This window comes from Plectrocnemia conspersa, unplaced genomic scaffold (genome assembly GCF_051122295.1).
Source record: "Plectrocnemia conspersa isolate PC_06_02 unplaced genomic scaffold, ASM5112229v1 ptg000008l, whole genome shotgun sequence".
Lineage (NCBI taxonomy): Eukaryota > Metazoa > Arthropoda > Insecta > Trichoptera > Polycentropodidae > Plectrocnemia > Plectrocnemia conspersa.
Window position 1 is genome coordinate 26,012,756 of NW_028277172.1, and position 60,948 is coordinate 26,073,703.

The following is a 60,948-nucleotide window of genomic DNA, read 5'->3' on the forward strand; positions in this document are numbered from 1 at the left end:
GGTAACTGCCAATTGTCGATAAAATTATGTTTTTGAGAAAGGACATGGGACTGGAGGTGAATGAGGACGATTGATAATAAAAATTAACCACCGATGAACTAATATATCTGCATCGCGAACAATAGCACATGGCTACACAGTAGATCACGTCTGAGGAGGAGGAGAAAGAGGCTGAAAAATCCTTCACTTCAAATGAGATTAGGGATATCCGTAAATGTGGGAAACTGTAAAATGTGGTTTCGTGGAGAAGCACCACCCGAATAAGGCTGTAGCAGTGCGAGCCATAAATCTATTCAAGGACAATGCAATATTACATTTTCGCTGAATCCTTAAGAGGGAGTAAAATTAAGTGCCATTGGATTGTTTTCTAGTTAAAATTCTTCTAAAATAAATATATTGAATTGAGCTATCGGCGATATAGAGCAATGTTTCTGAGATAAATAATTAATATTTTATAAAAATATTTTTGGGTCTTGGAATGAATCAACTTAAGCTCTTCTTTCTTATCAGAAAATTTGCTTTGATATACGATTATTGACCAGAAATTATACTAGTAAACCAAAGTTATGTTTATTGGGCGAAAAGCAAAATTGTTTCCACCGCACCAAAACATATTGATATAATTGACTTTCTGCATAGTTAGTTCGTCGAGACACCATAATTGTAAACTGGCCGATCTTCACGACGTTTATTCATTCTTGTCGACAGTTCAACAGTTTACGACTTGGGCTGCGTTAATAACTTGTATCCAAACTTAGGTCGTTTGCGACCCAACACTGCACGGCGAGCAATTACACTAAATTGGTTGAATTTGACGTCGCGTCCAACTTGTTGGTGTTCAAAGTAGTTTCAAATTGTCAAAACGAGATCCTATCTTTACTAGGTGGTATTGTATCAGCTTTGTTGAAGAGTTTGGGACGGACTTGAGAAACAAAAGTGATAAATCAGGAAGAGCTCGCAGTTGACGAAATTAAAAGCATGTATATCAATAAATTTGATTTATGAACGCTATGTTGAAATTAGCGACGACTTGCTGATTCTACTTTGAAATGAGTGTTACTTTATCATAATACATATATCAATATGTTTTTCTTTGACAGAACTAAGGTAAACGTATTTCAAATATCCGTTCGAGTGAAAACAAGAGTAGGGTCCAAGGTTTTCCTCATTGAAAAAAATAAATAAAATATTTATATTCTAATATTTTTTTAGTGTGTATGAAAATATAAAAACCTAATGAAATATAACAATAATGGAATATTAATAATTATATTTAAAAATATACATTAGTTTCTCTCAAAGGTTGTACGTAAACGTTTGGCGATTACTTCACACATCAATAGCACCATGAATTCCTGGCATTTAGCACATTGCTTTATTCAAAGAGAGCAATTACCGGTGAAAAATATGCTAACCGAACTTTTTATATTAATAAACTTTAATCACGATATTAAGAATAAATTATAGTAAGTACCAGGTGATGATTATTATTAATTGTCTAGTTTTTAATAGAAAATAAAAATATATAATAAAACAAATAGTATTAAAAAATTCAAGATAAGATAAGGAATTATACAAAATAAAATACATAAATAAATAAGCATTATTTATTTATTATTTTTTAAATTCCTCCTCTACTCCTAATGATATTTTTGGTGGATCCTTTTCTGTGCAAGGAAATAAATATGGATTCCAGACAGTCTTAATATAATATCCCGCTTTTCCATATTTTATTGCATATATCACACAAAATGGCAATTCCCATGCTTCCAAGTTCATTATTAAATTCCGCTGGAACTTCATCGCTACCTAGGGATTTGTTTAACTTAAATTTTTTAATAGTTTTAATAATCTGGATTGAAACTAAGTGCTAGATTTTTTGGATTAGTCTGTTTTATATAATTTAGAGTAAACAGGATAAAAAATGGTTGCTGGCTGAAACTCATTTCCTAATTTACAAGCGGAAAATAAAAATAAAAAATAAGACTAATATGTAGTAATTAAAATATATGATAAATGAAATAAAAAATACAAAAACAATTCACAACGTAAAAAATACCTAAATTAATTATTAGGTTTGAGACTATTTATAAATATTTATTTAATAGAAAATTACTAAAAATTAAATTTATATCTTTAAAGCATAATATAATATGTCATTCGGATATTTTGCACTTGAAAATGTTTAGCAAATTATTAAGCTTAGAATTAAATGTTTAACCCGAGGCTGTATATGTTTGAGGGCAATAAAAAAGTTCACTTTTGTAAAAAAAATATGTCTGTAATGATTAATTCCGTAACTTAAAAATAATTAAATCTAAGATATCGGGTGTAAATTTTTTAAAAGTTTAGATAATATTGTCTTCGGTGCTAATTTTAAAAGCTTCATATTTCCATCATTATGTGAATGTGTACAAACATGCAGGCGCGTACGGTGAGGTACATTCCCTTTCGCTCGCTCGCGTGTTAAGAACGAGAGTGAGTGAGAGATAATGGTGTGCGTTACATGCGTTCCGTACGCTTACTCCTTTTCACTCACTCTCATCATATAACACGCTAGCAAGCGAAAGGGAATGTATCTTACAGTACGCGCCTGCAAACATGTAGTAAAAATCATTTCTTCTCATATTTAAAAAAATTCATATTAAAGGGGACGCAAAATTTCTAGCTACCGCGTGAGAACTACATACGATGACACTTTTGTTATCTTCAAAGAGAAAAGTCATTTGTCAAAATTAAACTGTTCACAGTTCATAAAAACCTTAAATAAAAGAAAGAGGTCGCAAAAACTCTGACTACATATTCTTGAGATATTAAAAATATTATATAACAGTATACTTTTTATTCCTAAATAAATTTATTTATTTAGATTAAAATAAAACCATCGTAACCTAACAGGTTACTCCAATGCGTCACAATGGTCGAAAATATTAATTGTATTATTTTAATATACAAAAAAATGTATATAATTAAAATAATTAAATTAAATAAAAAATGTTTTAAGAATCATAAAATATTTTTTTTACACAGATAAAGCTTATTTAAAATTTAATACTGTGTTTTTAATAACATAATAGACTAGTGGTATAGTCAGTGATTAATACCTGAAAAATTTGGGTTCCAATCCTATGTGAACTTTTCTGTTTTTTAATTTATATTGTGTCTAGAAGGTCGAAATAAGTGATTATTATATTATATTGTTTTTGATTCATTATCGCTGAATATGTTTTCCTGGATTTACCTAATTTCACGGATGAACATTTTAGGTACATATGATATATAAAAATATTACATAGATAATATCATATTTTTGTATATCATAAATATACAATGTATTGTTTATTAGCATCGTGACGCATTGGGGTAATCTGTAGTTCGATTTTAAAAATATATATGTTTATAAAAAAAAACTACCAGTCTATATTTCCTCATCCGAAATTGTGTGAATTGCGTAGATGTAGTATAAATATTTATTACGCTTCGCTTTTTCACTTATAAATGAAAAAGAGAGACGGTATATTAGATGTTTTCCTTAATTTTTCATATCAAATGCATGTTATGATTCTCTTTGATCTCATTTTTTAATTTATATTTTTCTTTATCTTGCCGACTTTTCTTCTTCGGTTTTTACGATTAAATCACAACGGGTAAATAATACGCTTTTTATTTCAGTCTAATTAATTAATATAAAAAAGTTAATTAGACTTTGAGATGATATTTGAACATATGATTAAACATAGATAGTATTATAAAGTACAAAGACCTTAGGGAAAGGTTATATTGTGATGAAATTTACTTTTCTATAAATATTACATCGCGTACGTGACTGAAGTACAGTTCTTTCACATCTTGAGAGCAGCCGAAAAAATATTTAGAAATAGGAATGGAATGGAATGAAAACATAATAAATAAATGGGTAATAAACCTAGAGTATAAATATTATATTTATATAAATTAAATATTATTATAAATAACAATTAATGAGTTGATTTTAATATACTATAATTATTTTTGTGCTCGGCGATTGTATTACGTGGCACATTAATATAATCAATTACTACAAATTATTAATAGTTAAAATAGATTTATTTTTAATTTAATTCTAATCATAATACATTTAATTATCAAATTAGAAAATAGTGCCATCTATTTAATAATGAAAAAATATTTATAGTAAGGTTCAAAACTTTACTAAACATATATTTTCATTAAGAGATGTCTCTGAGTTAATTAAATTATATTGGAATTAGTATAATAAATAAATTCGATAATGTGTTTTTTGACACTGATCGTATTTAACCGTCACCGTTACGGTCAATAAATAACCATGTTTTCAATTCGCAGTAAAAATATTTTAACTGCACTTGACATTAAATTAATGTCGCAAGCTATTTTTTTCTTTTTATATAAGCAAGTCAAGGTTTCTGAAGTATTTGTTTATATTTTTTATTCACTAAAAAGCCTATATTAAAAATGACCTTGATATTTCGTATGCGTAAATTTGGTATTTTGGATGCAAAATGTTTCTATTAGATATCAAAAAATCGTCCCTGCTTTGGAATACAAATTTATGTGAAAATGTCTACCTTGGAATATAGATTCCAATTATTCGGTTACTAGTTCCGAGAAAAGTCACATCCCGGTACGCAGCGGCTGAGAAAACCGGGAAAACCTGATTGGGGTTTTCCTCTGCGGAACCAGATCTAAGCATCGAACAGCTGATGGAACTTTTTTTTTAGATACAACCGTAATAGTGTAAACACTCTATATGATTATTAGAAAAAATGTATGAGTAATGTACCATTCATCAGATAAGCGATAAAGTGGTTCATATAATTAAGTATAGTCTTTATTCATAGGATTTTAAACACAATTAAAATTTCATTATTTTCTAACACAACTCTTAATGAGTTCATTGATGAGCTACGTATGTATGTATAGTTGTCTGTGACTGAATACAGGATTCAGTGTAAACATATTATATGAATTGATGGTTTTATTTTGCTTTTGCTGGTATATTGTATGCTATAGAATAAGTATTAGACAAGACATAAGCGTTGTATGAAAACTGTATAAGATGTAAAACTACTTGACATTTTTTTTATTTAAATGTGAAACTATTGTTGTGAATTAAGATTCGATTTTTTCCATTATTTTGTATATTTTCGTTGAGCAAGTTTACTAGAGTTATTATTTAATATTACAAAATGATTTATTCAACCAAGTCTCCCCCGCTATTTTATATACAAATAAAGATGCTTGCATTTTAAAACAATGTTATTTAGATGCATATAATCTTTGGAATTTTAAATTAATTATATACGTATGTTTATGGATATTGAATCAAGACAATAAACTTGCTTTTATAAAATCATTATACTGCAATTATTAATCGCATTGTTTATTATAATTTATATTTATTTACCTTTATAATATGATACTCAATCAATTTTATCGGATTTGTCAAATCACGTGAACTCATAGAGATGTAATCTTTAAAACAATATTAAGATGACAATTTCATTGTGAAATGATAAAATAAATCACATTTCAACATTTATATAATATAATTTCAATGACCTTAAACTGCAAAAATAATACTATGAATAATATGAATATTTTGATATAAAAAAATATGATACTGCATTCTTGTAGATATATAGCATGGAAAATTCCACGATTTTTACACTAAAAATTGATTTTTGATTCACATAGAAGTATTGAACACGACGTTGACAGATGATATTTGCTTTTATGGAGATCGACTGTATAGATCTTGTTTGAATGTATAATGAATTATAAAACATAGTTTGACATGTCAAGGGAACGCCGTTTTTACAGAATATAGAAAAATATTAATATATTATTATGTGTATGTAATATTAATGCAAATTAATTTCGCTTTGAGTTGTTGGAAAGAATTTGATGTGTCATTTTTTGCTTGCTGTTAATATCTAACATAATAAAAACTGATAGTATAATCAGATAGTGTTTAGTTCATCAAAAATATCGCGATTCATCTGGTTATTTTGGAATTCGCAGAAAAATATGATATGTACTTGACCTTGCCCTTTTACAAATCATGATAACAAATTTGTAATATTAATTAAATAAGATTCTTAAAAAAAATATTAATAAAAAATATTTTTCACACCAGTGCTTTTTTGCCATAGTCTCCAAGATGGTTCTTGTGGATTCGGGACTTCTTAGCTGAACTAAATCGTACGATCAAAGCGAAAGAGACTTTTTCGGGATTTTAAGTTTCGTTTTGGTTGATTCTGTATAGCTCCGCATATTATGGCTCAAATCTCTTTATTTCTAAATGAGTATTGACTTAAGATGTGCTGAAAATCCTAACAAGTTTAAGTACAGCAATGTTCTGAATTATATAGCACTAAGAAATAAATAAAATAAGTATAACTTTTCGGTTCAGTTAGTCCTCGGGCCTAAATTTTTTTATTGTAAAGAGCCGGATCAAAAATATTTTAGATTTATTGTGCCAGAAAGCATAATTTAAATGTTTTTCGTTGTAGTTTTATGTTAAAGTCGCTAAGTAACGCCATATTTTTGCAGAAAATGCAATTTTCCAAACCCATTTAATATTTTTTTTTTATTACTCTTTTGAGTTTATAAAAACTTAATAAAACTGTCTGAAAACCACGACTGAGCCATCAAACTGATATATGCTAGAGCTAGTCAGAATATTCGACTTCCACTGCGGATAGAAAAATCACGGAACTGATAACGTGTTAAGTTGACTGCTGACACAACCGATTAAATAATACAAAATGGAATGAAATATTTTCAATAATGTACCTGCTGGTGAACAATGGATCAAATTAATTAATTTGCTATTAAATTGCCCATTGATGTCATTCACAATGTGCTCAACACTTCAAGCAACTTTATTAAATTAATAAAAAAATAATGTTTTATTATAAACCTAATAGTAATGATAGATTTTAAAGTAAAAAATCATTATATTTTTATTTTTGTAATTATGTAGGTACTATACTATTAAGGTATTATTATAGTTGTCCCTCTAGAAAGTTACAACAACAAAGAATTTTACAAAATAGCCACGCAGACAGCATAAAAGCCTGGTTCATAGATAAGCACCTATAAAAAAATTGTTATTTTTATAAAAATCTTAATGATCAAAACCGAATGATCACCCACAAATGACCACCTGGAAGTTATGCTTTTACCAACGGGTGTGCAGGAAATAGAGCTAAATCATAATATTGGATTTAAATTTGCATTTGTCCAAGCTACATTTCTTAATCTGATATACTAGACACCAACTATTTAAATTCTTGATAAGCTAACTAAAAGGAATTAGAGAATAGAGAGACTTGATTTTTACAACTGCGAGATTTCTACAACTACGAGTAAACCGCACCCAAATACCGCAGCCCGTCAGTATAATCTTACATGTAAATACATGCACGATACACGAGTGGTATAAGTTACTGACCTGTGTTTGAATCACATATGGACCTTGATATTTTTTTAATTTTCATCTTATATGGAAGATCGGAATTATTGATTATTATGGTATTATAATTTTGCTCGATCTTCTATAATTTTACGGTCAATTAAAATATAGCTATGTCGTACATATTAGGTATTGAAAATTTTTTGAGAATATATTTTATAAATAAAAAAATTCAAAAGCTCTCCAATTTGGACTCACAACATCAACTATGAAGAGGGTGACTAAACTTGTGACCATCTAATATCGCAGAAGCCGCCGCTTCCCTCTTCGCATCCAATATGTCTAATGTGTTCATCAAAAAAAATAACAGCGCAACCCTTAGTCATGATTACTTACACCACTTCATTCAGAATCACTTTGCTTTCGACTTGGAAGAAACACGTGCTTAACTTAACTCATGCCAAGCGTAGCTACACCAAATCGATTAAGATAAACCTAAAAACTAAACAAGAAAAAGCAAGCAGATATCTGGATATTTATTTAATCTAATTTTTAATACGACTTGGAGACTAATATTTATATCTTAATAATGATAATCAATCATAAGATAGATTTATAAATATTTATAACAATTAAGATGTTGAACTATGACTATCTAAAATAAAATATGATCCGATTTCTAGATATCAATTAATATCAGCTTATAATTATAAGAACAAAAATTGTGTAATCTTATTAAGAGGCATAATTTTCATTTTTTGTGATAAATAATTATATTGAGTATCTATACATATTTTTTCAATATCACATTATCTCATAAATTGAAACGTGACTCAAAAAAATTTTATTTTTCATAAGGAATCGATAATTGCAATCTTTTTGCTTTTGTAATATTTAATTATTTTTTATGGGTACGGTACAATAAAAAAATCATAGTTTTATTTCTATTCACGTATCACTAACATCATGAATCTTAATCTTAATTAGTCGGTCATGGACATTTACCATCTCAACGACAAGCTTAGAGTAAAAAAACATCTAATATGAACAATGTTTATTTTATTATTGAATGTATTTACAATTTATATTGTACATATTATAAATAATCTCAGACTAATTACACAGTTTATTAATTGTAAGCGTTTGTAATCTCGAACCAAAACGTGTCAAAACCACTTGATTAATATCAGACACGAACACTTGAACGATCGATTGTTGACATAAAAAAACATACTTGAATAACTGTTTGTGGTTAAATTTTATACTCGAATGCCGATCAACAACTGGTCAGATACTCGAAAAGGAAGAAGAAACGTCTTCCTTGTAGCCTTGTGCAGCCAGAATAAATTACCGGTAAAACCAAGGCATCAGAGTCGATGAACCAAAGCATACCGAAATTCTCAAAAATTGATTGTTTCCTAGTTGAAAAAATATACACAAACATAAAACTCGTTTGACCTTTGAGTATGTACTTGTCGCGACTTTTAACATCGGCATTTTTATATTCACGATGGTAATATTCTTGCAGATCTCTGAAAAAGTCGCCTGACTCGTCTTTGCCGGTATTTGCACAGATTTTATTGCAAAATTTTATAAGGATTTTCTGTATATAAAATGTGGAATTCATATATATAATAGTTTTTATATTGAAGTAAAATATTATTCATACTATTATTAAATGTACCAGTATAAAAAATAATATTGCATATATTGAGATAAATATAGTATTGAGGACACTTTTAAAAACCTCTATATAATTAACATAAAATTAAAGTGATATAATAATAATATGTAGCACAAAGTTTTTAGTGATACATCTGTGTAAATAAAAAAAATACATTAAAGCAGTAAAATAGTTTATTAATTTAAGCAAATTACCGTTTTTAAAACATCCCATATAAAAATCTGTCTACGAAAAAAAACTAGATGGCAAAGATAAATAAAAATGAAAAGAAATAGATGCAATTTAACAAACGTGGAATTCATACGGTAAAAGGAATAATTACTAGCATTATGTAATAACTGTAGTTTATCTTTTTATTTATTTTTTTACAAATAATTTTTAATAAGCTTAGTAAATGCTTATAATTAATTTATCTAAATAATTCATATAGTAAATAGTTTAATCCATTAAACCATCCTTTCATTTAACAATTAAAGCACCGAATAGTCTAAAAATAGTTGACAGAGCAAAAAGCTTTTAGCAAAATACATAGGCATAAGAATCTAAATAATATGCTAAGAAATCATAAAACACCGGAGGCATAGCCAGTTTTAACATGTGATAAAATGGGCTTCTTTGTTTAAATGGAACAACACCGTGAGAAAAACTTTTTGCATAATAATTCAAAGTACCCACCACGATTCAGAAAAATTAAAAGTATTTGTGACAAACATCTTGAGAAAAAATAGTACGTGCATTTGGGATTGACATTCAAATATTTTTGTAATTAGCTATTTTTCACTTAAAGAAGCAAAAAATAAAATATAATATATATGTATAAATGGTGCACTGACTATTGATCCCTCAAGTACTTATATTCGTAAATATCAGCATCCGTGAAGATTATAAATATATTATTGAAGCAAAATTTATAAAAACATTTCTCTTGTACAAAACTAATCATAAATAATTTATTTGTATCTATACGCTAGTAAATAAATATATTTTCTAAATTTATAAATAAATAAATAAATAACAGAGCAAACTAAATATAAATAAATGTATATTTATTTTAAAAATATAAAAAAAAATATATATATTTATTACTATATTTTTAATTAGATTTTTTTTAATAAAAATTCAATTTTTAAAATTAAATGGAATTTAATTAATAATTATTTAAGAAATATTCTAATAATAATCTCATTAGAATATAAAAGTTTATTATTTATAAGAATTGTTTTATTAATTTCTTATTATATTTTATAGATATTTATATAATAAATTCAATATTTAAAATACGTTTTATTTATTTTATTCACAATATTATTAATTTTAAGATATAATTTTAAATAACCAGAGTAAAAATGTCCAATCCGACAAAGAAGCTGCGAGCAATAAACAGATGTTTATAAGTCGTAATATTATTATATATGATTACTATTGTTTTATTTACTTAAATATGCCCTCAAAAATTATGATTTACATGTCATGGTTATAACAATGACATTTAAAATTACCAAAATGATAATAGTTTGCCTTGACAATATTCATTGGAATTCGGCAGAACACCCAGAATTGCACAATAGCCTCGCACTTCCGAAAGTCGGTAATTACCATAAAAGTTACATAAACCTTTTTCTTTATAAGCTCTGAAACTCGTTCATTAAAAAACAATTATATTCTCACATCGAATAAGTATTGCTTAATTTTTTATTTGTAATTATAAGACGGTCACCCAAAACGAGGCCTATAAACCTAACGAGAAAGTAATGGTCTCTTATTCGTATATGCTAAATTAAGAAAAAAACTAAATACAGTAATAATATAAATGTGTAAAGGCGATATAAAAATGTATTTTCATTTATAATAAATAGTAAAATGTATGTTTTGTATATTTGTATGCTGTTCACGGTACGTTGGTTACTTTTGTAATAAAATATATAGATATTGTATAACGAAATTAGTATGTGAGGCGCTGATTTTTGTATCTGTGGACAATAGTTACAGATTCCGGTTAACTGATGACCCAAATAATTTTTCACGTAAATACAAAGCGAGTCGTTATTTTCATAATAATGCGCATTACGGATGCCACTCATTCTAACGTGAAAAACTGTCAATGTTTTCTTCTAAAATTACGCTTGCAATCTGCATAATGTAATTAACGTTAAATTATACATTTTTCATCTTTCACCAAAGTATGGTGATATTGGTTTTAAAAATAATATTTTAATCAATATTAATATAATATATCAATCTGCTTATTCTTATGTAATTATAATAACATATTTTAATAAATAGGTTTCGTTTATATTGTAAAAATAACAATGAATATTCGGTAAGTGCTTTGTATTTATCTTTCCAAGGTATAACGTACAAAAACGTAAATATATATGTATAACATCAAGTGTCATACAACAAACATTGACAATGCTGTTAAACAACATAATACAATAAGGAAGCAAAAGTTTGCGAATAAAATGGACCATTTCTATTGTCTGGAATATTTTTTGATGATTTATTAAAATATATTTTTTAATCTTTTGCGATCAACCAGTTTTATATATTTTATAATCTTACTTAAATAATTATATAAAATAATAAATTCCATCTATTTAAAAGCTAAATAATATTGATAACGTTTTCAAGTAACAGTTTATATGAAAAACATGAAAAAATATCAGCTTAAACTTTTTTTCCATTTATTTTAAAATTTCGAAACGCTCATCGATAAATCTTATTACTTTTTTTAACCGCATTCTACATTTATACCAAAGTTTTCAACGTAAGTTTATTAAATATTAATAATAAAAAATTACCTCCTTATATTACCTTGAAAAATTACTTATGCGTCAAAATATATTCTTACCCTCTATATTTTCAAATATTAGTTTCATAAATCATATATGTGCAATCTAGTACACGAATACATAAATAAAAATTTTCCTCAATAAGTATAGATATTTTTTCATTTTTTCACGATTAAATAGATTATATAAAATCAACTGAAATAAAATACAAGCTTAATTGTTCAATGTTTTTTTTATAGTAGCAAACTTTTATAGTCAAAGATCGTGTGTTACTGACCCAACATGTTCTACATATTATATACACATAGTATTTTTCTCAAGATAGTCATAAATTGTACAGTTATTCTTAGACACAAAACAAATATTTTTATTTTTTTTATACTTATTTTTAATTCTACGTTGCTATCATTTAATGTGTCGACAAACATAAATAGTATAACTGTGATTTCAAGAGAGAAAGAAAATACTGTTAAACTAAATAATGAACTATTTAATTGTGAATATAATTTTTTAAATAAAAAATGCTAATAAATCCATTTTTTAATATCTTTATCTTTATCAACTTTGATGGTCCTGACAAAAGTATTAAAACATAACTGTGATTTTTTAAATTGTTACAATTGTAGCACCACATTTCATCTGAAATCGTTACTAAATATCTTATTTTGCAAATCAGAAATAAAATAGTATTTCATCACTTGTTTTATATTTTAAGTTTAAGAACCCTAGTGGTGTGAATTCATAGCCAGTGAGACGCAAGGTGGAAACTAGTAAGAGTTTTATTAAATTATATTACAATTGCGACAAAATATAAATGGCGAGATGTTTTCTCTGAGCGGTGGTGGAGAAGCTGGCGCAGGGGTGATGTCTGTGGGAGCTCCTCAAATGTCTTGTAGGTGGCGTGGCAGCAACAGTACATAAGAGGATGATCTTTCTCTGCTACGGTGGTGCATGTATGGAAGAGTCCTTCTCGAGATGTGAGCGACCACGACAGTATGTTGTCCTCTTAAACCATCTAAAAACATTTTTAAAAAATAATAATTTTATTAATTCGATTTTACCGAATCATATATAATATTTAATTGAAAAAAACTGACGCTTTTGGTATACGTTCCATTTTTTTAACCTTTACATCCGCAAGGTATTATATTTTACACGTTGTACTAATGTTCATTCAAATTGGTTTATTTCGTCACCGCCTGATAGGTATGTTTTGACCCGGCGAAGGTCGACGAGCAGACCGAAGTAAGTCAACAAAAATCGTGTTTTGAATATTCGTGGACCCTAACAATGGCCTTTAGTGCGGTTTCAAGAGCAAGTTGATATTTGCATTGAGTCTAATGAACCCTTTACCTCCGAAAACCTGCTTCGGATGCGGAAAATTCCCTTCGAGACGTTTTTTTTTAAACAAGTTGAGGCTGACCAAAAAACATGCTTTATGTTTTGGCATCTCTCATATTAATCAAACTTGCTTTTTCTCTTGAAAATAAAAATATAATAAATAATTGCGTCACTCGAATGTCTGTATATCTGCAATTAATTTAAGAAAGGATTGCATCTTTTTTAATCGCCTTTCTCGATGCATAATATATTTAATGGAGTAGATTTAAACTTACAGATTTTACTGTATAATATTGAGATGCTAAATACTTAGTAAATAATAAGGAAAAAACGTAAATTACACTATCATATAATAATAATTCAAAGCAAAAGACATATGTTGATTTTGTATTGAATGCTAAATTTTGAAGAATTTTCTATAATATATAAAAAATACACAATATAAAAAAGCTGAATTAGGATAAGTACATACATACATATACTCTATGATACAAACCATCAAAATATTTACTTGTGAAATTAAATATTTATTTTTAATATTGACATATAATCTTATGAGTGTTAATGTTTTCACCTTTACATTTGCCACAAAAAATATGTATGGCTTATTAAAAATAGCATTCTACTGGCATAAAAATGTTTTTTTCTAACATTGTATTATCACTTCTAATAAACAGTATTTTATATATTTAAATATTTTTTTTAATATAAATTAAAACGTATTATTATAGAAGAATGTATAGTGCAATTTATATAAATACTGTTCTGTATATCTTTAGTTCTCCTTCAAATATCAGGAACTTCCAATGGTCATAAAAATGCCCTTCCGTATTATTGTTATGATGTAAATAGTATAACATCTATCTCACGCGTGATTTGGTACATAATAAACTAGAAATAATCAATAACTAATACGATGTGCTATATTTCCGTCACGACTTATTTTATAGAGTGACTGTTTTAATGTCGCATTCAAAATTTCAGACAATAGATACTTATGCTTTATCATTCGTAGAAAATATTTTTTCTTAAAATTGCAATGACAATATTAAGCAATGTACGTACGTATTTTTTTAAAGACAAAAAAGTTTATGTAATGATTTTTTTAGTTGCGAAACGTCATCTAATAAATTGCGAGCAAGCGATAAAAAAATCCATAACTAATAGAGTATTTTTTAATCAATTCAATAATGCGTTATAATTAAATACGATTAAGAAAAATAATCTAGATATTGGTATTTAATTAACATTAAAGAAAACTGCAAAATAAAAAAAATTTAATGTATATTTTTATATTATTTTTTATCAATTAATTTTTTCAAGATTTAGCTGATATGTCACCCTACAACTATTTTTGAATTGTCAGTTGTTGTCAACAATTGTCAGTTTAAGATCACAACTTGCGTTGTTTTTTTTGCACATTTTACGCTTGTCAAATGACATTATATTTTCACATACATAAATATATATCACTTGGTGGTAATACATTCTAATAAAAATATATTTACTCTGTACATATTTACTGTAACATACAGGGCGTAGAAAAAGAATAGATTAATAAATTTATTTACCGACACGCCTGATTATAATTTTTTAATAATTTAATAGCATTTTTACCCAACCGATTTAATTCCTTCATTGGGATGGTCCAATTATTGAATCAGAAGCTGATTCGATTGATAAGCCCGATAATATCTTAAAATATTAGCACATAATTTGTACATGATTCTACATTTAGAATCTGTAGTCAATGTAATATAGAATATTGACGTTTAAAATTGATGGAATTGAAATTGGCGCTTCAGTAGACACTGATGTATTCAAAACAGCTTTCATTGAGGACCTTTAACAAAAAATATTTTAATTATATTATTAATATACAATTTCAAGACATGACGCTCCACTGAACGCGTTAATTGTTAACTGGTTAATCTAATACGTTCTTTGAGTATGATCATACACATTGTGACGTCAGTGGCCCATTTCGATTAAAATGTATGGTATGCTATCGTTTATGAATAAGTGTGACCTTGTTCGAGGTCTTCCAAGCGAAGGAATACGGATATGACGAATGTGTGGAAGGTCACATTGGTTCCAGAGAATAAATGCAATTCATTGGTGAGAAAAACGCGATGAGCCGATAGCATTGTTAGAGTTCGATTTTCTACAAATCGACGGTTTTTGCATCAAATTAAAGTCATTAAAGTCTAATTGGTTGTACGGATTCTAATTGCACTATTAAAAATGATTTAAATACATTAACTACAAAAATGTGACTGTATAAATTATCATATGACTTAATGGTACAATAATATTATTCCAAAGGACGTCAAAATGTAATATAACTCATGTGATATCTACGTAGTATATTCAGTAAATATTTAAAAAAATATGATTCACGTTAGGAATACATTTTACTTTAATTGCGATAATTGTAATAGAACATAAGGAAAATATTACGTTTCAATATAATATAAAAATACTAAATAACATAAGTGATTTACAGGTGAAAGTTGATGTTGATTTAATGTTTTTTTATATACTAGTTTTTATTTTTATTTCATCATTTCTATATTAAATTAAATTTAAATAATTAGTTTATTGTATATATGTACTATATGTCGTTAATTTCAATTGTATTTTATTTCCTGTAAATGTGTGTTTTGTAGTATTATTTATTATACCTATATATACACATATATACTAACTAAAATAATATTGTACATATGCACTGTTCATTTTAATTATTTCTTAGTTATATTGTAAATGTGTTTTGTGATTATATATAATTTACTGTGGTTTTTGATTCTATTAAAATATGTATAGTTTATATATATTTTAAGTAACGAACATAAAGTTATGGTTTAAATACTATCAAGGAAAGAAAGTACTTTCACGTCCTCGATTCTTGATGGGACTAAAACCCTTGTTTTTGTTTAATACATATTTAATTTATCCTTTTAGAAAAGGTAAATTTTATTTGAAGCTGTATTAATCTAACAATAATATTAAAGCTCTAGATTTTTGCAATAAATAATTCTGTTTCGAGACAACCCAGGAATTCTTGGCTTTTGTGCCGTTTCATATCTCAAAGCTCTAAATAAAATAACCTACGACTTTCTGATATTTTATTACAAAATTCTCTAAAATTAACACAAAATCCCTAGCGCTGAATTAAAAAATAATAAAAAATATATAAGCAGCTCATTGTTTTAATACATTTTTTAAAATAGCCTAAATATTTTTTCATATAAATTAAACCAACATCAACGGAAAGCAAGTGAATATGCTAACCGGCAAAAAAAATATTTATAAAATTAAAAATAATTTATGCGGCGCTTTATGTATTGTTCTTTCTCAAAACTTTTTATTTTTTTCTAAAAAAAAATATTATATAATTTTACATACAATTATTTTTTGCAATAAAATAATAATTTTATAACAAAAATAATGCATTTTAATTATATATTTAATTACATACAAATATTTAACAAAAATATTGTTACACTATGATTTTTCAGAAATGCAAACAAAATACATATCGTGCGAAGTGCCGCTACCTGCCCCGTAACAATATTCGGGGCTGACCGTTTTTTGTTTTGAGATGCATTTTAGATTTTATATCAATATTATTAGAACTATTGAAAGCCAAAAACGTAAATTTGAGAGACACAAATTAATTATTTTTGCACATATAATTTTAAAGCAACGATTACCTATTTATTATCCATAGAAAGTATAATTAATTTGAAATATTCTTTAACTATAATAATATTATTGTATTTTATAAAAACACACATCACTAAATTTGCATCCAAATTTCAGTTTAAAAATGGAACATTATTAAAAAGAATAATATAAAAAATAATATATGTTATTAATTTAATATAATATAATAAATATTATAAAAAAAATATTTTTTCAATTTAAATACAAAATTCTCAACATTTTTTATAACGAATTTTATATCATAATTTTAACTTTAATGTCTCTGATTTAATAACCAAACCATAGAAATAATTTTAAAAATAATAATATATATACATATAATATTATAATGTATTAAATAATAAGTCATTGTATTAGTTGTAAAAAAATATAATTTATACAAGAATTAAAAAGTTGATCATAATATAAAAACAAGACTAATAGAGAAAAATCAATGGGATCTAAAATAAATATTTCCTTGCATTATTCATATTTGTTGTACATGTCACTCACTTCTCGATAACTTTTTCTATAAAAAAGTTGTTCTAGAATTAAAATATATATTATGGACATATTTATAAACCATGTAAAAAAACGTAAAATTCGGTTCAAAAATCATGGTAGATTTATTAAAATATATAATCATATAATAGTATTAATTAAAAACGCCTACAGTACAATTAAACGAGTTCGTTCAAATATGCTTAACCGTGAAATCGATTTAAGTACTTAATCCGTAATACTTTTATTTTATGTTTCACGTCTCCGAGATAGGATTTTCTAAACGTCAACTCATTTTGCCCACAATGACGTCCCAGTATTAATATTCTTGGCACAAAGCGTGAAAACCGAGACTTCATAAGTCGAAAGTCGTTCTTAGAACCTGTTTACTGTATATCACAACAAAAAGGCATCGCATTATAAATTTATTTTTTTGCACGCCCACATGTTCGACTTTGGCACGGGGAATCCCTCTTTTGTGCCGCAATGTAGTTAGCTTTAAAACCAAATTCAATTTACGCTATAGCGGAAGACTCTTAAGTGAATTAGCATTGTTTTGACGCACGTCTGGAGAGTGATTTGACATTTTAAAATAATTTACATTGTTTTCTTTTACTGTTAAAACGTGTCACGGACACTTTCGCAAAGCTGCAACTATACAAAAAAAAATATATTAGATGTCATTGTGACCCCAAACAAGATAGGAATAAGAATGAATGGCGAGGTGTAATGTGAAGGTTCTTAAAATTCGCAACAGCTTAAAAAGAAAACATTTTACAGATACAAAAAAATAAACCAAAATATTTGTATTAAATTATAGAGAAATTAGATTATTTAATAAGTAGTAAAAGTCGTAAAATTACCATTTTATTAATATTATTTTTATTTTTATATAGCATTTTTGGTTTATATTTTTAAATGTAAAATTAAAAAGTATCCTTGAAACAAGTTAATGTTTTAACATGTAGCTATAATAAGATACTCTTCCTCGTTCTAAGATAACTTTAAAAGTAAATATAGAACTGTGATGATTATCACCTTAAGAAAATTGTACTATTTTTAGTACAATATTCACCATGTCTTATGATCACGAATAAACATTTTAGCATGAGTTCATTATTTACATATAAAATATTGATAAACATAATAACTCAATATAAAAAGGTATATTAAATTTAATTTAATTAAAATAAAAATATGTACTTTAAAACATTCAATTATAAAATATCTGTTGTATCATCTAAGGACTTTTATATATTGTTGAATGATCTTATGTATAATCTAAAAGTATAATCAATGTCTCGAGATATCCTTGTAAATAGTATGTAATTATAAATTATTATTTTATACTTGAAAACTAGTTTTCTGTCAAGTATTTTAATATGTATTATATACTGTATAAGTAAAAAAACACAAATAAAAGTAAGATAGATAAAATGTATATTTTTCTGCGTGTCCAAAAAACCAGTCTTCCATGACCTCTATTAAATATGTTTTTGCATTTTTTTTATAATACCAATTGCAAGGCTTAGTAAAATATTTTGATTGTGTATTAATTCTGTACTCATCCAAAGTTCATACAATAATATAAAATTATTAAATATATTGTCATTTATGTATTATATAATACAATATATTAGAATGTGAAATCTAATATTACCGAAACATAAACAAATTTCATTGCCGTAATTCCTAACTATTTAGCAACTATATAATTTTACGTCACATTTACTTAAGTAAAAGTAAATAGTAAAAGTCAATGTATTATTTTTATTTTAAATATAAATTTAAGTAATATTTGCAATGATGAATCAAATTATTTGAATGACTCATAGGATTGAATGATTCATAGTCATTTAATCTTCAGGTTTAGTTTCATGTTAGTTAATTATAATAAAAACAGGCAATTTATTCAAACATATATATTTTTTATAGCAATTTTTATTTTTAAGCTTTGCTATGATTTTTATTATTTTGAATAACTGCTATTTAAAAATAAGATTGAATAAAAAGTTTAAACAAATTGCGTTATATCCAACAATAATAATAATAAAAAACTTAAAAAAAAATTTACATTCTTGAATTTTTTTAACAGAACGACGAATTTTTATTTTTTTATTAGTCGCTATTTTAAATTAATATTTTATTTTATACCGCATAATTTTATATGTAACAAATTTTATTTTTTAAATTTGTCAAATTAAAAAAATTAAAATTAATTAATAGACTAAATTCATAACCACCACTTCGCATTCGATTCGGAGCTACGCCGAATCGACCAAGGCGACCATTAACTGGCCGTAAATAACGACCGCTTCCTTTTGATCTTCACCTGAATTTCAAGAGTACAATTTCATATTTAATATGATTTGAAAACTACTTGACACAGAACAATTGTAAGAATAATATAATAATAAAAATATATTTTATCATATTTTCAATTCAGAATAATAAAATCTTTGAATTACAATTTTTTTTAAAATCATAATTTTAGTCTATATGCTATGAAAATAGCTGAAATATTTTTTATTTTTATTTTTAAAGCAGAAGATTCACACAAATTAAGTAATATGTTAATTTAAATTAAGAAAAGATCTTAAAAAATATAAATACGCTAAATTATAAATGGTTCGCTTTATTTAATATAATTATTTTTAATTGTGTCAGAATTTGATTTTTTTTAATTTTAAAGTAGGTACATCTTTTTGCTTCGAAAGTACTTTAGCAAAACTACTGATCGATATGACTGATTTTCGATATTACAAAATGGCATTACCTTCAACCGTTTGTGGCACAGTGAGTCACTGACCCGACGTGTCGCCCTTCACTTTTAGCAAACAGATGTTACGTGGTCGATTATTATAAACAACGTGAACGTTTAGATCTTCACTTCAACAATGGTCACGTAGAATAGTATTAATTAAATCGAGGCAAAGGCAGAGCGACTATTGCAGTTCAGTCTTAACCGTTCGTGGGTCAAGATAAGTGTCAGATTAAACGGTGAGTAAATATAATAGGAATTAAACGATACAAGCAATGACATTTCAATTCAATATGATAATTATTTATTTACTATACAAACACAAGTTAAGTGCAAACATAAAATACGTGCAAATCTACCATATAATCGATAAATATTGTCTGTTGAAAAATATATTCTTTAAATATGAATTGCACATGTGTTTTATATTACTTTCTGTTGAAAAATATATACTGTAAATTCCATTGCAATGAATCATATATATTGTTAAAAATTATTATTTTAAATAAAATATTTTTAATGATAATATTTTACAATTAAATTCCCACAAAATTGATAAGCAAATAAAAATTAATGATACTAAAAAAATAAGAACATATCTTGAAATCTTATTTTAATAATTTTTGTTTGCACGCAATTCTACAACTAAAATATAGTTCTTAATCATCCATTTAAATGTATTTTACTTAACCTCCCCCCCCCCTACACAGTATCCCTATGAACGCATTAATCGATATCTCATTTATAATTTATGTCACGTCAATTTGTATTACAAATCAGCAAAAATGTTTATAAATGCACTTTTAATTACCTGTTTTTGCAATATAAAAACATTATATAAAGTCCTGATTTTAATTTATAAAATACTAACGGCTGCGTTGCTTTTTAAATACTAATATACTTGACAATTACTAATACTATACCCAAGTAAGTAATTAACGTAGTACGCGGAAAAATCCATTGAGAAAATCTTGCGTTGATTTTCGCCCAATTTTCAATATTAGCCGATATTGGTAATTTTCCGTTAAAAAACAAACACAATGTCCGGATATACCTGGTATTAAGAAACGCCGATAATAAACTAGATTTTCCTCTGAACGCAAACTAAACAATCAATTGCCCTCAATAGTGGCAAATTGACCCTGTAAATACATTTTTTGATCATTTTCAAAAACTTCCACAATTAACCGACAATTGTGACCGATTTATCAATAAGATTTTTGAGTGCTTACAATTAAAACACTATCTATATAAACTAAAAATACAACCAAAAGCATCAAGTAGTACTTTGATTGTTTCATCATACGATTTATTGACTGTGCTAATTTAATTGATTTGGGAAATTCCAATGAGTGTGAAAATAAAACTTTATATAAAATAGTATTAGATAAAAAATATAATTTTATTTAGTACACCTTATTTACATATCACATATCAATGACCTCAAATCATTTTAGTGAGGCACAATTCAAGAACAAGGCTTTTCTATTGTTATTATTATTATGGAGTTTTTATTACTAATTATTTATGAATGTTACACGGAAAAAATATTTAGACAATCTTTATAAAGTACGTGAACTGTTTATTTTATATTAAATAATAAAGAATTTGACTTTAGAAATAACCATTCTTAAATAGAATAAGTGCATTGGTTAGGAAAATATATCAATGAAGACTTTAAAAATTAAAAATAATGCTCAGCTTTATTCTTAGATATAACCCAGATTTTTGACAACGTATGGATTATATCTAAGAACTCTACAAAATTAAAAGACTGTACACAACATATTCTACTTAATTAATAAAATCGTAAAAGTGGACAAAACTGTACCTAAAATAATCGGGCATGCCTCAAGGCAGCGTTCTTGGACCGATGCTGTATTTCTTATACACGATAGATTTTACTTAGACGAGAATTTCTACATTTGCCAACGATACTACAATGGCGTCTTATACTGATCCAAAAAAGACTGTAATTATTTCATAGTTTCATCTCTCAATAAAAATATGAAATAATATCATATTTTTTTACGGAACTTATGAAAATCATAATCAGTCGTTAAATTATTTTTTAGACAAAATTAGATAAGAAAAGTCATAAATGATGGACATTGCAATATTTTTAATATAATAACTTAAAACTTGTTTATCGTAAAGATATTTTTATTTGTTCTACCTTTTCAGATAAAAATCTACTTAGAACTGAATGAAAATATTTGTATATATAATAACAAATGGTTCTCAATCTTTATCTCAAAATAGAAAATAACCTTATAACTATTTTAATTTTAATAAATATACATATCTAATAGTTATTTAAGTATTTATTTTTATTATACTTTTACTCAAAAAAAATGAAAATTAAATATTGCTAATTTTTTTTACTGAAAATTTTGGAATTCCACGCATTTCGCATAGGCTATAATTTTCAAATCCCACCAGTTTTATATTACATGCGCAATAAATCTCAACATAAAATATAATTCTCTCGCAATAAAATTTTATCTCACTCATTAACGCTAACATTAAAAAATTCACGCACTTTATTGCAATCGTAAATTTTATATTTGATGAATATTTACAGTCCCTGGAAAAATTAAAATCAAATCAAGTTTTTAATAAATATAGATGACATTTTTCTGAATATGCATATCTTGAAATCTTGCATATGTTTATCGTTATACTAATATTTACCGAAGATTTCTCAGTACTATTACACGAATTTTTCCACTTGTTTTTATTTGTTCGACCGAAATTCAGTCCAGACTGAATAATTGCGGCCTATCATTAAAACCGGTTTGTAATACATCACTACAATCATCTTTCACCCCGGGCACTAGTTTTGCGTGATTATTATCGAAACGAATGCAGGGCCGCATCGTACATACTTTTTAATAATTATATGATAATTTTAAGTTCAATTAAAATACATATAATCTGACTTTTCATTGCCACCACTTATACAAATAATATGCATTAAGCATTTACAAGCATTTACCTTAACTAACTAATTACCGTTTATTATTATTATACAAATATATTTTATTCCGTATCATTAGGCATTTTTTTATAAATATAGCATAAAATAAGTATATAAAAAGTAAAAAAATTATCAAAATTAAAATGTACTAAAAAAATCAAAAATATATAAGAGTCGGTAAGTCCTATACTTATAATCCAGAGGCCATAGGTTCGGACCCCTACAGCAGACTCATCAAAAATAAAAATAAAACCGGCTGCTAATTTTTAATTATAATACATAATAGTTGCATAAATGCATCATATATATATTATAGATTTTAATATACTGTATGACTACGTTACAGTTTATATTACTGTAAATGCTTCTAAATGTCACCGTGGTCTATTCAGCATAACTCCGCTTAATGCGGGATAGACTAAACTATAGTTATTTAAATTATGAAGTGAAGTAGTATCTAAAAGAAGTGGCAGAAGTACATCATTACGGCAATGTTATGATTTATATAACCTTATAATCGATGATAAATGCAACGTACATTTTTTTGCCAGACTTGAATGCTTTTGGGCGGAACTCGACTCATTGTTTTTGTCTACTACTGTTTTTGTTTGTGTTAGCTTCTTTTCCGATGAAGATCTTTGGCACTAACGTTTGTGTTGTTTTAAAGTAAGGTCCAACGGTTTCGATGCACAAGTTCAGAATTAATATTAGGTTGTTAATCTGCTTAAATATGCATAAAAGTTTGATACCTAAAATATTTAAAAATTTTAACCATTTTTTACACAGCTTCATTAAAAATAAGCAATGATAAAAATTATAAATATTTTCATTGTTACATACTATTGTATTTTTATTCTGAAAATCAATTATCTTCGATTTTAAGAAAGCTAAAAATAATAAAAATCACCGCAATATTACATATATTTTGCACAAAACACTAATGAAACAATCAAAATATCACTCTTTTTAAAGCATAAATAATACACAAAATTAAACTAAAAAATAAAATATGGAAGCATTATTAAAATATTGCTGAATGAACGCATTTTTCATATCTTGTAAAAAATTAAAATATAGCTTTCCCCAATGCGTCACTATATTAAAAAAAACAATTAGAACATAATAAAAGCGAATATAAAATTTTAAGAAGTTTATTAAAATAAATTATTTTTGCAACACAACAATTTTTTAATTTGTCGTCTTCAAGTCGTCCTACAGATCAGGTTCAACTTTTGAGATCTGTCTATTTCGCTGTACAAATTCTAAGTGGAAATCGAATTCGACTAAGCTCTTGTTTATACTAAGTCTAAATCAAATTATTAGCAAATTGTCTGAAGCAAATATATTTTTAATACAGTCGTTTCCAGGTTAATAACGGAAACCCTTGAGAATTGGAGCAAGTTTATCGTCCCATTAAGATCTCAATCGTCTGACCAATGCCAATATTTTGGGCCATATCAAACTGTTATTGTCTTATCTAATTGGACTGTATCTTGCATTAATTCCAAAATTGCTAAAATTGTATGGAATGCTAATGTGCACATTACATCGTATTATGCACCGACCTTTCAGCTTTATTCAGATGGTCCTCTCTGTGGACTTATAATCTTTTAAATATACATTCGGATACGTAAGATCGACAAGAAAAAAGCTCTGTTCTTAGAAAGTTTAAGCACATAAATGAAGCACTTAACAACGATTACGGATAGTCCCGACAAAATATTAAAATAGGCGGCTATAATAAATCAACTGACGTAGTTAACCAGCTTGATTTAATGTAGTTAATAGATATTATCGATTATTGAGTTAATTATAGAACAAAAAAGTGGCAGGTATGGATAGATTAGATAACATAATGATAAAACACCCTCCTTTTAAATGTATGTACAGTACTTAGAATAGTTTATGCATACCTATATTTTGATTAGTTTTTCGTTATCTGTAAAACAAGGAAAAATCCATCTAAATAAAAAACTGAAAAAGAAATTAGTTAAATGAATGTATATGTAAAATAGTACATTTATTTTAGCTGCATAGTGTCTTATTTTATAATTTATTTTTATATATTTAATTTAATAATACGATTCGCAAGAACTTACACACTCATATTTGTAAATATGTCTTGGTATAGTCAATCTCATCATGTGTTATTTTTACATAGCTTTGTCTGTTTGGTATATTTGTTTACTGTACAATTTATATATAAAAAATAATATTATATAGAAATAAAAGACAGAAGTCTATGTCGGAAGAGTATGGATGAATATTTGTCAAACTTTGACTAATAGTTACCGGGTTTATTTTGCCAAATTAAAATCCTCATCCTCTAATGTATTTTATATATAAATCCAATAAATAGATTTTACGATTTTTACAAGAGTTTTAGTTTAAGTAAGTAAGTAAGGCAAAGTATTTATTATTAGAGAAAATAAAATACAAAAATCGGAATACTCATATTGATATATTATTTATTTTCTGTTGGACGCCTGTGGTATTTCTTATTGGGTTTCTTTGTCGACATAGCACCTATTCTTCGAAGAATTTCGTGAAGCAGTTTAGAAGTGATGTTGACAATTCGTCGATGCTCTGTGCAATTGAATCTTCACGTGAGTCACGATTACATCTATTATTCATGCCTGTATGGGCTAGGATCGCAATTCTTGCGGATTCTTTTTTAGCTCATACCATTTAGATCCTGAACCCTTTGACTAGTGAGTTAATTTATAAACATTTGTTAATTTGTTAGTATACACCTTAAAGTGAACTAATTTTACATATTTTTCCATAATTATTTTTGTTGTTATTTATTTATTATTTTATATTACATTCATAGTAAATTATATAAAATTTAAAATTAAAATGAAATATTCCCAACGTTTTAATACTTTAATTTGTTTTAATTATGTTTTAATAATTTATTTTACCACTTTTCTATTATTAAATCTTATTTATTTATTTTTCGTGTGTATTACATTTTTTTCTGATTTTATGGATTATTTTATAACAATACAGAGGCTTTTATTATTTTATATAAAATTAATAAAAAATATTTTTTGTTATGATAACTAATTACGTACTCCTTAAATTATTGCTATTATTTTATATATAATATAAATCTTTTACATCAATTAATTTTTTTTTTTTAATATTATATAATTTTAATGTTTTTTATTTATTATTTTTTTTATATATGTAAATATATAAATATTTGGGGTACATCGAAACAGTGAAAGATCCACCACCGTACATGTACGGCGATACTCCTCAAAATTAATGTGAGCCGATGCGCATTTTTTTAAGTATGCTTCGCTACATTTTATATTTATTATAATATGATATCTTGACGCATTGGGTTAACCTGTAAGTTCATTAAAATTAAGTATTTGTTCTGATCATGACAATGCTATAAAATCTCTTAACCGATCATTTATTATATGGATCAGTGATAATAATTTTTTTTAAAGGATCTCGTAAACCTTTTGTGTTAACGCTTTTAAAAGTCTATGGCAATTTCTATTTTTGTGTGTTTTTTATTTTGCATTATTTTTAAATAACATTATTTCTATTGCTATTATATAGCAATAGTTTATTAATATATGGTTTTAGCTACTTTCACTAAAATTGAATGCATTGATTTAAATGCATTTTTTTAAGTAATACACCATTATTGAGTATCGGCAATGAAAAGGTTAAATAATGTTATATATTCAAGTATAATCAAGTATAATCCTAGCATATAAAAAGTGTATATAATAATAAAAAAAAATAGATTTAGAAGCAAAAATATGTTTTTTATATATTAAAATAATTTAAATTTAAAGCTCGAAATATAAAATTAAATTAAAAATATTTTTTATTATTTAAACCTTTTTTATGAAGCAGTATATATAGCTTAAATTAACATTACTTATGATTAAATTGTAATAATATATAAAAGTAATTTCTTTGTATTGCCGTACATGTACGGCTTAAAAAAAAGTATGAAATAAATCAACATAACAAAATATATTTTATAATAATTATATAAAAAAAATTGAAAGCTTCTGTATTGCCACAAAAAAATCCACTAAAGCCGAAAAATATGTAAAATAAATTAACCAAATTTAATAATAGTGCTAAAATACTTTAAATGCATTATAAAATAATAATGAATAATTATGCAAAAATACGTATGTATATTAACAAATTAACAAATGTGTTTAAATTAACTTACTACTGAAAGAGTTAAACTGATTTCGCGAGAACTTATTAACCTACTTACTTTAAAAGTACATCCAAACCAAACTTCAATATAAATATAAACATAAAATATGTAATTTAAGCTTTCTCTTAATAAATATTTTATTAAATAATATTTTTTTTATGAACTTCAAATATGTTTTAGTTAATTTAAAATAATATTACTAAAAAAAATCTTAAAATTTTATGTATCTATTCAGCTAAAAATGGCTATTATTAATTTTATAGCACATAATTATAAAATCAGTAAATATAATAAAAAAATATTTTAAGATGAAATACCTCAGTTTTTATTAGCTAAAAAATTGAGCATAGCTTAGTTTTACCTATGATTTTTTAATTAATTGAGCAATCCTGAAATCTTATTTTTGGCAACCTCTATATTGATATGACAATGCTAATGACCACTTATTTTTTCCAATAACCACTGGTGCTGACTGTTAACCGCTTCAGTGGTCGCTTCACTACCGACCAAGTAACACCTGTTCAACACCGGTCGCGAAACGTGTAATATATACATATAAACATTCATTCATATATATAACATATATACATTTTCATATATATTTATGTACTAAATTGAGCGATAATATGGACGGTAACTATTATTATTTTATAAACAATGACACGTGTACCTCTGACTGACGCGAATTTCTCGGTTAAAGTTCTTCATTTAACATTAAGCTAACAAAAGTGAATTATGAATAGTGACTAGGTCGTGAGTAAAAGTAAGTTTAAATTACGGCAAATCGAGGCCGCAAAAACCGACCTAAAATATACGTAATATTAATCAATCAAACTATTTAATAATTACACGCATTATGTAAATCGAATTATCCTTGAATCATTATCGGTTATAACCGCGGGCTAATTTGACCCACTGCGGTTAAGTTTAACTGCAGTTTTACTTTCATTCGTCCCACAAAGGATTGAGGATGTTTGTCGCTTACTTTCTATCGCGTCGCATTTTTATTATTATGAAAATCGTACAATGAGAATTAACATAAGTATACAGTCACGATAAGTCGTATCTGTTTATTAATTGTGAATTTTCAAAGTGAGAAAAACCACTTTTTTAAGAACAATCGGCAATTGATTTTTGGACGTTATACTGGTTATTATCTTAGAATGTATCGTGATCGGTATCGTTTTAATGACGCTCAATTGCGAATTATCTTAAATTCCATTCAAATGATCTTCTAAAATCTTACTTTGTCTGATTTGTTATAGTCGTGACAATTTATCTTAACCTTTCTTTACATGAATATAGTCTTAACTCATTATTAATCATAGTAAATTTTTAATTAAAATATAAATATCATAAATCATAAATCATTACAACGAGTTTTTTATTAAAATATTGATAGAGAAAATTTGTTCATAAGCAATGCGAATTTTTATATAAAATATAAAAAAAACACAATGCAGTAAATTTCTGCATTTACATTAATTTATTTATTACTTGAATACATAGCAAAAAAGTGTTTGCTTTGACATATTATTTTATATCATTATAGTCTTATAAAAATATTTATATTTTTAATAAATAAATGTTTTATATTTATTATGCCAAAAAAAATGAATTAAAAACCATTTTTTTTAATATGAATACAAAAAAGATATTTGAGATCATATTTTTATTTTTAATAATTTAAAATATAAAATACAGCAATATTTTTAATACACCCCTAAAATAGTTCTCTACATTTTTTTTATATTTTCACAGTGCGTCATTTACAATGGCTATGCGAAAACGATGACATAATCAGTTCAATAGATTGAGAAAAATCTATCATATCACTTATTGATAGTATATATCAAGATGTTATTGTATTAATTTTGATAGTGTGTTTTTTCCAACTCAGATATTGTATATAACTCATTATTTTTTTAAATGGCTATTATTCTTTTGAGGAATTTTGAGTGATCAACTTGAGATTCATTTATATATTAACACTTAATATATAAAATCCAACCAATTATACAACTGTAAGTAATTTAATATATTTTATAATACTAATAATTATGTAATTATTGTATCATAACCACAATTAACTCACTTAAGCGTTTAGTAAACAAATAGCAATTGCGTGATAACTGAAGAAGTCACAATTGCACTAATAAAACGCAGATAAGCTAAATTTGTACTTGAACATACATTTTTTTTTTTGTAGAAGTCAATGCATATTAAATTTGTTGTGTAGGTGTATTTTTTTACTATTCATTCTGAGAAATATTGAACGCTTTTATTAATCATAATTTATAACAGGAATTTAGATGAAATGACATATTTTTTACCTTGACTTAAAAGCTTATATTAATATTTTTTTGTGTTAACATCTTATGATTTTAAAAACATTTTTTAATTTAGTATAGTCATATTAATTATAATTCTTAATCCAATTAAAATTATATTAAAAAATAGTGTTTTAAAAATACTTCATTAAATACTACATTATCTAATATATCAAATCATATACTTATTAAACTTAACTAGCATTTGTAACGCTCGGTTTAACAAACATCAAATAATTACTTTTAATGATTTATAAAAAAGATTTGATTGACCTTCGTGCATAAAAAAAACATTTACAGACAACACATATTTTTTTATGAAAGTATTATATTCATATGTAATATTCAATTAACATTAAAATATTTATAAAAATGTTACATACAGTTGTGTGAACTTTAAACGCATGAATATGTTTAACTAATAAGTGTGTAAAACGTAATCAATGTAATATTGCGTACACATTTATAATACAATCTTGTAATAAAATACAAGTACGTTCAATCAATTTGAAACTTATCGATTAATTGATTTATAAATAATCAGATACGTTCTGAGATATTTACAGTCGATAAGAGTTTTTTTTTTTTGCTGTTGTCATAGAAAATAATTATAAATCATTAATTTATTATGCAAAAAAATATACTGTCGGTTTGTTAAAATATCTGACCCGTCATTATGTTCAGTTAAATCTGCTTAACAGCACATGTGCAGTATAATTGCGTGGAATATTCCGGTGAGAAAATTCCAAATGTGTTTCGGTACTTGATATGCCATTACAATCACTGCAACATCGAGTGATTTACGACTACAATAAGAATCGATTCTAAATGAATTAAGTCATTAGGTCGGATTAGAGTTTGAGTGTAATCAAATTGAGATAAATTGACAAAAGAGGATTAAATGATAAATTTTATGTGTATTACTGAGTTAAGGTCAATCCACTTTTATGATAATTTATCTGTGTGATTTTGATATATTGTACATAATATATAATTGCTTATATTGCATTTATTAATGTCAAGCTTATATTTAATTTAATGTTAAAACTTAAAAATTCAACTTCTAGATTGCAATTCTTTTTAATAAAAAAAAATTGGCAACATATATACAATAACAAGATTTAATGTAAAATTATACACTCACTTTAAATCTATTTTTTATCTTTACTTAGAATATTTTAAATTATCAAAACAATCAATAAACATGCTTATAGAAAAACTAATTAAAACCTGATCAAAAAACTTGTCATAATATCATAAACATTTCATCGATCATTATATTAAAAAAATGTTTATCTGACCTTTCTGATAATAATCTTATTGTTTACTATTATTATACTATCAATCAACTATTTTATAGTTACATTTTTTCTACATAAATTATATTATCGACTCTATATTTTCAATAATTTACATATCATCAACAGCTTTTTAATTTCACTAATCCATAATGATCCAATCTTAACGACGAAAAAACAGACAGCCTAATAACTAGTCTTAGTTTGTCAAATTATCACTAATGATTAAAATCGCTCAATAATCGTGTGAAGGTTGAGTGACGGATTTTCGTCAAATCTGATTGTCAAGTCATATCTTGGCTTTAATTTAAATCTTTAAAACACAATAAGTGATTTATATTTAATAAATATTGATTATACTTAACACAGTTTATTATAATTATAAATTTCAAACCTTCAGTATCGTTCTACTTTTATACGGGATGAAAAATCGTTTATGTGCAATTATCGCTAGGCATAATTGAGAGATAATTTGCAGCATCCAGTAGCCAGAGAAAGTGATGTACCAGTCCAACAGGTGGCTACTGAGAGTTAGGATATATTATGATAATAAACACAGTGATAATAACCATATAAATACTAGCTTATTTTTTTAATATCTAATAATTTAGAACCTTATTTTACAAACCTCAATTTAAAAAAACTTTTTATTACGATATAGTAAATTGTTTGTGGTGAATAGGTAATTAACTTGTGGAACTTTTGCTTAGATTAGTATCAAGGTTATATGACGTGTTTATGTTTATAAACCAGTTTAACATATTTTGAAGCATTTCCACCAAAGGGCAAATGTAATTGTAACCTCGCTCTTAAAATATTATTACTATGAAAAAACATTTTTTTACCTTGTGTATTTATAATAAATTAACTAACGTCTTATTGAGGGCAAATTTAAATTTTTAATCAATGCATATATCAACATTTTATACTGTTATATTTTGATATAGAATGTAAAAAATACAGGTTGATATTTTAATTTTGACAAAACAGATTCAACTGTAAAGAATCTGGACTGAAACATAAAAAGGCTGATACTTTTTTTGGGCTTTTAAGGGTCGTTTCTATCAATTCGGCGCAGCTCTGCTTCGTGCTAGTACGGTTGAACTGTCATTATTCCAAGTCGAAAGCGAAGTTCTGCTGTCATGTTCTGACAATGATTCAGTAAGACAGTGTTCTGACGCTTGAATAATATTTAATTTTTTTGTTACTAGTTAAAGTTTTCATTTTAGTTTTATTTGTTTATCATTTTCAACAATTAACACTTAATTATATAAACTTAAAAACTAGTATCAAACTCATATTTTTGACCTCACAATTAAATTGTCTTATATATATGTTTTGATTTTATTGCTTGAACTTACATATAAATCAGATTATTTATTTTTTATTGGTAAAAATAAATCATAAAATGTGTATAATGAAGTTCGACAAAAAAATCCTAACATACTAAAAAATAAATACAGCAATATTTTATGTGTATATTATATCACCATTTTGTGAAAAATATATTATAATATTCTCTTGCATTAATATAAATTTATAATTTGTATTATATATTAGTGAAATCAGTCATAAAAATAAACCTGTTTTAAATTTGAAGGTAATGTAATTAAAATGTTATAGTATTTAATAACCCTTTGGAGTCTTTTGTATTGCACATGTGTTTTTACTGACAGTTCATAAAGTCTGGACATTTTTTATTAAGTTATTTCAAATTATTAATATTATAAATATACTAAATAAATATTTTATTTATTATATAAATATCTTAATAAAACAATTATTATAAATAATAAACTTTTATAATTAAATAAGTTTATTTTAGTACATTTCTTGAATTAATATCAAATAAATTCAATTAAATTATAAAAATTGAGTTTTAAAAAAAATGAATTAAAAATCTAGTAATATATAAATATTATTAGTAAAAATTATTTTATATTTTTTTAATGAATATATTACTATATTTATTATTTATGGACGGTAAAGCGTAGTCTGTAATGTCTCAGACTAGTAAATCTGAGGTTGCGAGTTCGAGTCCCGGCAGCGGCACTCGAATGTTTATTTATAAAAATTGCGCTATTATAAAAAATACATATATTGATTATAAATTATAGTACAATTAATAATTTATAATTATTAATCACCGATTTGCAGACTTTCAGTCTGTTGAATTAAACTTATTTGCAGGTATTCATTATATATATATTGGTACATAGTTTGTAACGCATTGGTCTTATGCCTTTCAGATTACAATGAAATATTTAATAATTAAAAATTAATATATATTTAACTTCTGAAGATAATTCTGCTAAAATATAATTTATACACCTAGAAAGATTTAATATATTGTAGGAGAAATATTATTTTTATTTTTATTATATTTAATGATCATTAAATTAATCAATTAAATATATACCAATAATCTACAAGCATTTAAATATATTATATTTAATAATAATAATAATAAAATAATATTTCTGCTAGGTGTATAAGTTATTCAGAATTTTATTGATCATTTGTCAAAAGCTTCTAACTGTTCATAACAAAGATACTAAACAATTATTATTAAGTGGCCATTTATTAATACTCATACTGATCATTTAATTTAAGAGCTACCTGTCCATTTTATATATACATATATTACTAATTGTAAAGACTACTGAAATAATACAGAAACAGAAATAGTTTGTATAATAAATATATTAAGCCACAAAAAAATAATCATTTTACAACAGTATTAAATTACCTTATGTTAAATATTGTGCAAATATATTACTCAATAAAGCAGATAAATCGAAATAAATATGTTACAGTGAGAAAATCTGCGTCAAAAGAGATAAAATCGAAACATTACATCAGATTATGATGACTCGCTAACGAGAGTCGAAACGTGGGAAAATAAATTAAAGAGGTAATGTGCGCATTGTCGTGCAGGAAAATTAGACCTTTTTAATTACTTATTCAAGGAACAGACTCTCTGCTGTTACAGTTTTACCGGGCTTTAATAAATTGTATGGGATAATTGTAATGGAGACCTTCAAACATTCACTATTATTTTTTGTGTAATTATTGTTCGAGTATTTTATTTCTGTGCACCTATTATATAAAAAAGTTTGTGGTCGTAAAGGATTTATTTGATGTTCTATTTCATATTACAGTAGAGAAATAGATCATTTCTATTGCATCAAAGAAGCGCAAATCAAACATCTTAATTGCGATAATTTTAGTTTTGAGTCAATTCGCACAGAACCCATATATCAAACTTTTTTAGAAGTTGTATAGTTATTTTAAATGGCTTAAATGGCTTTCAAATATTAAAACCTCTCGTAGTGTTGTGTATTGTTCATTATCAACTGAAGAAAAACCTCCACGACCTTTTTATATAGCAGTACCAAAAATATTGTTTAATTTACAAGCAGTTTCTGCAGTTTTAACACATATTTTTTATTCATAGACTACACTAATACTAGTTAGCTCAAAAATATATGTTTTACAAATCGAGGACTTTGGACCTTACTTTAACTGAATAACTTCCTTGTGGCTGTTCAAAAGTTTTGCAACGATTCACGAAGCGGCTGCAGATTGCAAAACTGTTGAGTTTCACCTGTGCCTTATGTAATGACGAATTCGCAAATTGACCAGGAATTTATCGAGTAGGAAATCGAACGGCTCGTGATTAAGATTGTCGGTCGGTAGCATCGGCAAACTATGACGTACGGCACATTTCTTCAAAAGTGCAGGTGTGCTAGACACTCCGGCACCGCTCACCAAGCATGGCCAGTAGCCTCAGACGCTCTACGCTTCTCCAACTTTTAGAAAATTAATTTGCCTTAAATATGAAATACATGAACTCAAAAAAGTGGTGCTACGAAAGACATATGCCCAGGTAGAAAAAAGTCATGTCAAGACTCCAATACAATAACATGTAGCTAATATTTTTTTATAAAAATATCAAAACTATCAAAAATTTTGTTTGTGACTGATTAAATAATTTTACTGTTCTTTTAAAACTAAGTTTCAAAGCTCTACTCTTGGCAATTCAGTGAGAAGTCCTAGCTAGATCAATTAAGATTTTATATTTAATATAATTATTGTAGGATTCAGATCGATCATCGTAGATTAGCTTTTACTAACTTTTCGTAATCTTACGGATGAATATAATAATAATGATGAATGAAAATCGAGCGAAAAATCAAGCTGCTTTATATTGTCTATAAAAAATTTGACAGTTGCGAAACGTACTTAAAAACTTAAACTAAACAAATTAATCATACGTTCTAAATCTAACTATAGCTTATTAACTTTCATTGCCTTAATTTGTTTAGTATAGAATTGAGCAATTTGCTAGCATAATTTTTTTTATTTATTTTTTTCACAATTTTTTTACAAAAATACAATAAAATTACTAATGTGTTTTGTGAAAGACGACTTCATCATTAAAAAGTATAACCTTTATGTAGTACTAAAAGTTTGTCGCTTAACCTATTTTATGCTAAAGTTTATTTTCCAAGAATAAAAAAAGTATCAAAAATTAATTTAAATATATGTAAATACATACATATTTATGTTAAATCTTAATCACAATAAATTAGAGAAACTTTAAACTTACAAACTATAATGATTTCAAATTAAACGAAAGCTTATTACTTTAAACAATGCATAATAAATATTTACAAAATACAATTAGAAAGTTTGAGAGTCGCGTTGGTATATGCGCATTTAACCGCAGTTACACTAATATGGTGAGCGATTCGATTGATAGTGCATTTCTACGCATACCGCAAGTGCAAGACTAAAAAGTTGCAAGACTCACAATTTATTTTTTGGTTAATTAAATCATCCGTTGCGCAACCCGTTGCATAAAAAACTTGAACTTGCATAAAAGTGAGAGCCGAATTTTAAAAAGGACAAGTTTCCTTTTACATGTATGTATGTATAGCAATTCGGCTTAATGTCATGTAAATATTTTTCAACTCAATGCCCTCATTAAATCTGTACTGTTTAAATGTTATATTAATGCATTGAATATGAAGAAGTTTTAGTGAAAGTTTAATATTTATATTTGCTAATAAATTTTATATTGCAATATTTGAGTTAACAGAGAAAAGCTATAATAACATATTATAATTAAAAATAGTATCTATCCAAAAAAAACTAATTTATTTATTATTGAAACTAACGAATGCGCTAGCTTTGGCGCAATGTTTTAAGAGTTGCGTCATATTTTTCTTGAAATATTTTTGAAAAATTTAAAATTGATATAAATGTAAATTGTGCAGATAAATCCAGATTGTACTTGATTATCACCAAAAATATCATGAAATAATTGTGCAATTTTAAATAGTCGTTTTTCTATGTAATCTTATCATTAATGATTCGGCTACTTCAATAGCACCTCAATTGTTTCCCGAAATCCGTCGATTATTATCGCTCATATTCGAATAGATAAGGCAGTAGTTTACAAAGCAATCTATTGACATATTACTATGCTTTTTACAGGCGCAGGTGTTGCTTAGGTTATTCAGAGTGAGTTTGTAAAAACATAGCAGCCAAAATGGAGAAAGAAAAGCCAAAGACGTCCGTCAAGATGGAAAATTTTGCTTCGACGTGAGTATAACTTTTTAATTATTTTAAATCCACATACTTTTGTATCCAACCCTTCGTCCAATTAATCACAGTTTAAGGACTAGAATCTGAATGTAATCAATGATGAATGCAAAATCCCAAGGTGGTTTGGTTTGAACCGGTTAAGCCCGACTTATCTGAAAATTGTGAAAATGTTATTATATGCAATTTTATCGATGATTACTATAATAGCACGCTGTGCGGTTTCTAAGTTTTATAAATGTATAATCAACTAGTCGTGTCACCCAGCTTTGCCTGGAGCTAACTAATAATACTTAATATTTATAATATTTGTTAAAATAAACTATATGTATCAAACTGCATATTTAACTTCTATATACGCGCATATAATCTCGTGCAACACACTTGTAAGAAGACAACTATAATAAATAATAAGATGCTTACTTTAGAATAAATTTATGCCTGTCATTTTATGGCCTATTTATTTATGACTTTAAATTGCTAAAAAGTAATAGATTTCCGAAATAAATACTTTTCAGATTTAAAATAAAAACGCGTCACTTACATTTATTTGCGAATATAAATAAGGTGCGCCCAAATTGTTCTCTAGAGGATGCCGAAAAACATTTCAAACGAAACGTCGAGAAGATAAATAAAATTAATAATAAAATATATATAGATCATACTCTTGATCGTTATATTGTTTTTGGTTTATAAGAGTCCAAAGTTGCAACGCACAAACGTGTTTCAAGGCAAAAAATTTTCGCACTTTTTCATATTAATTTCTCAAAACAAAATTTAATAATATTTATAGGTAAATTATTTCAATGTACTCCTTAGATATACTTCAATAATGGTATTTCTAAATATCTATATATCTTAGAGGAATTAGTATTGTTTCTCATATAATAATAAATAAAAAATGCTTTTATACATACTTATATATAAAGAGATATATTTCTTGCTCTTCTTATTTGTTCAATTGCGTTTAGGTTAAAATAGCGCAATTTTGTATCGCACGAGCGTGATTCGAAGCAAAAAATGCACTTCAGCATTTCATATTTTCCTAAGAATTATTTCTGTATTATTTCTAATAATAATGAATATTTTATATAATACACATTTATATATACACAAATCTTTTTTCTTCTTATGTTATTAATTTTATATAAATAATATTTCTGTACTCCTAAGATAAACTTATAAATGCATATATTGAATATAAGTATTTCTTTAGATACGAATATTATAAAAATAATAAGAAATATTTTCTTTATTATACATTTGTATAAAAAAAATTTTTGCTCTTTTTATCTTTTTGATTGCACTTTAATTAAAATAGTGCAATTTCGTAACGATTAAGCGTGATTTGAAGCAAAAAGTTTACTTTAGAATTTTATAGCCTCCTAAAAATTATTATTTTATCCTTTTTAATAAACAATGAATATTTTATATAATATACATTTTTATATAAAAATATTTTTTCTTGTTCTTCTTTATCGAGATATAAATTCTACGTGAATCATATTCCTGTTCTTCTAAAATAAACTCAGATATTCTTTCGTTAAATATTAATATTTTTAAGAGTTATTATAGTACAAATTATTAATATTAAGAAATATTTTATATAATATGCATATACAATATTTTTCATCGTTCATTTGCTCTAAAGGAAATACAATACGATTTTGCGCACGAGCGTACGAGCGTGATCCGGAACAAAAAGTGTACTTTATCATGACATAGCCTCCTAGAATTATTATTATTGGTTCCTTTATAATAGCAATAAATATTTTATCTATTATAGATTTATACATAAAAATCTTTTTGGGTTATAAATTCTATTTAAATAATATTCATGCATTTTTAAAATAAACATAGATATGCGTGAATTGAATATTAATATTTTTGATGTAAAAATAATTAAATATTTTCTAATAATAATTAATTTATTATATAACATACATATGTATTTTTTTGCTTTTTTTAAATGCACAATTGCTCTTATGGCAAAACACTGCGATTTTGTAACGCACAAGCGTGATCCGGAGCAAAAAGTGTACTTGATCATTTCATAGCCTCTTAGGAATTATTATTGTACCCATTCTAATAACAATAAATATTATGTATAATATACATATGACTAAAAAATCTTGTTTTTCTTATTCACTAGATTGTTTTTAGGTTAAAACAATGCAAAATATCGCATGAGCGTGTTTCGGGTAAAAATCCTTATTAATGTGGATTAATTTAATAATATTAAATAACACTTTTCGATATTTTTTTTAAGAATTGCATCGCTTTTTGAATAAAAAATTGCAAGAACGCAACACAAAAGCGTTTTTATGTTGTAGTATTATATATTATTAGGAGCCTTTATTTGGCTAGTGTTTAAAGATTGAAGTAGGCAGTGCGTCTCGCAATTTTTTACTATACCAAGGCTATCATGTTTCTTTATTTTTCTCTCATCGTCCAATGTTGCCATGTAGAATATAAGATTCTTTTGTTTAAACGCATTAAAATACGATTTTTTTTCATAGCTTATTTTATTTAACATGAGTTTAAAATTAACTCATTTACATCTTTGAAGATCTTAAAAATACTGCTGCTTTTTAATTGTAGTATATTTTTATCTCCGTTGATATACTATTACGATAATATAAAAATATATCTGCAACTCAATTGAAAACTATTTTTACCAAATATTATAATCATATATTTGAATTATTTTAGGGCTGATTTAACGACAAACACTGGTTTTCAATCCACACTCTCGATCGATGTAGTTAACGAAAAAGAATACGACCCATACGATCACAGACAAGTGCAGCATCCCAATTCGTAAGTACAGTTTTTTATCACATCAAAACCAGTTCATGAAACCAGACACTGCTATTTTATATATATTATCTTAATATTGTTTTTTAAAAACTCAACAGGGACACTGGATCGTTGGTTCATTTACTCAAATCTTCGTTAGGGTCCGGAATTTTGGCCATGCCGAATGCAATCAAGCACGCTGGTATAGTTTTTGGACCCATAGTGACTATTTTATTAGGAATTATATGCACCCACTGCGTACACATACTAGTAAGTATTAATATTTTATTTTATTACACTAATTTACAGTCATTGATTATAATTAATTTAAAGACATGATTCATAATCAAATTTGAGTTGCTCTTAAATAAAAATAAAATAATGAATTATTATAAAATAAGGTTAACAATTTATTACTTGAGTTTTTATAAAAATAAACAAGTTTTATTTATGTAAGCCATATTGTGCAGTTGATTATTTAAACAGTTGCAAAAAATATTTCGCAAAGCTAAGATAACATAGACCGAAATAGAGTCATTAGCTATATCCAAAAAAAAAATTTACTGTCAAAAGTGAAATTTCAATCATTAATCTTTCGACGAGGCGTGAAGTTTTGTAAGTCGCAAAAAAGAGTTACTTTCAAACCTACAGTTTCTCAACGTTTATCTCTTTTTATTTTATTAAGTGAGACATTTAATTTATTATATATGCTAACTATTTATCTTAGAAAATGTGCAAACAACACATGGTAGAAGTACATGCTTGCCTTTTAAGTGTGATACAGAATATCCCGGTTATTCGAACATAAGAGATTGATTTACGACCGGTTATTTTTTTCAATAAATCCGCAAAACTCAAAACTGGTTAGTTGTCAATGTAGATCGTTCGTTTCTCATTAATTTGAGAATCTTTGCTAAGGAATATATTATGAAAAAAATTTTTTGATGTAGTAAGTCCAACGTAAATAATATTTAAATAAAAAAATATTTTGCTACTCGTTTTATTTTCAATAATTTATTTTTTGCTAAATCAATAACTGTAATATTTATACAGTTGCGAATCAATGATGTTCTAGTGAATATTTTAGCGATATTCTATATTTCATCTTAAAAAACTATTTGTTGAATATATATTTTAATTAAATCGTTATATAAATTAATATTTATTACTTATAAGATTTCCTGGAACTTGTTGACGTTTAGGCGAAAACAGACCCATTGCGATTTTGAATTGTAAATTAACCAGATTTCAAAAACCAGCTCTCTATCAGGTTTCACGTCTAGATTGTGTTGATAAAATTATAGTTTTCAGTATCAAATTTAATATTCTTATTTATCTTGATTCTAGGAAATAGTTTCTATTAGATAAACAAAATATATATGATATTTACAATTGACTCGTATACTCAATTTCAAGTACTCAATATTTGCAAGTCAAGAAAATACATACATATATGACAAAATACATACTAAGGTATCAACGACCACAGAGTCAAGCACAACTGACTTAAAACTTAAATTTAAAATTTTAGGATCACCTAATATTTTATGCAATTATCTTGTATTAGATATTTCTAAAGCATCTCTGTATTTAATTTTAGCAATTTTTACTCTCAATCGTAATCTTAAAACATCTGTTATTTTGCTGATATGTAAAATATTATTTTCTATAACTTTAAAACACCATGTTTTTTTAAACAAAATGCAATAGTTAAGGATAGTAAAAAACTTAGAATTTTTTAATTTTTAAAAAAGTGATAATAATAAATAAAGTAAATAAATAAACATATTATTCACTAAATTTAATAAATAAATAATGCGAGGTTTTTCATCCTTGAATTACTTGATTAGACTTAACTATGCCTTTTAAACCAAAACTTGTTTAAATGAAACAAATTAGCGACACTATTACATTCATAAAAGATTTTTGTTTTAGCTTTCTGACCACATTTAGGAAAATTATTTTGGGCATTGGACTAAAACATCCGTATCCAAACGCTCCATATAAAGCACACAAAAACCAATTTATCTCAATTCGCAAATGTTTTTTGTGATAGCTTCCCACATTGTTCAGTTTCAGAGTTCAGACCTCGGCTGCGATTAACATTTTTTACCGGTTAGTGTTTTTTGCAAATCAACAAAACCATTGAAATGGTAATTCTATAGCGAGTCACAAAAGATTGGATCGGAACGATGATGTCATTTTTCATTGACATTGTATTATATTATATTATTATATACGACGATCGCGATAACTTTCTATTTTGTGTGTACAGGATTAATGTTTGACTTTAATTTATTTACAAAAAAATCGAGTTTATTTGCGAGAGAAACGTTTAACCAGATGGACAATCATCATAATTTAATCGTTAACAATCGACGTTTTCCTTTCTGTGGCACGAGCGATAAACTATTAAATATTTATGATTTTAAATTACACTTTTATTTATTTGCTATATGCCAATAATTATATAGCGTGTTTGATTTATTGATGTGATTATATGATACATCGAACAGCAATAACTCGTTCGAAAATATTATTGTTTATACTTTATAATAGTTATATAAACAAATTTAAATGTTAATTTAGCAGTGTACATATTATAACATTGAACGCCGTCTGTTTAAAATTATATTCAGTTGCGTACTAGGACCCTGAGAAAAAAAATTGCATACACCTCCCCCACCTGTACGAGCTTTTATGCGACTTGGCATATAGTTAACGCTCATATTTGGTTCTTTTTAAAGATATAGACTTAAATTTTTGATACAAAATAGAACTTTCGAATGACACCGTTTAAAAAAAAGTTTTTTTTCCAAAACACGGTTAGTGTTATGAGTCGATCGAGCCACCATACATACGCTCATAAGACTTGCAATATAGTTAAGGTCGGTGTGAGCTTATTTATACATATTTAAAGTTGAATTTTTGTGACAGTATAGAATTCTTAAGCATCCTGTATATGTTTGTTAGCAAAATCCAATGTGTCAATTTTTTGCAAAATGGCGACAAGTATAAAATTTTAAACACTCGTAACTCAGTAGGTTTAAATTTTAACGAAAAGATTGCTATACACGAAACGTTTAAAAGCTTAAAATACATCTAAATAAAATATGAAAAAAATAGTTTTTTGCTTCAAAACAAGCGATGTATCAGTTCGATCGGACCCCCATACGAGCCATTTTGAGACTTTCAGAAGAGTTTTTAAAGATTAAAAATTAAATTTTTAGTATCGTATAGAACTACTGAGCACCCCCTATACGTTCTGTATGAAAAATATATATAAAATATTTTTACAAAATGGCGGCCAATGTAAAAATTAAAAGTGTCATAACTTTGCAAAATGAAATCCTATTGAAAAATGTCGTATTTAAAAAGTATTTAGAAGCTTGATTTGCATTTAAATATTATTTTTAATTATTTTTTTTTAATAAAAAATGAGTCTTACGGTAAATTATTACATATTATTTTCTTACATCAATTTTATTATAGAATAAGTATATATTTTTTATTCACTACACGTTTATTTTGGTTACATTATATCTTAATATTAAATACAATTATTATTTGTTATATTATCTTTGATACAATGGTATTCATGAAGAATCGTCTTTGATCTACGTATATAAGAAAAATGGCTCTTTCTAACTACATGACTATTTTTGTATTAAAATATCTTAGTAATAAATTTAATTTCCTAATCTTTAAATAATTAAATAAATCATATTTAATTATATTAGTAACTATTAATAGTTAAACATTTAAAATTTAATTAATTTAAATTTTCTCTAGTAATAAATACAGTGTAAAATAATCACTTATATTCTAAATAGTAGAAAATCTATTCTCTAAATAATAGTAAATAATTCGGTTTTCATCATTATATTTAATAATAATAATAATATTTCTTTTAATTCAACGAAATATTTATTACAACATAATTTACATAAATTTATTTTTATTTTAAAGGTAAAAATATCTTATGATTTGTGCAAAAAAGCGCGAGCGCCTTCTATGACATTTGCAGAGACTTGCGGAGCTGCCTTCAAATTTGGACCCAAAAAGCTCAGATCATGGGACGGATTTATACAGTAAGTATTTTTTACATATTTTTAATGATAACTTATTTACTAAAAAATAGTTTCATATACATTTACTTATGGCTTTGTGTGGCAAAGTGTAAATAGAAAGCAATGAAATTAAAATTTATGATTTGCTTATACTTTATGCTTAGACTATTTATACTAAATTAATATGTCTTCATTGTCTGAAATCCAAGTAAACGAAGTATTCCTTGTTATAGATAATTAAAAAAAAATTTTCGAGATATTTTTTATTGCAATTTTGCTAGGAGCGTTGCGATATAATTTATTGCATTTTTGGCGTAGCGTCTACTAAATGAAGCACTTTTTAAAGTTGCAATGCCCGGTGACTTCCGGTTCAAAGCTTTATTGTCCTAGAGGGTCGCGATCGCGTCCCTTATTCTTGACCGTTACGGCCAGGACATCAGCGATTGAGAACGCTCCACTTACACGAGTCATACAGCTTCTCAACGAACTTGCCAAGCATAATTTTTCCAGTAAAGAGCTGAAAAAAAAGATGTGGAATGGTGCTCATCAAATTTTAGATGTTCACCATAAAATTTTTAATAAAAAATTAAATAATAATAAATCCTCCTTTAGTCCACAAACGGAACGATAATATTTATTTTATTAATTTATTAAGCTTAATAGCTAATTTTTACATCAAACAAATTTTAACTAAACATACATATAATATTATATATAACATACACAGAAAATAAAAATGCAGGAAGGCGTTTATTCGTTCTATTTAGGAAACCCGATAGAGTTTTATTTTTGCGGATTGTCCTAGGAATATTATTATACAAAAAAAATACAAAATAGGGTAATGAGACTAGTCTAAAATAAAAATAGATTTATTAGTTGTATAATTGATAGATTGGAATGATTAAATGTTAAAGAAATATTGAAAATTATTGTTTTAGTATTTATATATAAGTTAGAAAATAATATGTCACCAGAGTATTTTAACATATTTTTCATTCTGTATAATATACCTATTTTTCTAATATTTTTTTTAATATGTAAATACAATGTTCCTTAAAATATAATTTTGTATCTACAATTAATATCAACTATATTATCTATAACTATTTTTTTTATTATGATCCAATATATTTTTTTTAATTATTAAACAAACATTTAGTTTAAGTACATTATTTTTAACCATATTTCTATTATAGTTGATTCATTATTTAAATTATCTACAACTTCTTTAATATTATCACTTATGCAATACATACAGATGTATTTTACACTTTTTCACATTATTTACTATATCATTAATATACAAAATAAATATCAATGGTCCCAATTTAGACCACTGTGGTACACCATGAGATATAAATTTCTTTTTGGAATATGCATAATTTATTTTAACTTTTTTTAACCCGTTTTAAGAATCTCTAAAAAAATTCTGAAAAAATAATAACTTTAAAATCTTGTTTTTATAAAAAAGCAAAGCTTATAAATTTGTTTTGAGTTTATTACATACATTAAGCGAAAAATTACCTCTAAAATTTATTCAACAGAAAAGTAGTTGAACTTTTAAAATATATATTAAGTATTATTATTTCCATATAAAAACGCAAAACTCGTTTCTTGAATGCATTAGACAAAAAAATTATAGCATCCATATCTCGTGAAGTATAAGCAGAAAAAATCTGTAATAATAATACATAAAACATTATATTCCATTTGATCATTTGACTCACCATCCTCTACATTTACAATATATAGAATTTTAATGGAAAGCAATTAGTACATCTCTGCCAAACCCATTGCCATTGATAGAACGAACTCACCCATGAAGGTTCAAGAGCAGACATTGAAAACAAAGACCCGTCGAGACGAAACCAGTCCAAAGGACCTTCGTCCGTTGGGTCTTTGCACATTTGGAAGGCCATCTAAGAATCGCTAATATCAGAGATGGTTCTCAACTGACGTCACTGAATTCATTTGTATGCATTCACCCACATTCCGCATTGCAGCAGTTCTTGCCATATCCAATCGACTGCGTTTTTCTCGTATTTCCATTGTCGATCTAGTTCCTCAAGGCATCACAACCGGTTCATTTATAATAATGCAATCATTTATTGTTTATTTATAGATCTTTCGTAGATTGGGCTTTGGTTGCTACTTACATAGGAGCAGCTTGCGTTTATGTTGTCTTGATAGCAGATTCGTTTCATGAGGTTAGTATGAATACAATGCATAATTTGCCATACTTGAAAAACGATGTTATTTACCACAATGTTTACAGGTCGTCGATCAATACTTCAAAGATGAGAATTGGGACGTGAAGGTATATTGCGCGATTCTGCTAATACCTCTGGTTATACTGGGGCAAATCAGGAATTTGAAGTACCTGGTACCATTCTCTGCCTTGGCTAACGTTTTGCTTCTGATTACTCTTGCCATCATCATGTACTACATCTTCCAAGACATACCTTCGACTGACGATAAACCATTGTTCACATCAGTGGTACAACTGCCGCTTTTCATCAGGTATTGTAAATATGACATGTAAAAAATTGTCATGAATCATATTTTTTTATTGTGTGTCAATCTCCAAAGCATGTTTGTATTATATGTATATATGTACATGCTTCGTTATTAGTCTAATTTTTTATCGTGATATTTCGGCTGGATCACACCAGCCATCTTCGGACGAATTTACTGCGTAAAGTTTTCTTGACATGTTTCTATATTTATCATATTACTTAAAACTAATATATTGTTAATATTCCAGCACTGTTATCTTCGCCATGGAAGGAATCGGAGTAGTGATGCCAATCGAAAATGATATGAAACAACCCAATCACTTCTTAGGTTGCCCAGGAGTGTTGAACATTGCCATGATTGCCGTCGTAGGCCTCTACACCATCATCGGACTCTTCGGCTATTTGAAATATGGAGATGACGTCATGCCTACCATAACAGGCAGCTTAGAACCCACAGACATGTAATATAATCACTAAAACATTTTTTCACATTCTTTGCTGATTTACTTACATCAATTTTTAAAATTGCAGTTCAGCTCAAGTAGCCAAGATTTTCATTGGACTAGCTATTCTTTTCACATACGGTCTCCAATTCTACGTACCCATGGACATTGTCTTCAGAAAATTGGAGGCTCGCACCAACACTAAGCATCACAACTGGATGCAAATAGTGCTAAGAACACTATGTGTAGCCTTCACGGTGGTGATTGCTATAGTGGTGCCGAAGCTGGATCTTCTCATCAGCTTTGTCGGAGCAGTCTTCTTCTCGACTCTAGGTCTCTTTGTGCCGGCCGTGGTGGAGATAGTGCATCTGTGGGACCAAAGCTACGGTTTCTTGAAGTGGAAGCTGTGGAAGGATATTCTCATAGCTTTATTCTCCTTGGTAGCATTGTTCTCTGGAGCTTTTGTATCAGTGAGTGACATGCTTAAGACGGAAGAAACGGTCAACAGCACCTTAGCTAATATGGTTTCATAAGTATATATAAAACAATGATCCATTAATAATAGATTTACAAACCAGTAATACATTGCAAATACATAATGCTTGATAAAATTAGTACTATAAAATATAAAGTTACAGTTACAGTAGATAGAGACAACTAATCTGACCCTATCTTAATATAAAATATTCAGATGCACTATTATTTATTTGTAACCAAACAGCTAACCACTCATTTGTAAATCTATTATGTCTTTCTTAAATTAAATTCAGTATTATGCGAATATATCATTATTTATGATAATATGGTGCCACGTAATATTTACATGACGTTGTTTAATACTGTTCCTTTAAATGTCGGTGTTTTAATTAAATTTAACTTGTAAATATGTTAATAAAAGTATTGAGTATTCAGTGTAAATATAATATTTACATGTTGCAATCGTAGATTAGTTACTTTTTGTTAAAGTGCCAAGTCCTAATGTTAAAAGGATGCATCGAATGACTGAGATGTGAATGTATTACATAGTGTAAAACTATTGATAATCTGTAATTGGAAGATAAATAACGATTTTTATTTAGGCAGCTATTTTTCATTTAATTAATAAATTACCTAAATGTAATTTACGATATTTATACTCTTACAGTTTATTGTTTTATGTATGTGAGATTGATTAGATTTAGTATTTTATTTCGATTTTTAATATTAATTATCATAATATAGATCTAGATACTGTGATGTTTTAATTCTCCACCGGCGTTTGTGTGCCTTTTAAATTTTAATATAAATTTATAATGTAAGTTTAACTTTATTATAATATAGTATAAAAGCAAAGCCATGTTTAAAGTATTTGTTTTAAATATTTTTTGTAAATTTTGACGCTCCCTTAAAATGTTGTACCGATAGTTCCGTCTTATATTTGTTATGAACGAAAACGGCCTTGTGAATTATTATTATATAGTAACGATTGACATTCCATTAATGTATTCTAAAACTTAATAACATTGTGATTTAAATTAATTAAAAATGAAAATATTTTTATAAGTATTTGATGTACGTATGTTTTAAATACATAAACGTGTATAGATTGTTTTCGATAATAAAAAATATTCTATCGCAATATAAGATTATTTTAATTCAAAAACGCTGATTTTTTGCTTTAGAACACGCTCGTGACCTTTGAAAGAATAATCTGCAAAAATAGACTTTCTAATCAATCATATTATTTTTGTAGGTTGTTTAATAATTGTATTTAATTTTAAATATTATTTTATTTTATTGTAAAATATTTAAAATATAGTACGATGGATTTTTTACTAGCGTAGTCCGGAAGGTCTAGACTGGTAATCTAGAGGCCGCAAGTTCGCGCCATGATTTTTATTTATTTATACACAATAAATTATATGTTTCAACAGAAGATTAAGCAAAAATGTTTAAAAAAATATTATTAATAAATATCAGATACGGTAGTTTAAAAAATCGTCAATAAACTATTTAAAAACTAATTGTCGGAATGACGTAGTCTGAAAGGTCTAGATTGGTAACCTAAATGCTGCAGGTTCGTGCCACGGTAGTAGACTTAGTTTTTTTTATTTTTAAAAATGCACTATAGTTTAAAACTGGCCCTAGTTGTGAAGTAATATTTAATAATTATAAATTATAATAATACACATAATAATTCATAATTATTTATATATTATAGATGTCATAGATTCCTAGACTTTGATGTTTAATACTAACCTACTTAGTACATATGTACCCCATTATAACGCATTGGACTTGCAAATGAAGATTTAAAAAATCTTGAAACATATTATTTTTCCATAAATAATATATTATATAAATTATAAGATCTGTTTTTATTGTACAATAATTTAAGAAAATCATCTACAACACAAACTAAACTTTAAATCCAATTTATAGAATGTCTAGGAGAAGCGACTATTAATTATAATAATTTAAATTCAGATAGATTGATACATATTAGGTTATTTTAATTTCTCGTCAATGAAAACGTACGTGACACTAGCGATATGACGCTAAAATTTCCATTCTAGTGCAATACTATATCTGGTCAAAAGTCATTTTAAAAGATATTTGTATTAAAACTTTTTATTTTAAATAATCTTTTTTTTATTGTACTGTTATTTGCTGCAATTGTTTGTCATTTATTAAAATGAACCAAAACAAAATATTAATTATTCTGCGAAATATTTATTATGACTGTAAAATTATAAAATTAATAATAATCATCAGCAATTGATATGTTTCAACACTAATATAAAAAACACTATTTTTATAAACTTAAAAACTTAAAACATAATTTTTATTGAGTCTGGAATTTCGCGAATAGTAATTATTGTAATTATAATTTTGCTCGATTTTTAACCATTAGGTTTCTTAAGCTTTTTTATTTCAAATTAACCTAATAATAAAAAATAAGGAATCACGAAATATCGTGAAATGGTCATAAATTAGCCGTTAGTCATAAAAACCTATAGATTGTTTTTATCTATGCACCTGCATAAAAGTAAGGTGACCAAACGTTCTCTTTTTATAAATTCTGTGCTCTTCAAAAATTGTGTCCTCAAATAAAAATGTTTAAGGTGACCTTTTCTAAAAAAAAACTTCCTAATAATAAAAGCAACGGAGTTTAAACTTAACGCTAGAAAATAATTATATTGATAATAATTTAGGATATGACGCAAAAATTTCCTTTTCAGTGCAATGAAAGCCTTTAAAATGGATATTTATGATGTACTGAATATGCTTTTTTAGATCAAATACTGTTCTACGAAGAAAGAAAATATCTTCGGGGTGACTCTTTTTACGCAAAACAATTGTGGTCATTTTTTCTAACACATATAAGATATTCTTTATAATCTGAAGTAGATTATAATAATTATAGAATGTTTAATACCTAATCAATTTGAATTAAATATCACGATATTCATCCATGAGATTAGGAAAATCTATGTAAACCTTATCTGTAATGATCGATCGGAATTATAATTACATAATAATCACAATTCCAAAATCTTAGATACGATATAAATTAAAAAGCACAAAGGACTAATAGTCGTTAATCAGCGACTTATACAACTTGACTATAGTGCTGGTTTATGTTTTTTGTGTTTATTTAAAAAAAACGTCTGCGTTGATGATTTACTAAAAAGACATACATTGGTAAATAAATTAAATTGTAATTTTAATATTGTCTGTCGTTGAACGACGACGATATACTACACGCATGCAATAAAGAAGTGGTATCATTTTAGAATAATATAATTAAATACTTTTATTTATTATTTGAAGATTGTGTATTTTTTAACAAGAAAGATATATTAAGATATAACATTTTTATTTATGAGAAATCGATTCATTTGAACAAAAAGCATTATTTTGAAAACACTGCACGTTTCTGTCCTTCTGGGCAGCGCATGGGCGAACGACGTCATTATTGGCCACTGCCGCGCCATAGGAAGAAACATTCTCTACCTTATTGGGTGACCAGGACCACTTTTCGACAATGCCTCTTCTTCTGAAATGACAAGCAGCCATCATTAAGATGAGGCCTAATGCCACTATGATCCATTGAACCACTTTGATGAACTTGATCTTGTTATGCACGCCCACCAACAAGGTCTTGATCTTCATGTTGATCTCAGCGCCCTGAGTTCAATAAAATTATTAATATAAATTTAAAATACAATTGAATACCTAAAATAATGTTTCTCTTACTTCTTCAACCCAAATTATTGGGAATAATCCAGGTTCAACTGATTCCAATATGGTGATCTTTTCTATCTTTTGTAATTCCATGTTGAATTGTAACCTTTTTGCGCCTCTCAATGCAACGCCAGTTTTCTATTAAAATAAAAAAGTACTTAAGTGGAAAATATTAATTTCTTTAAAAACTAAGTTTTAATTTCTAAGAGTTAAAATGAGCCAAACTCTTTTGAATGCCATTATAATATAAAAATATTGTTTACTATTTTATGTCTTCTTGAAATGCTGCGAACGTTAAGAATGATATAAACTATTTTTAATTAAATTTAATGAAACAGTCGAAATAGTTCATCGCTTGGTAATAACAAAATACCGTATTTATTATGTTATGAAACGCGAGGTGGTGCAAGCGTGAAGACGTTTTGTCGATTGCTCCCAATTTTCTTAGGAACTCTTGATTATTGGTAAGCAAACTATATTTTATCATTGCATATCAGTATGAAACCAATTACTTTTTAGCAATACAATTTTTTTAATTTCACCTTTGTCTAGAATTAAGTTATTGATTTATAATTAATGATAAACGTATTTTTGTTACAAAAATACATTTAACATGTAAAATTACTGATTGATTTTTCTAATACTATTTGGTATAAAAATCTATTGCCAGATTTCTAATTATATCGACCACATGTGTCACACCAAAAAATATAATGGGCAATACTTTTGACAATTCATTCAAATCTTAAGTTCAGTTTCTTACAACTACCTGCTATAACATATACTGTAAAAATATTATAATTAATTTTTAACTTCGCCAAAATACTTTCTTGCTCAATATCCACAAAAGTTTTGTGCTTCATCTTTTCCGGTTTCAATTCATCGACATAATACAGGTAACTGGGATCACCTCAGTAAAAAAAACTGTAAATGACAGCGGCCATAAATTATTAGCACGGCGAGATAAGGGGTGACTCATTGATGGAAATATTGATGAGTCGTTCAATATTTTAATGTTTCGTTTATTAAACCCCTCTTTTTCTTTAACCTCTCTGCGCCATAAAACAGCGCAAAAATATTTGAAAACACTCATTTTTAACTTACTGGACCAATATCTGGTTTCAATCCATCAACATAATACAAGAAACAACGATCACTTAAATATTAATAAGGAAAAACAGCAATTACAGTACTATTTGCCTACAACCGCATGCGTCACGCCAATAAAAATTGAGCACAATGAGATAAGGGGTGACTTATAATTCATTACTTTGTCATTACCTCTTTTTTCAGCTGTAACATAGCGCCCAAAATATTTGAAAACATTTTTTTCTATTAATTTTTAACTTTTTTATAATACTTACTGGCTCAATATCCACAAAGGTTTCGTGCTTCACCTTATCCGGTTTCAATCCATCAACATATTCCAGAAAACTAGGATCACCTAAATAGAAATGAGGAAAACTAGCAATGACAGGAGTATCTTGACATGGTTCTAAGTTTTGCACACCATCCAAGTCGCAACCTTTCACTGTAGAGCTCCAATTTCTAAAACATGAATAATTGTAAAATAATTAACATCTGAACTAGTTTTTTGAAGAGTACTTACTCGGGGCAAAAGCACACATTTTCGGGATTGGTCTTCTTGGAACCTAGTACCATCTTTGTTGTCTCGTATCTATAAGCCTGGAGGCTGAACGTCATCTTTTTAGAAACATATTCAGCATACATGACTCTAAAATAAATCGAGTAGTTGTTAAATAATTTCAGTCTACATATATACAATTTTAAGTACTTTGACTGATCTGAAATAAATTTTGCATAGTTACTCTATAGAACTATACTGGAAAAAAAACACATTCCGACCTTCTTTATAGTTCAAAATGTGTAGCAAATTTTTGGATTTAGGAGCCAGGTCTATTGTGTTTTAACAACCTCTAAGTCTTATTTGAAGTTCTGGCGCTGACTATTCAAAAACACCTTATATACGTTTAGTATTCTAAGGATTTGCTCACATATTTATTTTTAATATGAAGTCTCTCTCTGCAGTAATAAAGTTTTAAATATATACAGATTGTTCAATGAGTCTAGAGAGAGAAGATTACTAAACAATTTTTCTTTTTCTTAATCATATATAAGACAACTCTGTCATTAAAAAATCACTTCTGATTGGAACTTTCACTGAAACGACTTTGATTCCAATTTATATATGAGAGTACGAGAGCACGAACTCGCAACCAGTGGAGCTTACGCCGAATCGACACAAATTACAACAATCCAGTCATGCCATAACCTTGAATTTCAAAGAGGTAAATTCAGTCTTAAAGATCTCCTAATTTTATTCATATTTAACTAAGTAAAAATACAAAAAGCGCTGGTTTATCCAAATCTAAAGAAAGCATTATAAATTTACATACCGGCATATATCTGGTTGATAAATGAAGATTTTCTTCGGATAGTTGGATTCGTCTATGGGTGCAAAAATTGTAGAATCAGTTCCTTTCAACGTCCTACAATCGTCTTCCCATTCATCCAAACTACTCATATTCATATAAGAAACTATATTTCCCAACAATTCTGGAGATTCAATGCCTCTATTGATTATATAAGGACCGTCAAAAGTGTTGTTTAACTATAAAAAAAATTTAATTTAATAACATATACTTAAAAACAAACTCAGATTCATACATACGTGATGGAAGAGAGAGAAATAGAATCCTTTATTTTCTTCATCTTCACTCTCTCTGATTGACGGCGGAAGTTGTTTTTTCATAGCGTTACAAGCCATTCCTGCATCATAAAATAATACTAAAAAATATCTTGTAAAGCAATCTAAGGATCAGATTTGACAGAACTTACCTACCATCATTGAGGTACTACTGCAGTTTATGAAGATGCCGTCAAAGAGTAAATCTCTCACTTTGACCGTCATAAATGGATTCTTTGGCTGGTTAAATAAATCTGGTAAGATTTGATTCAACATTGACATCATCGTCGGTATCATTCTATGTGCTTTTATGCTTATAGCCTGTTTAAAATTTATTTGATGAGTCACATACATTTTAACTGCTTATATTAACAAAAAGTTTACCAATAATCCAACGTTCAAAACGTTAACTATATCAGATTGAGTTAAAGGCGCTGAAGCTTCTTCATTAAAGATGAAAATCTTCTTTAAGTCGAACATCACCGTATCTTCACCTGTGAATCTTATATTGCTCTTCTCTCTATGTTGACTATAAATTAAACAAATGTGTAATTTTACAAAGTAACTTTTGTACTAAATACTAAGTAATCAATACTTATAAACGTAAGGTCCAACTTCTTCCAATACAGCTTTACTTCCATTCCCAACTTCTTCTGGATTGGTGACGTTGAAGACGTATATTTTGAATGAGAGAGGCACTGGCAAGTCTTTCCACATATCATAACCTTCATTGCCTTCTTGAAGTGACACTTTCTAAAATTAAGATAAATAATATTAATTTTGACAATAACACAACCACAATTATGCACTTTTTTCACAAAGATAAAACAATTTATTTGTAAAAATTTAATATAAATCACATTTCAGTGTCGGGCGTCAATGTCGAATGCGGATGAATCACAGTGGCAAGTCGTCGTGCTAGTGCAGAATATTTAATCACCGCTTTCATTAAAAAGCTAATTCAATTCGAGTCGTTGCGATTTTTTTTATATGTTTGACGAATGGTGAACGGTTTTATCTCTACCAATTAGAGCGTATACTAAATTTTCGACCTTTGAGTATCCTTCTGTATATCTGGCGCGTGTTTAATTCTATCGAATGTTGAACAATAAATAAGAATCTGGTGGATTTACGGTCCTTACACATAAATGAATGAGAACAATTGTCTTTGTTTTTAGCGCGACAATGGCATAGAAAACTTAACTATGCGTTTGACACTTATATTGTTCAGGCGTGACAGCATGGAAATCTATACCACTGTACAAAATCTGGTGCTGCATGCATTTATTTTTTTAATATCAAAGTTTTTATAACAATAATTTATAATGCAGCCGTACAATTCGTGAATCTGTTCTCGCCGCAGTAGTGGGTCGTATTAAAGATCGAGTTGAACTCTTGTAGATTTGACATAGCTTCTCTTGTATACGTGATATATTGTAAGCATCGGAAAACAACCACAACGATTTCATTTAAATGCGGTCAGTCGTGCTCTATTCAAAGAGAACAGAGACAATACGGCTTAATTGGGATTTTAGGGGTTTGATCACGTCGGTCTTCACCACTTTCGATTTTTGGAGGCCAAAAGGGTATGACCTTTACAATAATATTTAATTTTTAAGAGCCTCAAAGATATTATTTGTTGAACAATCAACAGAAAGCTAATATAATTTATAAAAGTATAATATAATATATTTATTTAATTAATTTTTTTTTTTAATTTTAGTTTTAACTTGACAGGCGTAAACCCAATGCGTTACAATGGGTTAAATCTGTAACAACTGGATAATTTAATCGAACATAGTGATTATCTACATGTATGTATCAACAACCAGACTTTAAGTCTGAGAATCAGTGACATCTATATTTATAAATTATTATGTGTATTATAATACATAATCAATAGCGTCAGCTTATTTAAATAAAGTGTTTTTTTTATATAAATTTGAGTGCCGCTGCCGGGGCTCGAACCAGCTGCCTCAGAATTACTAATCTGAAACGTTACGGACTGCGCCTTACCGTCCATATAATATAAATACTTCATTCAATCAGTTTGAGAATCTAAGGAACACGCTAGCTCTAACGCAATATGTTTCAATAGTACAATAAACGCGATGATTCTGATTATTAACAAATTTCCTTGATAATATAAAAACAATTAAAATTGTTTTACTGTGTTATATACAATACATACAAACAGATGATATGATGTCAGATATAAGCAAAGACAAAAACCGGTAATAGCACCAGCGTGCCTCAGGCTCCCATAATTTACATGGAAAACGTTTCATTAAAAATGAAGAATGAAAATTAAGATTTTTCCAAGAAAACAATGCGTCATTGTCGACTTTGACCCTGTTGGGATGTTGTTAACTGTCTTATTAATCTTTAATTGTAGGCATCCGACTGGATATCACATGTTATGGTAAAAATATATGCATTTATCAACGGCAAATGACAAGACGCTACTTAATATTGAATAAATATTATTCTGTATTATAATATATTGAACGTCTGTGGATTGCTTAATTTGTTTCAAAATTATAAATCTGATTTATGGCTATCTATTGTATATATAAATATATAAAATAATTGTTCAAATCTGATGCTTAAATCATGTCAAAAAAAAAATCTGAATAGTAGTTAGATTTGTTTAAATATTTATAAAAGCAATTTTGATGACACTAAATTAAAAATAATTTAAAAAAGACTATATACTTCAATATATTTGAGTAGTAATTAGTAATAGTAAGAGTAGGGTTAATTTTTAAAGAATTAGAATAATCATTACTGTTCCTAAAACGACTAGTATTAAAAACAATAGCAATACTAAATAAAGAAGCCATCTCTACAAGTATTGCTTATTCCATTAAAAAAAAAAAAAATTTATCAATTTTTTTTTTTTAAATAATCCAAATGTATCACCAAAGTTGGCAGCTCTATTATGCTACAGACAAATTTGTATCTACTAAAACTGTGATTATATAGCAGTTAAATACATATTTGCTTAAAGCACATTTGAATACAATAACGTATTTATTCCTAGCGATTAGTCTAGCGATGTATTAATAAACATTGTTTTAACCATGACAGTAATTGACTTAACCTTTAGAAGTCCAAAGGCATTTATGTCATGCAAATAACAGTTTTACCATTACAGTATATTTAATGCCCAATATATTTTCTATTTTTTGACGCTATTTTAAATGACTTGATGATAAAATTCCCATTATCTTATTTCATTAGTTAATCAGGGATGCTTCTACTAATATATTACGGTAAAAAGATTTTGTAATTCCTAACCATTTTACTTGGAATTGTAAAATTAATAAAATTCGTTGTAAAATCTGTTAATCCATTGATATTGGCGGCCAGTGACACTCCCTTGAATTTGGCCAGAAATGTTATTTAGTTGCGAAACACCCATTTTCCGTTCAAACCCAAACCTAACCTAATGAAAGTTCTAAAACTAACTATAGTTTTAAAACTTTCATTTGTCCAAAATATTTCTCCTAGGGGAAAATAATCAAAAGAAGAAATACAGACAGGTGTCGCGTATCGCATTGTGCTCCAAAATCCGCATTTCTATATTACACTATGATTTAAAAATCTAAGCTATCTTTACAGATATTACTACGGACTTTTAATATGAGAGTATTGGTCAAAGTATATTAAAATCGAGCGCAAAAACAATTATCACTTCTCAGAAGTCAAAAATTCACGTCAAAAGCAATAAAATCGTGTCGGCGCCGCTCGGTAACGAGCTTTCCCACTGCAACGGCTTCGGCACGATTATATGTGCTTCATTCGATTCTCACTTATTATAAGTCTTAATATTTTTATAAAAGTCTAAATATGAACGCCAGATAAGCGAGCGTTTCCACTGCGACGGCATGATTTTATTGCATTTGACGCGAATTTTTGACTTCTAAGAAGGGATAATTGATTTTTGCGCTCTTCTATTGATCAAAATTCGGTTTAAATATACCTTATTTGATTCTCACTTATTTTAAGTGGTAATATTGTTATAAAAAGTCTTAATATGAACGCTAGATAAGCTAGCGTTTCCACTGCGACGGCATGATTTTATTGCTTTTGACGCAAATTTTTTACTTCTAGGAAGGAATAATTGATTTTTGCGCTCTTCTATTGATCAAAAATGTGCTTAATTCGATTCTAATTTATTGTAAGTCGTAATATTGTAATAAAAAGTCTAGATGTATGTTATAAAAAAGCTAGATAACCTTGAATTTCCACTGCAACGACATGATTTAATTGATTTTAACATAGATTCTGAACAGGGACGCCCCTTGAATTTATCTTGAAAAATCATTTAATTAGATACTATGAATATGAATGAAATCGAAATATTAAAAACTCGACCATTGACTAAGCAAATTTTGCCCCCCCCCCCCTATCTTGAAAAAATTTTAAATGACGTCCCTGTATTTGACACTTTTTACACGCGTGATTATTGACATCTGTCTGATTTATAGTGTTGCTAACATAGGAAACTCAAATTGGATTACTCTGTATAATGGTAGATTTACATTACCAAAAATTATATTTAATTAGTACAATTAGGTCAAATACAAGCAATAAAAAAATACGCAAAGGAGAAGTTGAAACATATAAATGAACTAACAATAATACTGATGATGTGGACTAGACTTGACTTGACTTATCAAATAGGTACTACTCCCATATTGTAAATTATTATATTATGTAAAAATACTGTTGAAATAAAAACAAAGGGGATGTTTAAAAACGTAATTTAAAATCATATCTTTATATGGAATATTGTTTCGAAAATATCATACCATGGACATATAAACAAACATCAAGTATATAAATATTGTATGTAAGTAACTGTAATGTTAATGTACATACATAAATACCTTTAGTGTTTCATTTATCAAAGTTATAAAAAAGCAATAAAATCCGTGCATTAAAAATATTTTTAGAACCATTGGTGTTGTGATAATTACAATCGTCAACAATTAACTAAATACTATTTACAAGGATAGAGCGAAACATTCGTTCTTTTATCATTACATGATTGTGTATTTTTTTCAGGTAATTGTCCCAACATCTGGAACAGGTACAAGGTTTACTCTAAATAAATGATATATAAATAATAAGAAAGAAGCCTAATTTTTGTGAATAAATAAATTGAACCACAGTGAAGACAATAAACAAAAGTTTTTGCCCGGTAAAGGTTAAGAGATGCTTCTCTCACAATATTTTTTAATATAATCAGATAAAAATAACTCCTAAATAAGTGTGAAAAAATACAATATGCCTAAAATAAAACTATAAAAAACACTAAAATTAATAAAACATATTTACCTTTGCTATTTGGTTTTTTATGATTTTCGGAAAACCATAGACTGTCATTATGACTCCGAAAATCGCAGTTAAAATTCCAATAGTTCCAAAGGTGCACGCGCGGTTTTTCAAATATTTTTTTGGGGAAAATCGCATTTTAATTTATTATTATTACAACAGAAAAAAAGACTGGCAATTAATATCAATAGAAACAATACTGAATCATTTCCCTTTTAATTTATATTTTTCATATAATTCAACCCTAAATATTTTATGCCCACAATGTCCAGTGACTAACACAACACTACCATTTGTGTGGCGCTACATGCGCGGAATATTCGCGACCGATTGTATCTCCTATCGTTTTATTGTCATAATTACATCAGATATGAAAACCTAGCACGAACGTATTGAATAATGATATACGACAAAGAATACCACAGTCATTACCCCATATTTAGGACGCATCAATGAAAAACCAAAACAAATTTGTACAAATAACACAATAAGCTCATTACCTCTCACCCATGTATGCGTATCGCATTAAATTAATGATATTACAACTTACAGCGTATTAAAAAGGTCAGATTTTAAAAAATGTTTGATTTCATACATATTTTAACTACGAAAAGCATGTAACAGATACTGTTATATTCTTAAAAAAATTATTTCCATAAATTTCACACCACTTTTATATTTAGATTGACGTGCTTTTATGACTTCGTATAACTAAGACTAAGACCAAAAAGGCTAAAGTATAATCCATTTATTATTTATATTTTTAAATATTTGAAACGATGTATAACATTCGTTGGAAAGCATTGCTAAAACCAAATGCGAGATGAAAACACCCAGAATTAGAAATCGCCAGATCAATATAATATTAATTATATACAAATAGGATTTACGGGACACTCCATAAAACGACGCAGCTTACATTACAAATTAAGTATTATGGTCGAGATTTTCTATGCTGTTGTCTCACCTGAAACGAGTACAACTGTCCGTATACATATAAAGACTACAAAGCCCACTGGATTATAAACTTTTACCACCCTATAGAAATACATACATATGTATACCTGCTGGAACCAGGAATTAGCAATACATTATATGTATGCTTCGCAACTATCAATTCGAGTTTTAATGCTACTTTAGAGCAAAATATAATTTCACTAACGCCTATCACTTAAATTATATTTTCATTAATAGAAATATATGTCTACCGGTGAAAATTATTTCACTAAAACGCCAGTGAAAATGTAATGGTACTTGTTTAGAATGTCGGCACCACGCTCAGAAACCAATGGTTATGAACTCTCCGCTGCGTCACATTCCTGATTTGATCCTAACGGCTACGAAAGCGGCCAACGTTTTGCTATATAAATAAGTATTAAAATGTATGAACGAGCGACAGTAACCGAGCGTTAGTCAGTATAGTGAACACCCCATGAATTATTATACAACAAATCATATCAGCCAAGCTTAAACATTTATTATGCAAATATTCATAGTCTTGCGTTTAGGGATTTACAAGTAAATATAAACTAAAACCACTCAGGTTAATCAAAATCCTGCTATAAAAATTTTTAAATTTTCCTTTCGATGCTCACACGAAAGATATTTTTTTTCTATAACTATTCTAGAAAAACATGAATTAATAATGGTAACCAAAAAAAAATGCTAGAGAGAAAATCGATTATAAATATTAAATTTAAATTCAGAAACTTGATACATAATTATGAAATTAGATCTTCACGCCTGCACCACTTCATATTTCAATACGGGATATGTATATATGGAAATTAAACACAAACATTATGCATTAAAAAAATGGTAAAGGACGAAACGATTGTTTTGTTTGTTTGATGTAGAATCACCTTTTTACGTATACTTAGTGATTACAAAATTCAGGCAGAAACGGGCCGTTTCATTCTCAACGTTCGCAGCATTTCACAATATATAGTAAATACCGTTACTTTAATTTTACAACACAATATTTTACCGGATCAGCGTTTCAGATAGTTCTAGCTTATTTTCATAATTTGTGGAAAATTAATATGTACAAGATAAATTATATCTTATACACAATAGCAATTATTTTTATTATCGTTTTGCAACAAATGATGATAAATAATTATGTCACGCATTTAATTTATGCAATCAGTGTCTCTTTAGTCTGACTTTTAATTACTAGCGCAAATTATTTGTTAC

At 27.0% G+C, this 60,948-nt stretch overlaps 2 protein-coding genes across 10 annotated transcripts; one reads left to right on the forward strand and one right to left on the reverse strand.

The window, feature by feature from the left end:
• Positions 1-27,854: 27,854 nt before the first annotated feature.
• On the forward strand, positions 27,855-48,093 carry LOC148233562 (proton-coupled amino acid transporter-like protein acs). 3 transcript variants are annotated; one of them, XM_088190218.1, is made up of 9 exons: positions 27,855-27,951; positions 36,540-36,647; positions 39,360-39,467; positions 39,566-39,716; positions 43,416-43,537; positions 45,639-45,723; positions 45,792-46,036; positions 46,281-46,493; positions 46,564-48,093. In XM_088190218.1, exons 2-9 carry the CDS (start codon positions 36,595-36,597, stop codon positions 47,006-47,008), a joined length of 1,422 nt encoding a protein of 473 aa, XP_088046344.1. In that variant the 5' UTR covers positions 27,855-27,951; positions 36,540-36,594; the 3' UTR covers positions 47,009-48,093. The 3 variants fall into 3 exon arrangements, with proteins under 3 accessions (XP_088046344.1, XP_088046346.1, XP_088046345.1); XM_088190220.1 differs by having other exon boundaries at positions 27,896-28,172; XM_088190219.1 differs by lacking the exon at positions 27,855-27,951 and adding an exon at positions 29,323-29,433.
• Positions 48,094-50,269: 2,176 nt separating this feature from the next.
• LOC148233563 (sensory neuron membrane protein 2-like) lies at positions 50,270-60,084 on the reverse strand. 7 transcript variants are annotated; one of them, XM_088190367.1, is made up of 11 exons: positions 59,807-60,017; positions 58,756-59,719; positions 54,005-54,162; positions 53,794-53,938; positions 53,566-53,730; positions 53,395-53,492; positions 53,120-53,334; positions 52,312-52,437; positions 52,067-52,250; positions 50,715-50,840; positions 50,270-50,645 (listed from the first exon to the last, which is right to left on the reverse strand). In XM_088190367.1, exons 6-11 carry the CDS (start codon positions 53,488-53,490, stop codon positions 50,334-50,336), a joined length of 1,059 nt encoding a protein of 352 aa, XP_088046493.1. In that variant the 5' UTR covers positions 53,491-53,492; positions 53,566-53,730; positions 53,794-53,938; positions 54,005-54,162; positions 58,756-59,719; positions 59,807-60,017; the 3' UTR covers positions 50,270-50,333. The 7 variants fall into 7 exon arrangements, with proteins under 7 accessions (XP_088046493.1, XP_088046491.1, XP_088046490.1 ...); XM_088190365.1 differs by lacking the exon at positions 58,756-59,719 and having other exon boundaries at positions 53,562-53,730; positions 60,007-60,084; XM_088190364.1 differs by lacking the exon at positions 58,756-59,719 and having other exon boundaries at positions 53,562-53,730; positions 59,961-60,084.
• Positions 60,085-60,948: the final 864 nt, after the last annotated feature.

Coding starts and splice junctions, on each gene's coding strand:
- LOC148233562 (XM_088190218.1), top strand. CDS start 36,595: ATGGAGAAAGAAAAGCCAAAGACGTCCGTCAAGATGGAAAATTTTGCT. Junction 43,538..45,638: donor TCATGGGACGGATTTATACA/GTAAGTATTTTT, acceptor GTTTATTTATAG/ATCTTTCGTAGATTGGGCTT. Junction 46,494..46,563: donor AGCTTAGAACCCACAGACAT/GTAATATAATCA, acceptor TTAAAATTGCAG/TTCAGCTCAAGTAGCCAAGA.
- LOC148233563 (XM_088190370.1), bottom strand. CDS start 58,803: ATGACAGTCTATGGTTTTCCGAAAATCATAAAAAACCAAATAGCAAAG. Junction 53,939..54,004: donor GTTGGACCTTACGTTTATAA/GTATTGATTACT, acceptor TTTAATTTATAG/TCAACATAGAGAGAAGAGCA. Junction 52,251..52,311: donor AATGTGTGCTTTTGCCCCGA/GTAAGTACTCTT, acceptor TTCATGTTTTAG/AAATTGGAGCTCTACAGTGA.